A 72,089-nucleotide genomic window follows, 5' to 3' on the forward strand; every position below is an offset into this window, starting at 1 on the left:
TAGCAGTTTACATTGATTTCTAAATATAGATGCAAAGGAAACACCTAATGCACTATAGATTTTCTGTAACCCCACTTGTGTGTTTTTATTGGACTTCTATACAGTACACAGCAAGAGACATCAGCGACTACAGAGTGTGCAGAGAGCCTGGGCTGACATTTCACTCTGATGTCACAGGCTCCGCCCCCAGCAGTACAGGAAGCATGGTGCTGCAGTAAGGAGGACATCAGGAGATTGCACAATGTGGATGCCAGGTACAGTGTATCAATCCACAAATAGGACTGGGACTGTACTGAACCGGAGAAGACTGTAACTTGCAAAGATTGACTGGGACACTAATATCCCTAATGAGGGAAGGTAAATATAGGAAATGCTTAGCAAATGCCTCATGCTTTGTTTTCATTCATTTTAATACTCACCCTTGGCTTTTATTCCTTATTCTCCTTCTCTGCACCTTGTAATCTGTCCTAGAGCAGTATGTAGTTATTGGACATAAAGAGTGATGTATGGTGAAAAACTCCACTGAATACCTTTGTACCTGATAACAGAACAGAAATGTAATCTGTTAAAGAAACAAAACCGAAAGCTGCCTATGAGGCCCCCATTGCTCTAAAGTTCTGCTGGCCATACACTTTAAGAAAAATCGCTCAAACTCATTACTTTACAAAAAATCGCTCAAACTCATTTTCAAAAAACGAACACTCGGCCGTGAGAGCAAACAATCGTGCCATCATGTAATGACCGATAAGTCGTTCAATGGACATGAATCCCTGTCGGGACTCACAGTGGTGGTAGAAGGACACAGCCTGACATCCTTCCCACATGTTCAGTCGGCCCTGCAGCTAGATCTCCTGAGTGAGCGGTGAGCAGTGCGCCGTGAGCAGCGGCACAGCAAACCAATCACTCGTGCCTGCACACCTGATTGGTTCGCTATGCCGCTACTCATGACGTGATTGATTCGCTGTGCTCATGGCGCTCACCGCTCAGTCAGGAGATCTAGCTGCAGGGCAGACTGAACATGTGGGACGGATGTCAGGCTGTGTTCTTCTACATTAGGTAAGTCTCTCTGCTGTGGTAACTCTGCATTGAATGGGGGCATGCTGTGGTAATACTGCATTGAATTGGGGCATGCTGTGGTAATACTGCATTGAATTGGGGCATGCTGTAGTAACTCTGCATTGAATTGGGGCATGCTGTAGTAACTCTGCATTGAATTGGGGCATGCTGTAGTAACTCTGCATTGAATGGGGGCATGCTGTAGTAACTCTGCATTGAATGGGGGCATGCTGTAGTAACTCTGCATTGAATGGGGGCACGCTGTAGTAACTCTGCATTGAATGGGGGCACGCTGTAGTAACTCTGCATTGAATGGGGGCACACTGTAGTTACTCTGCACTACTAAAAATGCGTGACGAAGAGGATCTTCCACAAAAAAATATCGCAATATATATTGTTGGGGAAAAAAATATCACAATGTGATTTTTTTTTTTTTTTTCTCAATATCCTGCAGCCCTAGTTTGGAGTAGGATCAGAAAACACCTGAGCTCATCCCTCTTCAGCAGTTGTGGCACCCGTATCTTTCTGATTACATTGTTACTGCTGAACAATGACTGCATCTGATAGGACGCAGGCACTGTTCAGCTGATCATTTTCCACCCAGCATAGGGTGGCCATACACACTATATTCTCCTTGTATAACTGTGTACAATCTCATTTAAATTGACCTAAACTATTGTAATATTAGGACAAAACTATACAATCCAACCAATTCCTATTCAGTCACACAGGCCCCCACGGCTTAAATTTTACATGGCTGTTGGTAGAGATAAAGGAGATTGTACAGTCAGAGTGTATAGTGTAAAACAATTATTTCTCTTTCCTTCATTGACGGACACAGTTCCTGGTCTTCATAACCATTGGGTTATACTGCCCCCACAGGAGTAGGACACTAGGCAGAAAAAGAATCTGGCTACGCCTATGCGCAGTCCCAGAGGGTATACTCCCTCTCCCTGCTATAGGTACTTTTTTTCTGCCTAGTCAGGTGTAAGGACCTAGTTCCTTGCTGGGATCTCTGGTCCTGGCAATTATTTTCTTTTTAAATAGAAATTTTTCTTCTCCTGGTGTTTTACTGTGAGATCCACTGTGTGGGTGTAGCCTGTGTGTTTCTATGCACGGCGGCCATTTTTGTTTAGTCCGGCGGCTATTTTGTGGCCATTTTGCGGTGGTTTGCCTTTGAAAATAGCAGCGGCCAAGACAGTGGAGCCCTGTGGGCGGGGATTTTGGCGTTGGGAGCCCCTCCTCATCCCCTGGCACTGACTCCTTGATATTTTCACTTCCCGATCGCCTCGCGTTGAGTACAGATTATCCTGGTGGCTGCAAGTGCCTGTTTCTGCTGGGTGATGAGTCTGGGGGGGGTTCTTTCCCTCTCTGATTAGGATCACTTAGTACCTTGTGCCTGGCGACTGGGTGGTGCTGCCAGCGTGGTGGGGGGTTGCCCCTTTGCAGTGTTTTACACTTTTTGTGGGGTCCCCCTGTTGACTCATGGAGTCTTTGGAGCAAATCTCCCCACCTGACCCCCTCTCCAAGGCTGCAGGGCCCTTCAGGTCCAAACCATCCATCGATGCACTGACGGCGGTCCTGGAGTCCTTTGTGTCCTGGGTGGAGATGGTTTTCGGGCAAGGGGCTAGCAAAAAGCGCCCCCTGCCTTCCCCTGCCTCATCTGTCTCATCAGATCCTGAATCAGATATTGAGGATGATTCTTCCACATCTGAAAATGCACACGAAAATGCGCTGGTGGAAGCGCTGATTGTATCTGTGCATGAAACCTTGAAGAGGAAGGACGCAGCTACAGCTGCGATGGAGGCACAGGCTCCCTTTGGCAATCACAAGCCATCCAGAGCAGCAAAGGTGTTTCCTTTTCCCGCCTATTTTGACAAAATTGTCGCTAAAGAGTGGGGACGACCAAAGCGTCCCCTTAGGGTCCCTAAGCAATTTACTAGGCGTTACCCCTGTGAGGAGTCCCTTACTAAGAAGTGGACTGTTCCACCGGTGGTGAACCCTCTGGTTTCCATGATTCTGGTTGAAGAGTCCCCGGCCTTTAGGGATCTGGCTGACAGGAAGGGAGAGGCTGTGACCCGCAATATGTACACTCTGGCTGATTCGGCACTGAGGCCGGTATTCACCATTGCACTGGTGGCGCAAACTCTGACCAAGTGGGCTAAGTCTTTACGCTATGACCTGGAGGGAGAACAGCTCCCCCTGCTTTTGCTGAGCTGGCGGACCAGCTTGTCCAGGGGCTGCAGTTTATCTGTGATACCTCTTTGGATGCTGCTCCCCTAGTGGCTAGGCTCTCTGTTTTGGCAGTGGTCCTTCGGCGTGTCTTTTGGCTTAAATGCTGGTCTACGGACCAGACTTTTAAAAAGGCCTTACTGATTTCCCCGTTCAAGGGGATCTCTTGTTTGGGACTACCCTGGATGACATCATTAAAGGTCTTACAGGGGGTAAGAGTACTTTTCTTCCGCAGGCCACTAAGGGCAAGGAACCTCGTCGTAGACGTGGGCCCTCCTTCACGGCTCATAAGAAGTTTTTTTTTTGTCCCTCAGGGTCGACTGACAAGGGCTTGAAGCCTTTCAGGGCCTCCTCTGGAGGATCCAAATGAACTTGGTCTGGCAAGCCGAGAGCGGGCTTTTCCAGACCCACGGACAGGGAACCTTCAGCATGAAGGTGCGCCCTCACCCATATCGGAGGTGGGGGGACGTCTTTGCTGGTTTCCGGACCTGTGGACTTCCCTGGTACAAGACGAGTGGGTCCACAAAGTCATTCGGTCCGTCTACAAGATCGAGTTTCGCTCTTGTTCCCAAGCAAGGTTATTTCCTTCCAACTTGCGCCTGTCCTGGGACCGCTTACAGGGTCTATTTGGGGTGGTACAAGACCTGTTACTAGGGGTGATTGCCCCAGTTCCAACTTCAGAATGTTTTCAGGGTTTTTACTCAATGCTGTTTACAGTTCCCAGAAAGGAAGGCAAGGTGCGTCCAATCCTGGGCCTCAAGGCCCTAAACTGCTTTGTGCGGGTGCAGAAGTTCAGGATGCAGTTCATTCGCACGGTGGCAACATCCCTGCATCAGGGGGATTTTCTTGCCTCTATCAACATCAAGGAACTTACCTTCACATTCCAATATGTGCCGGTCACCAGCACTTCCTGCCGTGGGAGAGGAGCATTATCAGTTTGTTGTGTTACTCTTTGGTCTCGCCTCTGCTCCTCGGGTCTTCACAAAAGTGTTAGCCCTGGTACTAGCATTGTTACACCAATGGGGGATTGCGGTATTGGGCTACTTGGACGACCTCCTTCTGCGAGTGGAGTCTCCTACTGCTCAGGTGAAAATCCTGGAAATCACCATACGAACATTGCAGGAGTTTGGCTGGATTCTAAATTTTCAGAAGTCTGTTCTGGTTCTGTCCACAAAGCTGGACCATCTGTGTCTGACTCTGGACTAGGCCTTGGCCAGAGTGCTCCTTCCTCTGGACAAACTCCAGAAACTGCGGGCTGCAATTTGTCTCATGCTGTCCAGCAGATGGTCATCCTCCGGACTTGCATGCCGTAGCTGGGCCTGATGGTGTCTACCTTCGAGGCGGTTCCCTTGGCACAGTTCCATACAAGGTCCCTGCAAAGGGAGATTCTAGCCAAATGGGACAAGTCTCCGCAGTCTCTGGACAATCAGATCCGGCTGAGCCGGGGAAAGAAGGAATCTTTGATATGGTGGCTTCATTCTCCTGCGATTCGGCTGGGCAAATCTTTCCTCGTATTGGACAGTGGCCACCACAGATGCCAGCCTGTCCGGCTGGGGAGGCACCCTTAGCAAAAATTCTGCTTATGGGGATCTGGACACTGGAAGAGTCCAGACTAACGATCAATTTCTTGGAACTCCGAGCGATCATGTGCCTGAACCATTGGACAGATCCTCTTCAGGTATGTTCAGTGCCCATTCAATTGGACAATGCCACGGCTGTGGCTTATGTCAATCACTGAGGGGGCATAAAAAGTGTCCTAGCGGCTCAGGAGGCAGCTGGCATTCTAAGGTGGGCAGAACGGTCTGTTCCAGCCTTCTCCACCGTATACATTCCTGGGGTGGAAAACTGGCAGGCGGATTACCGCAGTCAGAAGCGTTGGACAAAGGGGAATGGCCCCTTAATCCGGAGGTGCTACTATCAATTGTGTCTCCGGTGGGGCATCCCTGAGGTGGATCTGTTGGGGTCTTGGCTCAACAAAAAGGTGCAGAGCTTTGTGGCTCGGTCACGGGATCCTCTGGTGGACGCCACAGACACGCTGTGGAGTTAATATCGTCTGATTCACGCCTTCTCTGCTCTCAAGCTTCTGCCAAGACCTCTATGTAGGACCCAGGCAGAAGGGGTTTCCGGTCATTTTAGTGGCTCTGAACTGGTCTCGCTGGGCTTAGTACACTGATCTGGTCTCTCAGGGAGGATCTGTTGTCCCAAGGACCAATCTTTTATCCTGCCTTACAGTCGTGGCTTTGACGGCTTGGCTGTTAAACACCAGGTGCTGATGGATAGAGGTTTATCTGAGTCAGTGATCCCAACGCTGTTAAAAGCTAGGAAGTCTACTTCTAGGAAGATCTACCATCGTACGTGGAAGACGTACATTGCATGGTGTGATTCTCTTGGGGTTCATCCTCGCTCCTTCTCGGTTACTCGGATCTTGACCTTCCTTCAATGGGGGGGTGAACAGAAATTGGCTTTGAGTACATCAAGGGCTAGGTTTTGGCTTTAGCAGTCTTCTTCCAATGACCCTTGGCCACACACTTCCTGTGCATATATTTATTCAGGGTGTCCTCCAGAAGCCTCCCTTTGAGAATCTTCTGGAGATTCCTTTGCTTACGCTGTCTCAGAAGGTGGCCTTTTTGGTGGCTATCACCTCTGTGCGCAGGGTGTCGGAACTGGCGGTGTTATCCTGTCGTTCACCTTACTTGGTGATTCACAGAGATAAGGTGGTTCTTCGCTCGTGTCCGTCGTTCCTCCCAAAAGTTGTCTCTGATTTTCATTTGAATGAAGACATTGTGTTGCCTTCCGTGTGGCCGAAACATCCAAAGGAAATTGCCTTGCTTGCCTTGGATTTGGCCTGGGCAATTACGGTGTACCTGGCAGCTACGGAGGCTTTTAGGAAGTCAGACTCACTATTTGTGCTCACGGTTGGGCCTCGTAAAGTGTTGTCTGCTTCCTCTGCGACCATTTCCACATGTATCAGGCAGTCGGTGATTCAGGCCTATTCCATCAAGGGTCGGGTTCCTCCTTTGACTGTCAAGGCGCACTCTACTCTGGCACTCAGTGCCCCCTGGGCCTTCCATCATCAGGCGTCAGTGATGCAGGTTTGCAAGGTGGCCACTTGGTCGTCAGTGCACACTTTCACAAAGTTCTGGAGTGGAGTTTTGGCATCTGCGGATGCTTCTTATTAGGGATCGACCGATTATCGGCAAAGCCGATATTCACTTTTGCCGATATATCATGTATCGGCCTCGGGAATGGCCAATATTACCGATATTCCAAATATTGCTCATGTAAGGGTAAAATGATGTCACATAGCATAATTCCGGTTAGAAATGCTATTGAATATGCCACTCACATATGTACAAAAGATATAAGCAATTCCACATTAGCAGATCTGCATCTCTCACCCACTTGCCGTTAGTGATACCCGGGTGATACCGCTCTGTTCGGCATCCACTCAATACCTCTCCGTCCCTCACCCGCTCCATCTCCCACCCACCCGATACCGCTCCGTCTCTCACCCACTTGCCGTAAGTGACACGCGGGTGATACCGCTCTGTCCGGCATACGATCGTGGAGGTCACGTGGTCACGTTGTGACCAATCTATCCATATCCGTATCGGCCCTGAAAAAAACATATCGGTCTATCCCTACATCTTATGGCCACAGGGTTTTGCAGGCTGCTGTTTAGAGGACTTCATCCTCTTTCAGTGTGTATTGTTTTTTTCAGCTGGGCTCCTGTTGCCTGGTTGGCTACTGTTTAGACCTAAGGGAATTTTTTTTCTGTTCCCACTCCTCATGTTTAACACTGCTCTTTGAGACATTCCAATGGTTATGAAGATCGGGAGCTGTGTCCGTAAAATCTATTTCTCTGATGTTCATTGACGGACACAGCACCCGCCCCTCTGTGGAGTTGTAATTCTTCCGACACTGTTTGTAACTAAACTGAGTACCTATAGCAGGGAGAGGGAGTATACCCCCTGGGACTGCCCATAGGCATAGCCAGATTAATTTCTACCTAGTGTTCTGCTCCTGTAGGGGCAGTATAACCTAATGGTTATGAAGAACATCAGAAAAATGGATTTTACGGTAAGTCAAAAATCCCATTTTTGTATATGTCCCATTCACCCCACAGTGCTGGTGTAATGTGTGCTGCACTGTGAAAAAACGCAGGCATGCTGGATGGCACTGCTTGTAACCGCACTGCTGTGCTGAGACATGAATTAAAGCGGAGTTCCGGCCTCAAAATCGATTTTGGGCCATCCGCTTGCTAAGGGCCACCAGAAAAAGAAATGTATGCTCCCAATTTTTTTTTTTTTTTTGGTCACTTACCTTGATATTGAAGAAAATATATTCACTTTCCTTCCACTTCCTCCCTCGACGGCCGCGGCCCAAGCCGTCACTTCCGGCTTACAATGACTCCTGGGAGGTGAACGTCATCGCTCCCAGGAATCAATGCGCCTGCACTTGCCCCGCTCATCACTTCCGGTGCAGGCACGGCATTCCCTGCTAAACAGCTTCTGGGCATGCCCAGAAGCTGTGCAGGGATGCCGCGCTTGCACCCGAAGTGACGAGTGGGGTCGGTGCAGTGCATTGTGGTGCTCCGACGTCACCGAAGAGGCCGCAGAAGAGGACACGTTGGCTTCAGCTGCCCACACCTGAGATGGCAGTGCTGGAGAAGAACTTTTCAAGGTAAGTATTTCTTCTTACAGGTAAGTGCGACCCCGGACAGTTCAGAGGCTATCCATTGTGGAATGTACTAGCCTTGACTGTACGGGGGGGTTTTTATATCTAAATTTGACCCCCAAGGCCGGAACTCTGCTTTAAGTGTCAATTTGTGCACTTCAAATAAAGTTAAAAAAAAAAAAGGAAACAGTGTGATGCACTGATATGTGCATCACACCACCCCCTCACTGCAGGCCAAACCTGAAAGCTGCCTGCATTAACATTTACCATGAAGGCAGTGTAAATTGAAGAGTAACTCCCCTTATGCTGAGAAAAAAAGCATTCCCCTCTGGGTGATCTATGTACATTGCAAGGATTATAACCTTTGTTGCAGATTCCTACCTTTTTGTTCTTATGAAGAAATCACTGTTTGTTCCTCTGTGCCGAGTGGGCCTATTGGGAGTGGTTTCATAATTATCAACCCACTGTGCAGCTGCAGAACACTGAGGAAAGCTGCTGGGCCTGCATCCCTTTAGATGTGTTCCTATTGGGAATATCTCACCAAAAATGAAATTTCTGTTGCAGGGGATGCCTAAAATCTGACTTGTATCTTAGGCAAACTTCTGGGAAAATTGGTGAGCCAATCACACAAGCAGGAAATTATGTTTCTGGGGGGTGTTCTGTAGCCATATTGCATTGCATTTTCAGAAAATTACAGCGGCTGCAGATTGAAAAGTAAAGGTAATTTTTAATAACATTCAATTGCAATATGACTTGAGTCGCAATTATATACGCTATATTATTATTATTTGCCCTTTAGGCTTTACAGTTTTGGCTACATACACACAGCAGTTTAGCAGTGGATAAATTGCTGTCTTCAGAGGTGGCTAAATGCTGCCTTCAGACGCAGTAACACTACACTGCTGTGGCTGCATACAGTTTGTGCATGACCAAAACTCCGCAGAAACGACAATCTGGCTGCATGCAGGGTCTATCAGAGGCAATTGTATGTGAACACCAGTGGTGTCTGCCATAGGTTTGTATGGGGTACAAATCCACCAACTGTATTTGACAGCTGCAACTGTTCCAACACAGTGTGTACATGCAAGGCTTACAAACACCCCCAAAAACCGAACCTACGTTTAGCCCCATGGAATAAGGCTCTAGCGTTTAGCTGCACATGGAGGTCACAGGTGCACTGTCCAGCACTGTATAAGAGGCTGACAGCTGCTGGGGCTGGATTGTGCACCTAGCGGTGCCTAAAATTTAGGGCACTATATGCCCAGGGATTGATGCTGGGAATGCAAGCAGTCTGCGTCCGAGCATTAGTCTCTGAGGGCATACTGTCCTAAACATACAGCACATGCCGTTCTGCTGTTTCCAGTAGCAGCAGCTGTCATCCCCTCATAGAGTTTGATAGGCGGCTGGCAGCAAGGCAGGATAGTGCACCTGTTCCCTCTGCTCATAGCTAAAGACCAAAGCCTTGCTGCTGCTAGGACTCACTGATTTTGTGGAGGCCTCTAAACATGTCAGTCTATTTTTTTGTGGTCTTGTTTATTATGCTAGAAGGGAAATAGTGCTGAAATGGAAACTGCCTATGCCACCCACGGTTCTGGCTGGAAGGCGGTTCTTCCCCTACATAAGCTTATGTACATCAGCCAAAACTGTCCTGCTAAATTTGACAAATTTTGGGCTGGCTGGATGGAGAGCGACAGGAAATTACTGTTTACGTGTTGATATCTCACAGGATGTAGCACCTAGTGTGCTAGAAAGTAGTTGTTAGAGTAGGTAACATAGTTGTTAGAGTAGGTGAATTTGGCTTGGCTAGCAGCCAAGCCTGGGTTAAATCTTGGTCAGGGTTGAGTGACTCAGGAAGGCTGGATGACTCATCAAGCACCATCTCTGGTGACTCCTCCTGCTTGCTGAAACCTTAGAGAAGCTTTCAGAAGTAGAGGGTAGACTTTAGGTCGAGCTGCTTGGAGTATTGATGAAGGCCCCGGCTAATCCCAAGCAAAGTGAGCCGGCAGGGGACGGCACCTCTTAAATACTCTTGAGTCATGCCAGCAGGGGCAGTCAGGTGGAAGATGGGGAAGGAGAGCTGAGGAGGCTGTTGGTGGCCCGTGAGGGTGCCCCCTAGTCTTTGCTTTGGGGGGGGGGGGGGGTAGACCTCGGGCCTGGGGCTCAGGTGCTGGAAGGATCCCCCATAAAACACAGAGAAACTCCTTTCTGGAGGCATGGGAGCAAGAGTGAGGACAGCAGGAGCAGGTCAGCACGTCCAGGAGTCCTCCAGGAGAAGTCAGCCAGGTGGGCAGGTGAGTGTGCAGTCTGGGAGGACTGTGGGAAGTAGCCTGTAGGGCTAGTGAGAGAAGCAGCTGCAGACAGGCGGTGGTGCTGGCATCAGTAGTCACAAGCTGGACATTTTCTCTACACACCAAAGGGGCCCAGGTCCCTGCCTGTAAAGGGCTTTTGCTTGATCTGGCTGAGTGCTTTCCAGATTCATTTAAAGTGTCCCAGTACATGTACATCGCTTCGTGTAGCAGCTGGTGTGGGCGGGCCAATTGGCTAGAGGGGGAGCCAATCAGCGGGTCCGGTGGCCGCGATGTCCGCTGGGCACCTGCGATCGCTCCCCATGGTGAAATAACGGCGGTCTGTCGATGTAAACACGGCAGACCGCTGTTCTGTGAGTGATGAACCCAGGGATCCTGTGTCCCTCCTATTTAGGAGCACAGGTCTCTGTGTTCATCCAGTGAGCCCATCCCCCCCCCCCACAGTTAGAAAGCACCCCATAGGGACGCATTTAACCGTTTGATCGCCCCTGGTGTTGACCCCTTCCCTGTCAGTGTCATTATTACAGTAACAGTGCATATTTTTAGCACTGATTGCTGTAGTAATGTCACTGGTCCCCCCAAAAGTGTCAAAAATGTCAGTTAGGTGTCCGATCTGTCCGCCACAATATTGCAGTCCTGCTAAAAATCGCTGATCACCGCCATAACTAGTAAAAAATAAATGAATAATTAAAATGACAAAAATCTTTCCCCTAGTTTGTAGACACGATAAAAATCTTTCCCCTAGTTTGTAGACACGATAACTTTTTCAATATATACCTATTGAGATTTTTTTTCCACAAATATGTAGCAGAATACAAATTGGCCGAAAATGATGAAAAAAATAGATTTTTAAATTTTTTTTTTTTATTATTGAGACTGTTTTTTCAGAATTGTTGCTCTTTTTTTGTTTATAGCAAATACCACCAAAAGAAAGCTCTATTTGTGGGAAAAAAAGGACATCCATCAATTTTATTTGGGTACAGCGTTGCACGACCGCGCAATTGTCAGTTAAAGTAATGCAGTGCCGTATCGCAAAAAATGGCCTGGTCATTAAGGGGGTGAAACCTTCTGGTCCTTAAGTGGTTAATAAACACAACTGTTAACAAAAAAAAAACAGAAATTTCGTCCGACGACCGATCTGCCGATTTTCGGCTTGTTAGTATGGTGCTTCCGACAACCGACTCCGACTTTTCGGCTGAAAAAATCCTGGTGTGCAGGCTATATAATTTTTGTCGACCATCAAAACACGTCCGATTTTCGTATCATTAGTACAGATTTCGATGGGGAAAAATCTTATGAGCAAGACTAGGCATGCTCAGAGATGAAAGAACACATACAAAGCAATCCAACACATGACATCACTTCTGAAGTAGAATTCTGTCGTACGGGAAAATTTGTGTGCAGTCTAGAGCACATTCCAACCAACAGACACCACTCTGGACAAAAGACGGACGACCGATCGGCAGAAATTCGTTGCGTGTGTACTAGGCTTTAGGCTGACCATACATGTTCAATTTTCTTGTACAATTTTCTGTTAGATTTATCACAAACCATATTTTTATGAGGTCAGAGCTAAACAACACTTTCACTTGTATCCAATTAGGTAGGCCTTTGTACTACATAGTTGAAGGTAAATTTCAAGAAAATTGTAAGAAAATTGTATAATGTATGGCCAGCCTTGGAGTCTAAAATTTAGAATGGGGTGCCTAGAGATTTTACCTAATTTTAAATTGTGCCACGACTTAACAAAGGTTGAGAAACACTGCTCTTTACTGGAAATATTGCTCAAACATTTCTGTTGTTTCCTACTGTTGATGCTGGGCTGATCTTTGAATACATGATAGTAAAGCTACATGACTGTGTCGGAACGATACCTATCCAGTCCTGGGTAAACTTGGCTTCTTTTCTATTATATAGGTACTTTCCATGTCCAGATTATTACAGTTCTGCTGTCTTTGTCATTATTCATATTTCATGTTTGTATGTGATTTTGGAAACCTTATTTTGGTATATTGTGTTCTTTTTAGTTAAAAAATAATTGTACTTATAATATAAAATTCAGTTACAGGAACTACCAGCACTAGCCAGAAGTATCTGCATTTTGTCAAACCTGTATAAAATCTCCGAGACATTATGGCAACCAATGGTAGACCTGGAGTCGGAGTTGGTGTTGTGATTACAAGTACATCTCATCCAGGTTGTGTTCTGCTGGGAAGAAGGAAAGCAAAGGGATCTCCAGGAGTCGGCATGTATCAACTACCAGGAGGACATCTGGAATTTGGGTAAGGCTTAAGCACACAATGAAGATTGTATAGTCAAAATACTTAAAAAAATAATAAGATGTTACATAACCACTTGACCTCTGTAAGATTTACCCCCCCTTCATGACTAGGCCATTTTTTGCTATACAGCACTGCACTACTTTAACTGAAAATTACGCAACACTGTACATAAATTAAGTTTATGTAATTTTTTACTTCACAAATAGAGATTCTTTTGGTGGTATTTGATCACCACTGAGTTTTTTTTTATTCTTTGCTCCACAAGCAAAAAAAGGCCAACAATTTAAAAAAAAAAAACAAGATTTGTTCTTTCTGCTATAAAACATATCCAATAAAAAATGTAAAAAAAAAAACAAATTTCTTCATAAATTTAGACTAAAATGTATTCTGCTAGTGTATGTATATTTGTTAAAAAAATATCACAATAAGCTTATATTGATTGGTTTGCACAAAAGTTGTAGCGACTACAAACTATGGTATATAAAATGGAATTTTATTTATTATATTTTTTTATACTAGTAATGGTGGCGATCAGTGACTTATAGGGGGACTGCGATATTGCAGTGGACAATCTGACACTAACTGACACTTTGTGGGAACCAGTGACACTAATAAAGTGATCAGTGCTAAAAATATACACTAAAAAATATTCAGCGCTAGATCTAACACACCTAAACCATGATAAAATGCTGCTGAACACTGAAGGTCAAACCAAAAACCTCAAGGTAATCAACAAAAGAAAAAATAGTGCAGCGCATAAAGAATAAATTAAATGAATTCTAAAATAAGGAAGCCATAAAAGTCCATATAACATATGAATGGCTGGTAATCAGAGAGGGAAGCCTTGAGTGAAGACAGGTGAATGCAAACTCCGTGCAATGGTGTTCTGTGAAAATGCAGCCCATCCACCAAGAAACACACTGCCTCTCGCCTCCACTATTCGACCACTAGGGGTCACCAAGCCAATACAATAACCACAGATAGACCTGCTCTCCACACAGGAGCTTCCTGAATAACTTGAATGGATCATCCGATGTCATGTAAAAATAAAAAGGATCTAATGCTCTCTGTATGTTTTGCACGCTTTATTGAAGCAATAGGCAGTAAAATATGTACACACAAACGTAGCACTGACACAGTGCAAAATGTAGACAGCATACAGATCATGAGCAGAGCATGGTGGCTGCAGGTAACGTCACAACTCCTCCCCCCGTACACGTTACGTCCGTGGGCGGGACTTTGTCAGCGGTCCAATCCCTTTGTGCAAAGGTTATAGCATTTACAAACTACAGAATAGATTTTTTGACTTTTTATTTATTGTTTTTGTTTATATTAGTATTGCCGGCGATCAGGGATTTTTAGCGGGACTGTGACATTGCGGCGGACAGATCCGGACCCCTGACTGACATTTTTGACACTTTTTGAGGGCCAGTGCCATTAATACAGTAATCAGTGCTAAATATTATGCACTGTTACTGTATAAATGACACTGGCAGGGAAGGGGTTAACACTGGGGGTGATCAAAGGGGTTAATGTATGCCTAACAATGCTTACTGACTGTGGGGGGGTGGGCGGGCTCTGTGACAGGCACACAGAGAACAGGGTTTCAGCTTAGCTGAAACTCATGATTTCTCTCTGCCTCTGTGACAGAAGACCCGCCTGCTTTGTTTACATAAGCAGACGGGTCTTCAGTCAGTTTCTGTGATAATAGCGGGAGGCTGGCGGCGATCGCCGCCTCTCCTCCCGCTGCCTGACTCCTGCTGTGTCTATTTACATAAATAGATCTACGTGATTATGTGCAGCCGAGCCGCCAGCGGTTAAAGCCCACTCCAAGTACAAAAAAAAATGCCCTTGCAGTGGCCCCCCCCCCCCCCCCGTACTGCAAGGGCTAAGTTATGTCTAGGGATGCTGGAATAAAGAGAAATACCGTCATTCTTTTGCTCTCTCCAGCCGGGTCCCTCTAGCAGTGTGACATACTCCCATCACGCTGCTGGAACACGGGCACTGTATACTGTATGTAGCTTATGCGACACCTCCTCTTAGCTATATATCTTCACTATGAGATCTAAGGTACTGCTGTCCCTAACTAGTCTCCGGATATTTGGAGTGAGATTTGGTAATGTCCCTACTGTGCTGGTCACTGTTCTCCTTGCTGGAGGCTCTGATATGAGGAAGTAAAGCCTGTCTCTACTATAATGGCTGCCTCCCCACAGAGACACAGTGCACAACAAGGCATAGTAAGTCAATAATGAGGAACTATTAAATGCATGGAGTACACAGGCAATATTAAGGACTAAACTTCTGCCCTCTACTTGCCTTATTTTGGGCACAACTTCCAGACTTTAGGCATTTTTAGAGAAGGGCTTTTTGTTCCATTGAATCCATTCTTGAACAAAGCCTGTACTGAGAGGATTATGCTGCTGCATTTGCAGATCTGTGTTTGTCAATGCTGGCTGCCTGGTTGTGACTTGCTTCCATACAATCTGAGTCACTAACCCAGAATGACAGGGACAAGCATACAGCAAATTAAATCAAAGTAAAGTCAGAACTCTTTATCTGAATTGGCATGGCAGCCAGGCAACTTACATTTTCAGCCATGAAAATGCCTTTCAGGTTAGGTTTTAATGAAGATGTAGTCATAATAGAGTTTTCTGCCAAACAGCATTGTGTATGTAGCAGAACCAATTAGTTTCTCATTGTCTTTTACATGATTTAGAGATTATCAGGTTGGTGTGAAATCCTTGCAAGTTAATTTTGTTGCCAATAAAAAAATAAAAAAAGACCTAAATCTATAATGAGACGACTCTGAAAGCTGACCATAGATGGATGGAAAATCAGCCAGGTCAGCAAGGACTGGACAAATTCCGATCCGTCAATGGCCGTTCCCACTCGAGAGAAGTTGATCTAATGGCTTCTCTCGAACGGGAATGTTGGTCAATTTTCATTTGAATCAGTGATATTAAATATCTGTCCGGGATTCAGGTTTTTTTTTTTCTTTATGCTTTCTCTTGGGCTATATAACCATTATATGTTAATACTAATTTGGAGCATGACTTTTGCAAATGTCAGCATTATATATTTTTGTGCTTATGGCTTTAAAATCTGTTCATCTATCTGACAGTTCAGTGATTGCTGATGTGTTATTGTTACAGCGAAAGCTGGGAGGCCTGTGCGGAGCGGGAGACCCTGGAGGAAGCAGGACTTCACCTTACCAATGTCCATTTTGCTTCAGTAGTCAATTCAATTAGCACTGAACATAATTATCATTATATCACCATTCTAATGAAAGGGGAAGTGGACATGAATTATCCATCAGAACCAACAAATAGAGAACCTGAAAAAAATGAAGGTAAGTTTTTATCTCCTGAGAAACCAGAAAACCGCAAACTATTTATTCTCTGTATAACCAGGGGGATTGACAGTGACGTGGGCAAGGACAAATGTTTTTATTTTGAATGTCTTAATATCAAACCAAAGTGATAATGTAGGGCCAAAGTGGAAGCACCAGAAAAAAATAAATATATAGTATGTATATACTGTATACAGTGCCTTGAAAATATTTATACCCCTTGAAATTTTCCATATTTTGTTTCAAGTTCAACCAAAAACATAAATGTATTTTATTGGGATTTTATGTGATAGACCAACACAAAGTGGAGCATAATTGTGAAGTGGAAGGAAAATGATAAATGGTTTTCAAAATGTTTTACAAATAAATATGTGAAAAGTGTGGCGTGCATTTGTATTCAGCCCCCCTGAGTCAATATATTGTAGAACCACCTTTCGCCGCAATTACAGCTTCAAGTCTTTTTGGGTATGTCTCTACCAACATTGCACATCCAGAGTGACATTTTTGCCCATTCTTCTTTACAAAATAGCTCAAGATCTGTCAGATTGGGTAGGAAACGTCTGTTAACAGCAATTTTCAAATCTTCGCACAGATTCTCAATTGGATTTAGGTCTGGACTTTGACTGGGCCATTCTAACACCTGAATATGCTTTGATCTAAGCCATTCCATTGTAGCTCTGGCTGTATGTTTAGGGTAGATGTTCTGCTGGAAGGTCAACCTCTGCCCCAGTCTCAAGTCTTTTGCAGACTCTAACAGGTTTTCTTTTAAGATTGCCCTGTATTTGGCTCCATCCATCTTCCCATCAACTCTGACCAGCTTCCCTGTTCCTGCTGAAGAAAAGCATCCCCACAATATGATGCTGCCACCACCATTTTTTACGGCGGGGATGATGCGTTCAGGGTGTGTTGCAGTGTTAGTTTTTCGCCACATATAGCGTTTTGCTTTTAGGCCAAAAAGTTCAATTTTGGTCTCATCTGACCAGAGCACCTTCTTCCACATGTTTGCTGTGTCCTCCATATGGCTTCTCGCAAACTGCAAACAGGACTTCTTATGGCTTTCTTCTTGTCACTCTTCCATAAAGAGCAGATTTGTCGAGTGCACTAATAATAGCTGTCCTAAGGACATATTCTCCCACCTAAGCTGTGGATCTCTACAGCTCCTCTAGATTTGCCATGGGCTTCTTGGCTGCTTCTATGTTTAAAGCTCTCCTTACCCAGCCTGTAGGTTTAGGTGGACTGCGATATCATGGTAGATTTGCAGTTGTGCCATACTCTTTCCGTTTTTGGATGATGGATTGAATAGTGCTCCATGAGATTTTCAAAGCTTGCGCTATTTTTTATTTTTTTTATAAACTAACCCTGGTTTAAACTTCTCCACCACTTTATTCCTGACCTGCCTGGTGTGTTCTTTGGCCTTCATGATGCTGTTTGTTCACTAAGGTTCTCTAACAAACCTCTGAGGGCTTCACAGAACAGCTGTAGATTAACCGCTTCCATACCGCTGTACGTCATATGACGTCTTGGGCTTTGAGTGGAGATATTTGAAACATAGGTGCAGCTACAGGCATCACCCAGATATAATTTTTTTCAGCTGCGATTCCCTGCACTGTAAGAACAATTATAGGGGCTGTTTAGCCGCTTGATTGTTGTTAGAGGGAGGGAGGGGACCCTCCCCCTTCTATCTGCTCGCCCGTTCGATCGGCGAGCCAGAGAAAGAATCCATAGTGTACCATAGAGAAAAGCAGATGGTAATCTCTATGACTCTAGGAGGCCCAGCCGTGACCTTTTGACATCACGCCTAGCCTGGCAGTTGTAAATGCTGCCGTGATCTTATCTGGAAAGCCAAGATTTATTTATTTTTTTATCATAGGCTTTCCAGCCTAGAGGAGAGATGTGGGGACTTATAGACCCCAGATCTCTCCATAAAGAGGACCTGTCATGCACTATTCTTATTACAAGGGATCAGGGGCGGACGTACAGGGGTCGCAGGGGTCGCCATGGCGACCGGGCCCCGTGCTGCATGGGGCCCGAGAGGGCCCCCTGTATGTATAGAGAGGAGAGCGGCAAGCGCAGCTGAGACCGGAGCTCCCGGATCCTCAGCGAGTTACACACACACACACAGGCAGCTGATCTCTCTCTCCAGCTTCCTGTGTGTGAGTGCAGACTGAGCAGAGACGAGCACTGAACCCGCCCCTCCCCCTTCCTGTGTGTTTCCTGACTGTACAGTACATGGAGGAGAGGGGGCGGGACCAGCTCTCTCCACTCTCTACAACATCGCTCTGATCTGAGGTCTGTGATGATTATAACTAATATAATACTGTACTAACTTGCGGGGGGGGGGGTATGGAGATGGAGGTGTGTGTGTGTGTGTGTGTGGGGGGGGGGGGTGTATGGAGATGGAGGGGTGTGTAAAGCTGGGGGGGGGGGTGTATGTAAAATTCCTACCACCCCACTCACTGTCATCTTCCTACCATCCAACCTGTCATCTTCATCCCCCTGTCATCTTCATCCCCCTGTCATCTTCATCCCCCTGTCATCTTCCTACCATCCCACCCACTGTCATCTTCATCCCCCTGTCATCTTCATCCCCCTGTCATCTTCCCACCATCCCACCCGTCATCTTCATCCCCCTGTCATCTTCATCCCCCTGTCATCTTCATCCCCCTGTCATCTTCATCCCCCTGTCATCTTCCCACCATCCCACCCACTGTCATCTTCATCCCCCTGTCATCTTCCCACCATCCCACCCGTCATCTTCATCCCCCTGTCATCTTCATCCCCCTGTCATCTTCCTACCATCCCACCCACTGTCATCTTCATCCCCCTGTCATCTTCCCACCATCCCACCCGTCATCTTCATCCCCCTGTCATCTTCATCCCCCTGTCATCTTCCTACCATCCCACCCACTGTCATCTTCATCCCCCTGTCATCTTCATCCCCCTGTCATCTTCCCACCATCCCACCCGTCATCTTCATCCCCCTGTCATCTTCCCACCATCCCACCCGTCATCTTCATCCCCCTGTCATCTTCCCACCATCCCACCCGTCATCTTCATCCCCCTGTCATCTTCCCACCATCCCACCTGTCATCTTCATCCCCCTGTCATCTTCATCCCCCTGTCATCTTCCCACCATCCCACCCGTCATCTTCATCCCCCTGTCATCTTCATCCCCCTGTCATCTTCCCACCATCCCACCCGTCATCTTCATCCCCCTGTCATCTTCCTACCATCCCACCCACTGTCATCTTCATCCCCCTGTCATCTTCATCCCCCTGTCATCTTCCCACCCTCCCACCCGTCATCTTCATCCCCCTGTCATCTTCCCACCATCCCACCCGTCATCTTCATCCCCCTGTCATCTTCATCCCCCTTTCATCTTCCCACCTCTCATCTTCATCCCCCTGTCATCTTCCTACCATCCCACCCACTGTCATCTTCATCCCACTGTCATCTTCCCACCATCCCCCCTGTCATCTTCATCCCCCTGTCATCTTCATCCCCCTGTCATCTTCCTACCATCCCCCCTGTCATCTTCATCCCCCTGTCATCTTCCCACCATCCCACCCATCATCTTCATCCCCCTGTCATCTTCCCACCATCCCACCTGTAATCTTCATCCCCCTGTCATCTTCCCACCATCCCACCCACTGTCATCTTCCCACCATCCCACCTTTCATCTTCATCCCCCTGTCATCTTCCCACCATCCCACCCGTCATCTTCATCCCCCTGTCATCTTCCTACCATCCCCCCTGTCATCTTCATCCCCACTGTCATCTTCCTACCATCCCACCCGTCATCTTCATCCCTACTGTCATCTTCCCACCATCCCACCCGTCATCTTCATCCCCCTGTCATCTTCCTACCATCCCACCCACTGTCATCTTCATCCCCCTGTCATCTTCATCCCCCTGTCATCTTCCCACCATCCCACCTGTCATCTTCATCCCCCTGTCATCTTCATCCCCCTGTCATCTTCCCACCATCCCACCTGTCATCTTCATCCCCTTGTCATCTTCCCACCATCCCACCCTTCATCTTCATCCCCCTGTCATCTTCCCACCATCCCGCCTCTCATCTTCATCCCCCTGTCATCTTCCCACCATCCCACCTCTCATCTTCATCCCCCTGTCATCTTCCTACCATCCCCCCTGTCATCTTCCTACCATCCCTCCTGTCATCTTCATCCCCCTGTCATCTTCCCACCATCCCACCCATCATCTTCATCCCCCTGTCATCTTCATCCCCCTGTCATCTTCCCACCATCCCACCTCTCATCTTCATCCCCCTGTCATCTTCCTACCATCCCCCCTGTCATCTTCATCCCCCTGTCATCTTCCCAACATCCCACCCATCATCTTCATCCCCCTGTCATCTTCCCACCATCCCACCCGTCATCTTCATCCCCCTGTCATCTTCCCACCATCCCACCTGTCATCTTCATCCCCCTGTCATCTTCCCACCATCCCACCTGTCATCTTCATCCCCCTGTCATCTTCCCACCATCCCACCCGTCATCTTCATCCCCCTGTCATCTTCCTACCATCCCCCCTGTCATCTTCCTACCATCCCACCCGTCATCTTCATCCCTACTGTCATCTTCCCACCATCCCACCCCCTGTCATCTTCATCCCCACTGTCATCTTCCTACCATCCATATTGTAAAAAAAAAAAAATGAATTAGGGCTCTTTCACACCGGCGATCCGATCAGATCCGCCTGTCGGTTTTTCAGGCGGATCTGATTGGATCCTCCATGCAGCTCTATAGGGCAGCGGATGTCAGCGGAGACACCTCCGCTGCCACCCGCTGCCATCTATATCCGATCCTGTCTGTGAAATCCGGAGGGATGGAAACCCTATTTTTCCATCCGTTCAGGGATCGGATTGGATGAGAGCGGACAGGCGGTCCGCTCTCATCCGATCCCCCATAGAGAGCAGCGGGAGCTGTGACACCTCCCTCTCCGCACTGCAAGCGGAGACGGAGCTGTCATCCACCGGCTCAGCGGGGATCAGCGGATCGATCCCCGCTGAGCAGCATGGATCCGCCTACGGAGGCAGACCGTGTGAAAGAGCCCTTAAGCAAATTCTAGAAAAATGTAATTAAAATAAAAAACTACTGACACTAATGGCAGAACTACCACACAAACATTGGACTTGCGACCGGCCCTGGCGTTCCGCCACCAGGCTGGGAGGGAAGGGCCCCGTCGGGGGGGGGCCCTTTATGGTTTCTTGCATCGGGGCCCTGAGGGTTCTAGTTGCGCCAATGCAAGGGATGTTTACATTCCTTGTAATAGGAATAAAAGTGATAAAAAAAAAAAAAACATTTAAAGGGAAAGTGTAAAAGTAAAAAAAAATAATAATTCAAAGTGCCACCCTCTCTGCGTGCTCGCATGCAGTCGTTCCTACATATGTAAATGGCGTTCAATCCACACATGTGAGGTATCGCCACAAACATTAGAGCGGGAGCAACAATTCTAGCCCAAGATCTCCTCTGTAACTCTAAACAAGTAACCTGCAAAAAATGTTTAAAGTGTTGCCTATGGAGATTTTTAAGTACTGAAGTTTGGCATCATTCCACTAGTATGCACAACTTTAACACAGCGTTACATGTTAGGCATCTATTTACTCGGCGTAACATCATCTTTCACATTATACAAAAAAATTGGGCTAACTTTAATGTTTGTTTTTTTAAAACCCCGTTTTGAAAAATTGCTGCGCAAATACCGTGTGACAAAAAAGTTGCAATGACCACCATTTTATTCCCTAGGGTCTCTGCCTGCTGAAAAAAAAAAATATATATATTTAATGTTTGGGGGCTTGGAGTAATTCTAGCAAAAAAAAAATTATGATTTTTCCATGTAGGAGCGGAGTGCCAGAATTGGCCTGGTATGGAAGTGGTTAAATTACACACAGGTGGACTCTATTTACTAATTAGGTGACTTCTGCAGGCAAGTGGTTCGCCTAGATTTTAGTTAGGAGTATCAGAGTGAGTGCCGGTTCACATTTCTGCGATCACAGAGATCGCATGTAATTCAGAGCGCACTGCTCCTAAAATGACATGCGATCTCTGTGCGATGCAAATTCAGCCATACAGTTTGTATGGCTGAATTCGAACCGCAATCACACCTAACTCGCACATGACCTTTTTTTTGGTCGGCAGCAGAATCGGATCGCATGGTGGTATGGTGGTTCACACTAGTGCGATCCGATTCTGTACGAACTTTCAGATCGCACTGCGATCTGATCTGGGGGTGTCGTTAACTTGTAATTAACACCCCCAGCAGATTGCATACGGATGCGATGCGGGAACACGCTGTATATTCGCAGCGTTCCCGCATCGCACAAATGTGAACCGGCACTAAAGGGGGCTGAATACAAATGCACACCACGCTTTTTACATATTTATTTGTAAACAATATTGAAAACCATTTATCATTTTCCTTCTACTTCACAATTATTTGCCACTTCATGTTGGTCTATCACATAAAATCCCAACAAAATACATTTACATTTTTGGTTGGAACATGAAAAATTTATAGGGTTTTGAATACTTTTTCAAGGCTGTGTGTGTGTAATAATATATATATATATATATATATATATATATATATATATATATATATATATATAAACAAACATGCTGAAAACCACTAAACACAGGGGTCCTCACTGTTCAGAGAATGTCTTGCATTTTTTGTGACCTCAACTGCCCCTTGTATTCATTGACAAAACGCTGTGTATTCATTAAAAAAAAATACAATGCACGCTATGAATTACAGCAATGCCAAGTTAGCAAAACCCTGTGATCAGTGTGCAGAGGGGAAGGAACTCGAGCAGGACCCAGAGGATTGTGGCTATCACTGGATGTAGCATCAGCTACCACACTGGTTTTCAGCCCCCTGGCGGCCCTACAGATATAAATTATGGACAATTACATAAAGGCAATTTGGACCAATGTAAGTTGGCAATAAAGATTCCACTTTGAAATTAATAATATATCTGTATATGACAAATAACGTAACAGGGAATATTTGCAATTACACACTTCTCTCTGCTGCGTTAATCCGAGAGATCTCTGTGAACTACCATAAGCTCTATACCAGGGATTGCATTTTAATAACAGGCCACAAAATGCAGGATGCGGTAGTGAGTAATACTGCAGTGTATAACAGAGAGGGGACAGCAATATCCACTCTAAATTGGTCTTAAAGTATGGTAGAAAGAGTATGGAATGGTGTCACGCTAGTCCAAAGTACACAAGAAATGCTGGTAAACAGGAAAAAGCAAGTCCCAAGTGTACTGGCAGAGTCCACATAAACTGTAGATATGGAGGGGTGCAAAACAGGAAAGACCACCACCGAGCAGTATAATAGGGTACTCTTACCAACTAGACAGACCCCACAGGGTCAAAACATGCCCAGAGTATATTGAAGACAGTGGCAGGAAAGGACCGATCATATCCAAACGCTTCCTCTCACTGGCGACCAGATTTGGTTCCCCCAAAGTCTCCTTCAAACACTCGGGAGATATAAAGAGAGAATCCCCTCATGGTGTAGTATATCAAAACAATTTATTGAGACATAAACGAAAAGCAGCTTACATTTTCCAAGATCAGCAAACAGCGGTTAAGTTGTGTGGATATCCCACCATCAAAATGGCCGCCGCGTCCCTCGTCTGCACATGCGTCAAGGCGCCAGCCAATCCCGACGCGTTTCGTCATAGAGTGACGTCGTCAGGGGTGTGGCTTGGTCCTAGACGCAAGCCAATAAATAGCGGAGGGAGGCGGAACGACTAGACGTAATCCGGAAGTAAACGCCCATCACAGGCGCTACGAACACCGGAAGTCGCTCTGACCTATCTGCAATTGATGGCAACTTCAAAAACAGATAAAAAAGAGCAATATAAGGACGGAACTCGATATATGCAATAAAGCAAACAGCGGGGTCTCCAAATAACCTAAACTTATCCCCAAATTTAAGTGAGAATAGCAATAGAGCCCAGACTGGGAAGCGGCTCCATCTTGTGGCAGGAAAACCCATTACATCATCATAACGAAAATGGCCATATGTAAACATATCACACTCATAAAAAATGCTGAAGCTAAAACCATCAACTTATAAAGATAACATGCAAAACATACACATTTAAAAAACTTTTACATAATGTATGTAAAATTTTTATGATATAAAAAGCTGAATAATTAAACATATAAGTTGCTGAGGAAATAGTCATAAAAATCACGGCCAAAAATCATCAATGAAAATATAGATAAGGGTAAGGAGGGGACTAAGGAATAGAGAAGGGGAGTGGAGGGGAAGGGACTTAAGAATTGTTGATAAAAGCATTTATGTCCCAATCAATGTTCAAACCGAAAGGGACATAGCACTTCATCCTGTAAATCCAGGAGGTTTCAAGCCTGGAAACCCCCCTAGTCTTGTTGCTCCCCCTCCAACTTCCCTCAAAGCGGTCTATACCCAGGAATAAAGTGCCACTAGGGTCCCGATTATAACATAAGTCATAATGTCGGGACACGCTGTGCTTTGGGAATCCTTTCAATATATTAGCAACATGTTCTTGTAAGCGGACATGAAGCTGGCGGATGGTACGACCTACATAATCATTGCGACATGGGCACCTCAATAAGTACACTACATGCTTAGTACAGCAGGAGATGAACGGCTGTATCTTATGGGATTCCTGTGTGGTGGATGATTGAAAAGAATCAATTCTCCTGCCTCCTGCGATATTTATTTTACAAACAGTACATCTCCTGCAGGGATAAAAACCTCCCCTCTCTTGAAAGAAGGAAATCCTTTTAGGTGGGTTTTGAATGTTTGGGACTATCTGCAAACGCAGTGGTGGCACCCCTCTAAACACCACAGAAGGTGCTTCTGGAAGAGAGGGGCCAAGCACACTGTCGTTACGCAAAACCCCCCAATGTTTTCTGAGGATCTTCTTAACAGAATAGTGCTGCACTGAATAAGAGGAAAAAAATGCACGTTGAAATGCGTAATTTCTAGATTTCGTTTTCGGTTCTAACAAATCTGTTCTTTCCCTTTTGATCTGCTTTGAGAAAGGCCTTATCCAACTCACCCTCGCTATAACCCTTCTCCAAAAATCGCTTCCGGAGAATCAAAGCTTCGTTGAGGAAATCACCCCTAATCGAGCAATTCCGCTTCAACCTTAGGAATTGACTGACAGGAACGGATTTCAACCACGCCGTATGATGACAGCTGGTTGTTTCAATAAATCCGTTCCTGTCAGTCTCCTTGAAGAAAGTCGAAGTGACCAGACGTCCATCCAACACCCTGATCTTGAGATCAAGAAAATGTATCTCAGATCTACTAGATTCAAACTGTAAGGAAATGCCTCTATCATTGGTATCCCGGAGAAAAGAAGGTGTCTTCAATACTAGAGGTTGTAAAAAACTGTCGATATATTTACCCACCCGGGAGGTGGCAGAATCAATGCCACTAATGATGGGTCTCCCAGGTGGGTTCACAGGGTCCTTATGAACCTTCGGTAGATAATAAATCACCGGAATCCGAGGTGCCGAAGGAACCAGGAACGCCTTTTCCTTCTTAGTCAACAGCTTTTTCTGAAAACCTCTATCTACCAATGCCTGAAGTTCCTTCTTGTAGCTATTGTTTGGATTCCCTGTCAGAGGAACATATGTATTCCGATCTGACAGTAATCGCTTCATCTCCGCGTCATAGGCAGGAGCATCCAAGATCACGATGCCTCCTTCTTTGTCCGCCGGTCAGACTACTATATCCTTCCTTTCCTTAAGTAATTTCAATCCTTTCTGGAAGGTGGTTTTGTGTCAGCTGCTTTCCTTTAATAGAGTTTCTGGTATTGATAGTACTGGTTTTTATATATGCTATTACCAATGATCATAGCGCAGCAATTTTGCCACATTTATTTTCTGTACTGAAACTACCAGTACTGCTGCTTTTATTGTCTTCGTTGTCTCTTTTTTTTATTGTATTTTAGTTTTTTTCATATTTATCCATCATGGATATTTTTGATGCTTATTATTTGGGGCAGAACACCTTGCTGAGTTTTCAGAGGGAGTTCCTGCTATCCTTACTGGACTTTGCAATGCATCACAACTATTTTTGGTATGATAATACCTACTACCGGCAAAGTCGTGGTGTCGCCATGGGCGCTAAATTTGCGCCAAGCATGGCGAATCTGTTTATGGCCAGGTGGGAGGAGGATGTTGGCGGTGGTCTTCCTGTGCCGGAGTTAGTTCTCTGGCGCAGATACATCGATGACATCCTCCTCCTATGGGATGGCGATTCCGATTCCTTGAGCCAATTTATGTCCACCCTTAACACCAATGATAGAGGCATTTCCTTACAGTTTGAATCCAGTAGATCTGAGATACATTTTCTTGATCTCAAGATCAGGGTGATGGATGGACGTCTGGTCACTTCGACTTTCTTCAAGGAGACTGACAGGAAAGGATTTATTGAAACAACCAGCTGTCATCATACGGCGTGGTTGAAATCCGTTCCTGTCAGTCAATTCCTAAGGTTGAAGCGGAATTGCTCGCTCGATTAGGGGTGATTTCCTCAACGAAGCTTTGATTCTCCGGAAGCAATTTTTGGAGAAGGGTTATAGCGAGGGTGAGTTGGATAAGGCCTTTCTCAAAGCAGATCAAAGGGAAAGAACAGATTTGTTAGAACCGAAAACGAAATCTAGAAATGACTCATTTCAACATGCATTTTTTTTCCCTCTTATTCAGTGCAGCACTATTCTGTTAAGAAGATCCTCAGAAAACATTGGGGGGTTTTGCGTAACGACAGTGTGCTTGGCCCCTCTCTTCCAGAAGCACCTTCTGTGGTGTTTAGAGGGGTGCCACCACTGCGTTTGCAGATAGCCCCAAACGTTCAAAACCTACCTAAAAGGCTTTCCTTCTTTCAAGAGAGGGGAGGTTTTTATCCCAGCAGGAGATGTACTGTTTGTAAAATAAATATCGCAGGAGAATTGATTCTTTTCAATCATCCGCCACACAGGAATCCCATAAGATACGGCCGTTCATCTCCTGCTGTACTAAGCATGTAGTGTACTTATTGAGGTGCCCATGTGGCAAGGATTATGTAGGTCGTACCATCCGCCAGCTTCATGTCCGCTTACAAGAACATGTTGCTAATATATTGAAAGAATTCCCAAAGCACAGCGTGTCCCGACATTATGACTTATGTCATAATCGGGACCCTAATGGCACTTTATTCCTGGGTATAGACCGTTTTGAGGGAAGTTGGAGGGGGAGCAACAAGACTAGGGTCGTTTCCAGGCTTGAAACCTCCTGGATTTACAGGATGAAGTGCTATGTCCCTTTCGGTTTGAACATTGATTGGGACATAAATGCTTTTATCAACAATTCTTAAGTCCCTTCCCCTCCACTCCCCTTCTCTATTCCTTAGTCCCCTCCTTATTCTTATCTATATTTTCATTGATGATTTTTAGCTGTGATTTTTTTGACTATTTATTTCCTCAGCAACTTATATGTTTAATTATTCAGCTTTTTATATCATAAAAATATTACATACATTATGTAAAAGTTTTTTTAAATGTGTATGTTTTGCATGTTTATCTTTATAAGTTGATGTTTTTAGCTTCAGCATTTTTTATGAGTGTGATATGTTTACATATGGCCATTTTTGTTATGATGATGTAATGGGTTTTCCTGCCACAAGATGGAGCCGCTTCCCAGTCTGGGCTCTATTGCTATTCTCATTTAAATTTGGGGATAAGTTTGTTATTTAGAGACCCACTGTTTGCTTTATAGCATATATTGAGTTCCGTCCTTATATTGCTCTTGTTTATCTGTTTTTGAAGTTGCCATCAATTGCAGATAGGTAAGAGCGACTTCCGGTTTTCGTAGCGCCTGTGATGGGCGTTTACTTCCGGATTACATCTAGTCGTTCCGCCTCCCTCCGCTATTTATTGGCTTGCGTCTAGGGCCAAGCCACACCCCTGACAATGTCACTGACGAAACGCGTCAGGATTGACTGGCGCCTTGATGCATGCGCAGACGAGGGACGCGGCGGCCATTTTGATGGTGGGATATCTGCACAACTTAACCGCTGTTTGCTGATCTTTGAAAATGTAAGCTGCTTTTCGTTTATGTCTCAATAAATTGTTTTGATATACTACACCATGAGGGAATTCTCTCTTTATATCTCCCGAGTGTTTGAAGGAGACTTTGGGGGAACCCAATCTGGTCGCCATTGAGAGGAAGCGTTTGGATATGATCGGTCCTTTCCTGCCACTGTCTTCAATATACTCTAGGCATGTTTTGAACCTGTGGGGTCTGACTAGTTGGTAAGAGTCCCTATTATACTGCTCGGTGGTGGTCTTTCCTGTTTTGAACCCCTCCATATCTACAGTTTTTGTGGACTCTGCCAGTACACTTGGGACTTGCTTTTTCCTGTTTACCAGCATTTCTTGTGTACATTGGACTAGCGCGACACCATTCCATACCATTTTATTGAAGATATAGTTTTCTTGTCGTTTTGTGTCAGCTGCTTTCCTTTAATAGAGTTTCTGGTATTGATTATACTGGTTTTTATATATGCTATTACCCATGATCATAGCGCAGCAATTTTACCACATTTATGGTAGAAAGAGTAGTTGGTAGTAAAGTATCCACAGACCTAGATATAGAAGCAAAAATCTAATATCAGTGCAAAGCAAGTCGATGGCAAGCCGCATCCTGAATCCTGTTATGGAAGGACAACATTGCCAGCAAATGCAGAAGTTTGCTCTAAGCAGTTCAAACCACATTTTTCGTACGTTTGGTTGAGGGATATTAAATGGGTAGCTCCACTTTTGTCATGAAAAAAAATATAGCAAATAAAGAAAAAAACAATATAGTGTATACAATTGTGACACAAATCATATTGTAACTGAATGTTATTAAAAAAATTACCTTCCCTTTTCAATCTGCAGCTGTTGTAATTTTCTGAAAATGCAATGCAATATGGCGACCTGGAGGTGTTCTGTACACAGAATTTATACTGACCACAACCCAGAAACATTTCCTGTGGTTGGGCTCATCAATTTTCCCAGAAGTCTGCTTAAGATACAAGTCAGATTTCTGGCATCCCCTGCAATAAAAACGTCATTTATGGTGAGATACTTCCAATAGGAACATGTTTAAAGGGATGCAGGCCCAGCAGATTTCCTCATTAGAACCCTGCAGCTGCCACAGCTGATAAAGAATTATGAAACCACTCACATTAGACCCACTCAGCACAGAGGAACATGATTTCTTCAGAAAAACAAAAAGGTAGGAATCTGCAACAAGATTTGTTAAAATCCTAAATGTACAGAGATCACCCAGAGGGGAATGTTTTTTTTTTTCAACAAAAAAGGAGTTACGCTTTAACAGGTCTGAACTATCCCCTTCCCTCCTCTGAATCCCCCTTTTTGAAGCCCACAAATAGATCCCGTGTTGCATCCTTTGTTGTCATTTAACTTAGACATCCTGTATTGGTGCATGACTTTAAAATTATGTTTTTGTCTTTATATTTTAGGCTGGAATTGGGTTAAGTGGGAAGAGTTTCCCCCAAATGACCAGCTGTTCTGGGCTTTGCGTGGTTTAAGACAGCAAGGATATAATCCCTTCACAAAAGATTTTAATCATCTATACCCAAGCAAAAGATGACCCTGAACAACAAGAGATTTTATGGCAGAAAATATTTACTGTACTATGATATGGCAACATATTTTCAACCTAACTTCCAGCTGTAATAGCTTGTAGTTTAACTAGCTGAGGGTTTCATTTTTTTGACTCAATGCTTTTGTGTTTTAAATTGCAAGCTGTAGAAACAGTTACAGAAATACAAGAAATGGTTCAAGCACAGACACCACCAATGACATTTTATACAGTAGGCAGTAATATTTGTGATGAACATAGGTTAACTGTTTTGAAGCACTTTACAAAGCGGTGATAAATTACCTAGGGGTGTATTTTTAAAACATTTGTTGGGCTAGTCTCACAAGCATTCATCCAGGCTGCACACAATTTTCCTGTATTTTCTCTATTACTATAACATCCTAGGTTCATCAGCTCCATCTGGTGGCCAAAAGGCAGTATATTTTCTGAAATAGAAGTAAGAAAATATACAGCATTTTAGCCTCTAGATGGAGCTGTTACTCAAAGGAAGTCTTAGTATTAGAGAAAATAGATGGAAAATTCTTGCAGCCTGGACAAATGCTTGTCATATTCATCCAATTAAACAGACATCATAGTATTAATTGTCATATTGTATATTTTGCAGCACGGATCATAAACACCTAAAAGCTTATTATAGATAAGGGTGTGACTGAAGCAACCTGTATACGGTCAAACCATGGCTCAACTGCATATTTTTTTTCACATGTGTGAACAAGCTTAGAGATAAAATAGACTTTTGTGCACCATAGGAAAACTTAAATCTCAGCATGCAAGCACTTACAAATGATTCCCACCATCAAACCTAAATAAACATCCAAAACAAGTGCAGCGCTACACCCTCTACATCAAGGATCCTCAAACTAGGGCCCTCCAGCTGTTGCGGAACTACACATCTCATGAGGCATTGTAAACCTCTGACATTCACAGACATGACTAGGCATGATAGGAATTGTAGTTCCTGAACAATTGGAGGGCCATAGTTTGAAGGCCCCTTCTCTACATGTTATGAGTTGTGGTTAGGTTGAGGATGGAGCGCTGCACTTGTTTTGAACATTCATTTCAGCTTAGAGATGTGGTAAAATGCATGTTAACCTGTGTTACACACACACACACGTTAATGATGCTTTAATAAATGCTGCCTTGGCATCCTTTCACACAGGATGTATTCTGGTCCAATCAGCAGGGGATATGTGAGCTTATGTGGATTTAGGCTTTACGAGTATGAACTAGTGGATGTGGCCCTACCCATGTATAAAATAACATGGTAATCAAGGCTGTCCTTGGATGTATGATTAAAAATATGGCCCCCCCCTTAGACATCGAGTTAAGGTTCACACAGCTATTCTCTCCTCCTCCCCCTGCCCCCACCTCTTTGCCTTTTATTTTTGAGACCTTTTGTGTTTCTTTTTGCTATACCATAATTCCCTGCTCAGGTGGTCATTTCTTTTGCTTGAATGATAATTCACCAGGTTTCATTATATGTAATGGATTGGTGGTAAGCCACACTGTTTCATTCTTTTTGTAAACGTATTTTCGCCACAGCATTGTATGGTTGGGTTTCTATTAGCATGCATGTTTGTAATTTTTCAGATATGTATGGTCAATGGGATTGCTTAGTCTGATGTTCTTTTTCTCAAAATAAAGCATTCCTGATTTGTCTTTACAAGAAGATAAACACCCCGCTTCTAGGTTATGTCAAAGCTTAACATCTTGGCGCTGCCAGCAGGCAAATATGTAGCCTCTTGGCAGATGAGCCTTGGCACCAAGCAGCCACATATTTGAGTGCAATATTGCAAAACAGGTTAATGGAAAGCTCCTGCTAGCTGCCTGCCATCAGGAGCTTTCCGATCATGTGACCAGCGATCACATGATGATAAACTCCACTCCACCTCCCTGCATCTGAAACCCCTTTAAGAGCCAGGGAACAAAAGTGCCAAGGGATTAATTAAATAGGCTGACATTAGAAGCAGATTGGCTACTATGCTTAGCTGCATCAGATTTTGCACTTTCCAGGTTAAGTAAATCAACCCCAATGTGTACCATTAAAATTTGTGGGTGGATTAATGCACAATATTTCCCTTTGAGTAGTCTATGTAAATGGAGAATTAAAAACCAAACAAAAAGGCTGGAAATCACATACAGTGCATCCCTTTTATGGTGTGTCAATTACTTGTATTGTGAACCTACTGGAAATGTTTTAAAAAAAAAAAAGTGTCAATTTTGCTGAAAATCTCAAAAAGAAAAAAAATGGAGGGAAAAAGAACGCTAGCAGAAAAAAAAAAAAAGAAAATTGAACATTGAAGAGCTGTCGAAAAGACACTTAGTGCCGGTTCACACTAGGGCGACCTGGTCGCCTCCCATAGGGAAGCTGCGGACCCGTTCTAACAGGAGCGACACAAGTCGCTCCGACCTAGAAAAAGGGTCCGGAGCTTCTTTGGGGCGACCCGGAGGCGACCGCCATAGACTTCAATGTTATCAAGTCCATGGCGGCCGCTCCGAGGTCGCGGCACGCTGCTCGCACCGCGACCTCGGAGGTCGCGGTGCGAAGTAGCGTCGCTGCAGTGTGAACCGGCGCTTATTCTCCTAGCACACAAGTGAGAAAAAAAAAACACCACACCAATATGTTGGTAGTGTGGAGGTTTAGTCTGGGCTGGCCTACAGCATTTTATTATCCATTTCTCTTGCAGGTAGAAATATAAGCCAAATATTAGACTTCCTGTACATTTTACAATGTATAAAATATGTATAAAGAACATACAACAGCATTCAAATTTACATTACAAAAATCTATATTTAGAAATGTCACATTGTCAGTATGTACACTTTAGCATATACAAGCATACCACCATGTGTAAACACAAACCTATATACATACACACAGGTATGCACAGGAACTTATATACAATAACAGTGGTGCCAACTTGTTCTTGCTACAGAAATATAGTGGGTAACACAAAGACCATTTATGGAAATATAAATGGCAAATAATGGGACAAAACAAAAAAAAAAAATGAAAAAAAATAAAGATCCTCATGTATACAAAAATTACAAATTCCACTTAAACATAATGAACATACAAAATTCCCAGTTCATTGAACTAAGCAAAGTGGGGCAAAAAAGTTCAGTTTCCATCAATGGAAGATTCATGATGTATGTTTCCCAACACAAGTTTGCATTCCGTATACAGCTTTAGTCTGAGTCACTGCTGCTACTGGAGGAGTCTGTAGACATCACTTCAACATCATCTTCATTCTCTTTGTTGGGCCCCAGAGATTCCATTAAGAAGTCGTTGCTGTGATTTGGCGGTAACATGTTAATTGCCAGGTCATTCGACTGCCATGGGTACTGGGGAGCCAGGACATCTGGGAAGACCAAACATACATTATCAAACTAAATTAAGCAGAACCTGTCCAATGAGATTGAGATTTTTGACTTCCCGTAAAATCCATTTCTCTGAGGTTCATTGACGGACAGCTCCTTCAGTTCTTGACCATTGAGTTAGGCCCGGGGGGGGTATACTCCCACTCTCAGCTATAGGCACTCGGTTTTGTTACACGCAGTGTCTGCAGAAAGCCAACTTCAGAGCGGTGGGTGCTGTGTCTGTCAATGAACATCAGAGAAATGGATTTTACGGTAAGTTAGAAACCCCATTTCTCTTTCGTTCATTGATGGACACAGCTCCTTATCATTTTGACCATTGGGACATCCCAAAAGCAGTGTCAAACATAAGGGGTGGGAACAGCAAGAAAAAAAAAACTTCCCAAGGCTAAACAGTAGCTAACCAAGTAAGATGGAGCTCAACCATGAACAACTGGAGCTCACCTGAAAAAAATTAAAATACACCCTCAAAGAGGACCAGGTCCTCTAAACAGCAGCATGCAAAAACTTGCGGCCAAAAGAAGCATCAGCAGATACCAACACATCCACCTTATAAAAGTTTGTGAAAGTGTGCGGACGACCAGGTAGCCGCCTTGCAAACCTGCATCACTGATGCCTGACGATGGAAAGCCCAGGAGGCACTAAGCGCCCGAGTAGAGTGCACTTTAACAGGGAAAGGAGAAACCTGACCCTTAATTGAATAAGCCTGAATCACTGTCTTTCTGATCCATCTGGAAATGGTCGCAGCAGAAGCAGCCAACCCTTTGCAAGGTCCATCCATGAGTACAAATAGTGAGTCTGACTTCTGAAAAGACTCTGTAGCTGCCAGGTACCACCCTGATTGCTCAAACCACATCAAGGAAATTCAAGGCAATTTGCTTAGGATGTTTAGGCCTGGGAAATAGGGATGGTAACACGTCTTCATTCAAATGGAAAATCAGAGACTACCTTTGGAAGGAACAAAGAACATCCAGGTAAGGTGAACGGCAAGCCGTTAAGCCAGCAAATGTAAAGCAAGTTGGAAGATTGGCCCTTGGGACAGCAGCTCTTCCCTGAGAGGAAGTCTCCAAGGAGCATCGGTGACCAGCCATACCAGACCAGTCTGGAGCCACTAAAATGACCAGAATCCCTTCTGCCTCAGTCCTGCGCAGGAGTCTTGGCAGAAGTTTTAGAGGAGAGGGGAGGGCGTAAATGAGACGATACTGGCTCCAAGGAGCCACTAAGGCATCCTGAGTGTCGGCTAGAAGATCCCAAAACTGTGCCACAAACCTCTATATCTTCCTGTTGAGATGAGAGGCAAACAGGTCCACCTCCAGATTAAGCAACCATTGCCCCCGGTCCAACGCCTGTCGACTGAGATAATCCGCTTGCCAATTTTCCAACCCTGGAATGTGTACCGCAGTGAGGGCTGGAACGAATCTTTCTACCCACCTTAGAATACCAGCTACCTTCCATGCCGCCAGGCACTTTTTATGCCCCCCTTGGCGATGGACATAGGCCCCCGGCCGTGAAACTGTGATTGAATGTGTAATGGACACACCTGACGACAAAGTCTGATCGCACAGAGTTCCAGTACATTGATAAACAGTCTGGACTCAGGAAGAGTCCAGACCCTCTGAGCGCTATCTTTGCTGAGGACACCTCCCCCACCTGGACAAGCTGGCATCCGTGGTGACAGCCGTCCAGTACAGGAGGAGAAAGGATTTTCCCTGTCTAAGTGCTGGAGAACGAAGCCACTAGATCAGGGACCCTCTCATACCCCAGCTCAACAGGATCATATTGTCTAGAGATTAAGTATTCTTGTACCATTTTACCAGAATCTTTGCAGAGATCTCGTGGAACTGTGCAAATGGAACCGCCTCGAAGGTAGATGCCATCAGGTCCAGCACACGTATGCAAGCCCGGAGGGATGACAGTCTGCTGAACAAAAGAAAGAAACACTCTGGCTGAGGCAGAGTCCAGAGTCAGACCCAGATAGTCCAGTCTTGTGGACAGAACCAGTGCAGACTTCTGAAGGTTTAAAATCCAGCCGAACTGCCTCAAGAGTTCGCAGAGTAATCTCCAGGTTGTCCATCAGAGCAGTCGGAGACACCGCTTGCAGAAGATTGTTTAGGTACCCCAGTACCGCGATCCCCCGCTGACGCAACAATGCTAGTACCGGGGCCAACACTTCTGTGAAGACCCAAGAAGCGGAGGCGAGACCAAAAGGTTAACACCACAAACTGATAATGCTCCTCGCCCACGGTAAAGTGGAGGAAGCGCTGGTGACCGGCACATATTAGAATGTGAAGGTAAGCATCCTTGGATGTCGATAGAAGCGGAAAATTCCCCTGATGTAGGGACACCACTACTGTGCGAATGGACTCCATTCGGAAATTCTGTACCCGCACAAAGCAGTTTAGCACCTTGAGGTTCAGAATTGGACGTACCTTGCCTTCCTTCCTGGGAACTGTAGGTTTGAGTAAAAACCCTGAAAACGTTCTGAAGTCAGAACTGGATCACCCCTTGAAGTTAACAGGTCTTGCACCACCCCAAAGAGACCCCATAAGCAATCTGAGGACAAGTGCAGGTTGGAAGGAAAGAACCTTTCTGAAGGATAAGACTGAAAGGGCCCACTTGTCCTTTACCAGAGAAGTCCATGGATCCGGCGCCCCTTCAGGCAGAGGAAAGCCTTGTCCGCAGGTCTGGAGGAGCACGCTCGTGACTTGCCAGACCAGGTCCCTCCTGGAACCTCCAATTGAGGCTCTGAAGAGCTTAGATCCCTTGTCTTTAGACCTTGAGGGACAAAAAGGCCTCTGAGCCGAGAGGAATAGCCCTCATCTACGACTGGGATCCTTGCCCTTGGAAGTCTGCAGAAGAGTACTCTCCCCCCCTGTGAGGTACTTAAGGTCATCCAAGGAAGCTCCAAAACAGGTGATCCCCCACCACAAATGGGAGATCAGATAAGGCCTTCTTAGAAGTCTTATCCACAGACCAGCATTTCAGCCAGATAATACACTGAAGGCCAGCATTTCAGCCAGATAATACACTGAAGGATCACCGCTGAGACAGACAGTCCAGAAATAAAAGGAGCCGCATCCAAAGAGGCATTACAGACAACCTGTATCCCCTGGACCAATTGATCCGCAAAGGCAGGGGGGAAGCAGAGGGAGAGAAAAACCCACAAAAAGACTCACCACCACCGATCAGGCACTTACAGCACCAGGCGAACTGCACATCATGCGGCGATCAGGAAGAGAAAGATCCAGGAGTCAGCACTAGGGGATGAGGGGCTCCCACCACCAAAATCAGTCATATAGCTTCAAAAACATGGCCGCCGCTATTTTTAATGAGAACACCACAAGAAAATGGCCGCCAAGACTACACAAACATGGGCGCCGATCTACAGCACAAAAGGCTACAAGAAAATAGCGGTTTGACGGCTACTTGGGGGGGGGGGGGGCGCGGACAGCTACTTGCCATATCGGGAACAGGATAGGCATTGCTCCTGGCAGACCACCGATCCATCGGAATGGGAGAAATGCTGCGACTTTGCCCGAGGCCAGGCCGTTTGTGCCCTCGAGGCATTTAACTCGCAGGCCAGCCCCCGTCCAGTGGCATACCTAGGGCAGAGCTGAGGCCTGTCCATGCGTGCAGGCCAGAATGGGGGGACCCTCTGGATGTAGATTGTCCAGTCCGTCGCCCAGTCCAGCAGTTGATAGTTGATTCTCACAGGAACAAAAAGATAGGAAAAAAGTTAAATTTAAAAAAGAATTGAAAAAAAAAAAAAAAAAATTGCCAGGACCAGAGATCCAAGCAAGGGACTAGGTCCTTACTCCTGTATAGGCAGGAAAAAAAAAAATGAAAAACTGAGTGCCTATAGCTGAGAGTATACCCCCTGGGGCTGCCCCATGAATGTAGACAAGCTTTTTCCTGCCTAGTGTCCTACTTCTGTAGGGGGCAGTATAAACCAATGGTCAAGAAGATAAGATGCTGTGTCCATCAATGAACAAAAGAGAAATAAAAAATGCCACTGTTTACTTTTTTTTTTCGTTTTGTTTTTTAAAGAGCAAGTTTAGAAAGTCCTAGAACTTGTACTTAATGAGTTGCCAATCGCAGCTCCCATATTTCTATCTTGTTTCTTAGGCTGTCATAAATACCTTTATAAATAAAATCTTCTGTAAAAGTAAAAGGTCTTACATTTTCTAGATAATGTCAACCTTTTAGTAAACGTGTAACTTTTTCTTAACTTTTTTTTTTAACTCTCATAATTTGAAATACCTAAACAAACAGTAACATTCAAAAATCTACCATATACACAATCATTTAAAAAAACATACTGAAAGATATATTGAGTATTGTACTAAACAGGTTTGTAGAATGCTCAGTCAGGAAAACAAAAAACTCCTTCCCCCATTTTTTTTAATGTTAGGATTAAATAGATACCATCCACGTCAACATGTTTCCTACCAAGCTGGGAAAATGCCTTCAATTTACCTGGTAGTCTCCCTGCTGCCAGTGCATCCCCAGGCAAATGCCCATTAACACCATTTGTAGGCAAGTTACTCATCTGACCCAATAATCCACTCCGCATCTCAAGATCTGTAGGGTAAGGGCGACGTGGATCACCTTCAATGAAGAAATATAAAAACACATGTACATGAAATGCAGCTATACTGAAAGCATAATTCAGGACAACATAAAATGAATACATCTTATGCCAAACAGAGGTGGGTTAAACCATCATCAGATGGTTGTCGTATGTTGACTGCTTTAAATAAAATAAACTATGGTCACAAAAAAAAAAAAAAACATACATGAGCATTTTACTTTAAGTGAAAGCTAAATGTCAAAATGCAGCTCAACAGTTACAGATAACTATACGTAAATCTAATGTTCCCCTCCAAAATCATGTGCTTGGGGTTCGCTCTTTCCATGTTCCTAGTGTGCTTTAATGTAAAGGAAGGCATCAGATCAATAGGAAGACTTGAGGGTTGAGAATCAGAGAGTTTTGCCTATCATTTGCCAAGTGTAAAATTTCAGACTTAAAACTAATTTACTTTAAAGAAAAGAAAATTTTCAGAACATATAAAAAGGCACCCAAAGGAGAAATCTCCAATATCCTACTGTAAACAGCAGAATCCCAGGCCATTTTGGCAGGCAAAACTTTGATAACTCCTGATCATTGCGGAAGCTTGTCTGCTTCTTCATGCCACCCGACATTCCTACAGTCATAATATGGAGCCAATACAAAAATTGGTTGGGGGAGGCTTTGCCTGTCAGAATGGCTAGGGATTATTCTGTGATGGGAGGGTCCAAGAGGCTGCTGCAGGTTATGTTCAGCGTTGTTCTAGCAGCAGTCTGTTATTTTCATGACAGTATCTCTTGCTGGCAATAAAGCTGTGTGCCCTAGCAGATTATAACTCCGGGTTGAATAAAACAAACAAAAATTCCTTACCTGGAACCCATGTTGGTGGAGCACACACTGCATTGCTTGCACTAATCCGATGGGCATACTTAATCAGTTCTTCAGACGAGATGGCACCTGGAAAACAAAATGATGTCTTTTTTTTACCAAATAAGTACAAAAATGGTTTCTACTGCTGGCTTTTTAAAAGAATTAAACTGAGAAGTCTTTGGCAAAATTTGTTAGTATTTTAGGTTTCTGCTGCCTAAAGCTTAGACCGTTATTTGGCTTGGGGTTACCAGCAATAAGAAAAAAAAAAAAAAAAAAATGCTATCAAAAAGACAAGTTCACCTTTTGTAACAGGTTACATCCATATTCAGGGTGTAACATGTAACAAGTTAAAGTTTACTGGCCCCGCAACCCCCCCTGATCCCCTCTTTTGGCATAGAGCGGAGGACCCCCCTGCCACAATAAGAAAAAAAAAAAGCGGCACCCACACGGCCGCGTCATCCATTCACAGTGAATGGGAAAACTACAAGTCTTTGTGGCTAGTTCATTCTCAATGGACTGCCAAGGAATTGTTGAACACACTAGTAGTTCAATTTCTTGGATTCTTCATGTCAGTGTATGCTGTCTGCGTGTACATCATACGGGCAGGCAGTTTTACAGTCTGCAGGGGACCTGCATGGCATCATGCAATGCTTTCCAGTCTCCTAAAACAAAAGAAAGCAAATGCACATGTTTTTTTACCTGCAAAAAAAATGTGCATTTGTTAATTTTTGTTTAAACTAGGTGAAGTTCTTTAAGGCACCTATGCTAAAAACTCTTAAAAGACACTGGTCTACTCAAAGAAAAGTAACTAACAGTTTATACTCCCCTCTCCAGCACTCCACTGCAGACCCTTTTTCTGTGGCTTCCTGTACCAAATACTTGTTGTTCCCAGGTACAGAAGAGCATGTGTTGCTCCCATGATGCAGTGCTTGGGTCTAGCAGCAGGCACTGTCACATGATAGAGAGTCTACAATCACTACAACCCCAAACTCCCAACATAAGCCAACAATGGGGATTTTGGTAAAAGCTGCAACAGGAAGGAGGAGATCGCTGAGGCGTAGTAGAGTATTAATTGGCCAGGAAGTGGGCCTTATTACAGACACGTCTCTTTGCCCTGAATAATCTATGCTTAACTTATAAAATTGTAGAAAATCCTTCTGGGGATACTTCACGTTGGTTGTTGTACTGAAAGTAATCTCATAACCAACCATGTCCCTAAAACACGTTGTACAGAATCATATGCAGGGAAGGTTTTCGTCTCCCTTTGCTTATTTAAAGCTTAACCTAAGATAAATATTGTCTACATACAAGGGATGTACATTCTCTTTCTTGAATCCTGGTGTGACTGGTTTATTTCCTCTAAATCCAGTGTGAAGCTTTGCCTCCATGCAGGAGTTTTGGCTTGTTTACACATACAGAAGCCCTCTAAAGAGTGATCCATAGTGTGTGGCTTTTCAGAGGGTATTTGACAGGCAGTGAGGAGGTGTTATGTTCAGAAGTGGGAGCGGCCTAGGCGGCCGGGCAGAAGTGGGAGCGGGTACCTGTGAAAGCAGAGTGGACAGGACCTGTCAACCGCCTATTCAGCTGGGATCAGCGGAGAAATCCCCGTTGAGCAAGTGGATTCTGCTTAGCGGAGGTGCCCGTATGAAAGGGGCCTAAGGTGGCATGAGTTACTGGATCACATATTGCCCCCCACCTGCACGGTCCTTCCCTAGTGAGCCACTGCCCATCACACGGGCTGAATGCCGGGCAACATCAGCTGGTTCATCAGCCACCATTCGGCCCGTGTGTATGGCAGCTGGTTCGACAGAAGCCAGCCATTCAGCATGCGTGGAAAGAAAAAAAAAAAAAAAAAAACTGGCTCCTAAATTTCAAGCAAATTTGTCAAGCCCTGGATTAATTTATTTCAATGCCTTCATTTGCAATTTTTCTGCATTAATTTTCTTTATTTTATGCTGCCCAATTTGTCTTAACAGTGACAGGACTGAGGCAAACAACTCAGTAAAAACAAAAACACATGGGAAAAAAGTGACCATTTTAAGTCTCCTTGGTAGCAATGTAGCTTGTACCTCCCCCTCTAAATTTTGCCGGAAAGCTTTGTCTGCATACATAAAAGTACATGGATTTTAGTTTACATATGTGTATACAGCAAACTTTTAGAAAGCATTTGCAAAGCTTTCAGATTGCCTTGAGCAGCTTCTTTTTTATTTGAAACGTTTTTAAGCACCCTTAATCTCCAGTTTGGGAATGTTAAACCAAGATCATAATGGCAGTGCAACCTGTCACTTTAAGGCAGTTCCTAGCAGTCAGGTTTTGGAAAGTTTCAGCCCAACCAGAACGTGGTATAAACCTGTGCGCAGCTTGTTTAAAAAGGCAAAAACCAGCACTCCCAGTAGGATCTATGTTAGACAGCCCCAAGGTAAAGGGTGCATAAAAGGCTTTAAGAAAGCTGCAAGTGTTAAAAATGTTTGTTGCAGACACCGCCCCAATACAAATACAAACTGAAGCCTCATGTATACACAGCTTAATGTGGAAAAATTACAAACAGGTCATATAAACCCAAGTACCGTACAGTAAAAGGCACATATAATGCATATACGTAGTTATCAGAAAACTTATTTTGCAATAGCAATCTTTACAATAGAAACTGTATCAAAGTGGAAAAAGCTCATCTAGAAACATTGGAGATGTAACCCCCGGGATGTGGGGCGCTTCTCCTAGCACCACTACTCCCTTCCCCCTCTGTGGTCACCTTACCTACAGGGAGGAAGGGGGAGAAGAAGAGAGGAAAGCCAGGCCGGCCCAGGAGGTGAAAGGCTGCACCTCTCATGCCTACACTCTCAAGAGGCAACAGGTTGTGCGCACATTCCCCCTGGAGGTAGCACACCATCCCTTCCCCCAGAGGCAGCAGGCTGCACAAAACCCTCCCACCCACCAGAGGTAAGCGGCAACAGCAGCACCAACACACCTTCCCACCCCCCCAGTCCGTGAAGGGGTTGTTGTCACTGAGGCCGGGGAGGTTGGGGACCACTGATGGAGAAGCTATTAACAAAAACAAGGCACACTAACCTTTTCTTGCTTTGTCTATCGATTTCAGCTTTTCTTTTGCTTGGTATACCGCTGTAGCCTGGTAAGAAATGAAAACATCTTTGGTGTATTTTAAATTAAACGTAAGAGTTTATAAGAACACGTTTCCCTTCTAATGTTCTCCTGCCCATTCAAGAACCAGACAATAAGGCTTCATGTACACATAGCCTACTTTGACCAATGGCCGCAGGAAAAGGCAAAATGCAGCACAATTATGCAGTGTTTTATGGCCGGTGGTCAAAAGGTTTCTATCTTGAATGCAATTCTTCCATGTTTAGGAGAGGGAGGTTGAAGCTCCCCTAACCACAGCAGCACCTAGACTCTTATAAAAGCCTATGCATACACACACACACAGGCTTTTATAGTGTTGAGTTTTGGCAAAAAAAAAAAAAAAAAAAAAAAAAAAAAAAACACTGTACTGTACATAAAGCCTTAGGTGTCATTCACATTTGGCATCTCGAGCAGAATTGCCACGATTTTGCCCAGGATCTAAAAATCACAAAAAGATAAGTTCGGGTACCATTAGTTTTCAATGGCACCTAAATGCAGCACTGTTTTGCGGTGAGGACCACACACAAAATATATCATATATATATATATATATATATATATATATATATATATATATATATATATATATATATATATATATATATATATATATATATATATATATATATATATATATATATATATATATATATATATATACATACACACACACACACACACATACACACACGGCAATCCGCAACGCTCCTCGCCCAAAAGAAGCTCATGCTCCTTTTTGGGTGAAAAGCTTCTTGCTAAAAACACTGCGTTTTAGGTGCCACAGAAGATGAATGGCACCGGAACATGCGTTTTGTGATTAGAGATGGCATGCAGAAGCGCAGCAATTCTGCCCGAGAACCTAAAATGACAAAATGTGAATGGAGCCAATGACAGCAAAAATCCGTAACCAACCATGTATCTGTTTAATCCATTTTGCCGTCAGGCCCTGCACTCCACTCCACACCTCAGGAAGCCAGACCATTTTTGCAGTTTTCTTATACATTTACAACCCCCCCCCCCCCCTATAAGCTTTTAGAGCTTGTAAAAGAACCCACAAACCATATTTTTCTAAAAAACAAAGTCCTGATTAAAAAAAAAAAAAAAAAAAAAAGATGTAGGTCCCATGATAGTTTCATAAACGTCTATCAAAATGATATCTTTGATAAAGAAAAAACCCTCCATACTAAATTAGTTATTAGCGCACACAAACCCAACATAAAATTCCTACTAAATCTAAAACTGTACTGGGTTAATAACAAATAATTGCCTTTCTGTGAAACTGAAAACCAAAAAGGGTACACAAACCTTTAAATAGGCAATCTGGAGGTTGGCTTTTACCTATGCATTGTGCCAACATCCAATCCCATGACCATGTGTGTGCCTGCATAATTTAACTTTTTTTTTTGCAATGCAGTGCATTACAATGTACAGAAATACAAGGCAACACAACCATGCAAAGAGTTGAATAAATGATAAAACAAAAATCAAGCAGTGTGATGCATTGTAACAATGCACTGCAGTGCTTGTGAACACCATAACACGTGCCCACTGTTGTGAATGAGCCCTCAGTATCTTGGTAGCGTGTTGGGATGGGGGGGTTCCGCCTCTTTCACACCGCCGGAGAGGATCATACAGCATCAAGAAGGGGCCGATTTCTGCACCCAGGAGTCAGAGGTGTTTGCAATGCATGGGTAGCAGTCAGTACTGTAGGTAACAACCTGTACAAATCAGTGACAGGCAGACAGACGCTGGGGGCTTTATGCATTTGATCACAAAACCAAGCAGTTATATGCATATGGAGTTGTAGGAGCAACCCAGGTTGTGTCTATGATGTGCACAGACAACGTCTGTCAAGACCGTCCCCGATTGGTACAGGCCATGGTGACATTGGGTTTACAGCAATTCTTTCTCTCACAAAAGAGCTCAGGGGACAGTTTGGCTATAACTTCACTGAAGTGACTATGAGCTTATAGCAAAAAAGGGGGAATGCAGCCGACAAAAATCACACGGACATGGCCAGCTGGAAGTTGTTCTATGCCCCAATACGAGTTACGTCGGTGGTAGTCAAAGGGTTAAGTAAGCAACATGGACCTGGGACATTTTATTTCCCCCCTTTTAGTTTTTATCTTCCAATGGTTTTTATTTAAAAAAAATAAAAAAAAAAGTTAGTACAGTAACTATTCTTTGGTCCATCATATTACAAAGAATTAGTAAAGCACTTAGGGACCTCAAGGGGATACTTTGGTTGTCCCCACTCTTTAGCGACAATTCTGCAAAATATACGGCAAGAACTAAACATCTTTGCCCCTCTGGAGTGCTTGTGAGTGACAAAAGGAAGCTGCGCCTCCGTCACAGCTGCGTCCTCCATCTTTAAGGTTACACACACACACACACACACACACACAGATACAATCAGTGCGTCCACCAGCGCCTTTTTGTGCGGTGTTGCAGATAAAGAGGAACCATCCTCACTATGAGGAGGATTCCAGATGCGTGGTTGCAGATCCAGCAGGGCGACCCAAGCCGAATCAGATTCAAGATCTGATGAGAAAGATGTGGCAGGGGAAGGCCGCTGCCCGAAAGCCACCTCCACCCAGGACACAAAGGACTCCAGGACCGCCATCAGTGCATCAATGGATGGTTGGGACCCGGAGGGCCCCGCAGCCTCCGAGAGGGGGGGGGGGGGAATCAGGTGGAGAGATGTGCTCCAAAGACACCATGAGTCAACAGGGGGACCCCACAAAAAAGGTCTAAGACCTGCAAGGGACAACCCCCACCGTGCTGGCAGCACCATCGCGCAGCGATCAGGAAGTAAAAAGATCCAGGAGCCAGCACGGGGGGGGGGGGAGGAGGGGGTCCCACCATCGGAAAAAAAAAACCCGCCACCCACAGGGCTCCACTGTCATGGCCACCTCCCATTTTCAATGGCAAACCAGTGCAAAATGACCGCCGGACTACACAGACATGGCCGTCAAGCATTGAAACGCGGGCTACAACAAAATGGCGGAACCACAAGGCTTTTAGGGACCTAGGATGGATCCCTAGGCCTCAAGGACAGACCCAGGCAGGACGGGTCCAGGACCAGGTACAAACCCCCCTGCACAGCCGATCCGCCGGTGGTGCACCCCCCCCCCCAGCCCCCATCGCCAAGAGGTGGACCAGACCACCCATACAGCCCCAGCATAAATGGGGGGGGGGGGGGGAATAAGATGGGGGACGAACGAAAGCGGGTGCCTGACTGCAAGGAGGGGATTCTGGGGGTCCGACTGTCCCAAAGAGCGGTCCACATGCACCCCAAAACCCTCCAGGGGGAGTGGGGGGGGGGCAACTACTCACCGCTCCCGACAGAACCCCTCTCCATCAAAATGGGGGGGCTGTATCAGGAGGAACGCTGCGACTCGGACCAGTCGTATGCAACCTCGCGAGGCATTTAACTCGCAGACCAGCCCCCTTTCGATGGGGCTATGTCACGGCCGACCTAGCATGAAGCTGAGGTCTGCGCGCCCTTGCTGGCCAGACTGGGGTGACCGCTGGATCTAGATTATCCAGCCCATCGCCCAGTCTGGTAGTTGATTGTAGATCTCACAGGGGGGAGAAAAAAAAAAATTCTATCTAAAAGAAAAAAATTGCCAGGACCAGAGATCCCAGCAAGGAACTAGGTCCTTACTCCTGATGAGGCAGAGAAAAAAAACTGGAGTACCTATAGCAGGGAGAGGGAGTATACCCCCTGGGACTGCCCATAAGGGTAGCCAGATTATTTTTCTGCCTACTAATGTTAGGGGCAGTATAACCCAATGGTTATGAAGATCAAAGGCTCTGTCAGTCAATGAACGAAAGAGTAATGTCTTCAGTTTTAAAAAGGCTCTACTGTGCTTTGCACTGATTTAGAGGAGAGTTGGCAGGTCTTTCAATCTCACTTCACTATAACCTGTCTGGTTAAATCGTCTCTTTAGTCCCCAAGGCCTACAGCACAAAATTCATGGCTCCCACATGTTGCACGGAAAATGGTCAAATAGACCAAAAAAGAGCTGTATGCAGTGTGGAAATAATGGTTCTAAAATGTTAAAACTTGATCTGTGCTATACACTGGAAGTAGTGGTGTACACTAGTTTTGCGTCATGTATGAGGAACAAACAAACCTTACTCGGATATGAAATCAAAGTGATGTTCTGCAAATACCTTCCATTGTAAAGCTGTATTATACCCAAAAGCAAGTCCTAAAGCAGGCCATACACTGAGCAAAATTTCTCTTACAGCCACGGATTGCAGGAAAGAAATTTGCATGATTCCCCCCCCCCCCCACCCCCACATTAACACAGACAGTGCTGATAGGGGAATCCATTCTGCGAAGCAAGTGTCCGCTCCCAGAAGGGGAAGCAGTCCCTGCCAGAAGACAGTGATTATTGCTAGCGGCTATAGCAGCTGCTAACTATAATCGCAAGCGATTCCGGCAGGCTGGTTGTACCCAAGTTCGTCAACATGGTACATTCAGCCTGCCTACACACAGCTTGAATCTCCACTGGTTCCTGCCAAATCAGCAAAGCTTTGAACCTATGGCCAGTCGTATATGTGATGGGTGCATTAGTTATCTTTTTTGGGCTTTCTACTTCTGTTTTCCCCTGTTGATTCAGACGAAAAAGTCTTTCAAAACAAGCAGCTCTCTTCCAGATGTACCAATTTACAGGATGTGACAAGCTATTTAACACTGGTAGTGGTACCTACAGTGATCAGCTTATATGTAAAGCATTTATCCCAAAGAAAAAAAAAAAAAAAAAAGTGTTTTCTGTAAATGATTATAAAGTGTGAGCTGGAGTTTTGGCTCAATTTGTTAGTGTATTTAAATCTGCTCGTAAAATGTAACACTCCCTTCCATGCAGATGGTCAATGCTGTTGTCTGATGTGCCCTCTGTACTCTTTCATCCAGAGTGGGTGCACGCTAATACAGGAGGGGGTTACTGGCCAGAACACAAGGTGAAAAAGGGATATTGAATCCAAAAAGGTCATTTATTGCAGCTTACCAATCCTTAGCTTTGGTGGCTGCAAGAAAGCAAATGCAGTCACCGCAGCTGGTAGGCTGCAATAGGTTACATTTTTGGGTTCAATATCACCTTAAGATGGCTCTGCCCTGCTTCATTGAGGGATCATGACCCTTGAGTAATGGGATGGATAATACGAACACCAGTGACTGTAACGAAGATCAGAGAACGTTAAGGGACACTGACCAGTATGTGTTCTGCCTCTTTCAGCTGTTTCTGTAGTTGCTGGATATCACTGTCTCTTTTCTCAACTTCCTTTTCCAAAAGCTGCATTTCCTGATGAATCTTGCCCTGACTGAATGCCACCTTCATGAGTTCCTGAAACTCTCCATCCTTCTGTATTAACAGCTCCAAAATCTGAGAAAAAAAAAAAAAAAAAGATTCCAAATAAAATAACTGATCCCACTATGCATAGTATTACTGCCGCGGTTACAAGATTTGCATTGTCCGAATTCATTAATCGTGAGCCCACAAAAAAAAAAAAAAAAGTTTACACAAAAGCCGTGAATTTTTCTCTGCAATCAACCCAAACATTGCTTTGTACACCATTCAAAGTTGAAAGAACAGTTGTGAGTGGGCACTGGTGAACTGAAACACGTCATCTTTCAGAAAATTAAGTTCTCAAAGAACTTTTGTCTCCATACTAGAGATGCACTGAAATTTTGGCTGCCGAAATACATTGGGCAAAAATGGTGTGTAAACGTAATTTTGCCATGATTTTACTGTGCTTATGGTGTGTTTTTCATAGGTCAGATGACTCAAACTGCATCAAAATCGTACCACAGGTGTGTTATTGATGCGTCTTTCTGCATTTTTAACACATTTCAATGGAGAGGTGCTTTTTGGTGCGCTTTTTTTTTTGAACTGACCAAAAACGCAGCAAACATTTTAATCTCACAACAGAAACACAATGGACCAGTGTGAAGACATAGATTTTAAAGGGATGCATTTTTCTTGAGCTAAAGGAGCCAATAATAGTTGACAAATTCATATTCATTTAAAAGTCGAACATAATACAATTATATATATTTTTTTTTAAAACTGACATTTTTGGTTTCTGTTTTCAGCTAAGTACAGCCTGCATTTATGGTACCAAAATTTCCCATTCAGTGCACCTCTACGCCAAACCCTTTTATAAAATCATAATATAGGCGTCACTATAAAGTAAACAGACTTCTCAGTATGGTTTTACATAAGAAAGGGTGCACAACAACTCCTCACAGAAGCTCAGTTAGCAAAACAAAAAGCCAGCACGAGATTAAAACAGACAGCAAGCAAACCAGAATGAAAACATCACTTTCAAGAGGAGCTGGCTTTTAAGAGTTAAAGTGGACTTTCCACAGAAAACAGAAGGTCTGCTCTCATTTGTTAGTCCCCTGCCTCCCACCCCTAATTAGATATCCATCTCTAGCCTAGCTTTTGATGCACAGTGACATCACCTGCGCCTTCCAGTAGAGCTGGGCCCTCAAAGAAAGCAAGCACTCTTTCAATGGGCTGAAAGCCGGCCAAGGTGGGTTTTTTGGTGGGGGTGGTATCTTGATCAAAGGCTTTTTGAAACCATTTGTCTTGGTGATGCAGAGGGCTGGGAAACAGCAGGCCTTCCATTTCAATATAAGATCTTTAAAGAAAAAAAGATTTTCACAGCCTTGTACTACAGTACCCGATGGTAGAGGGTGATTCAATTCACTAGCTCAAAGAAAACATTTAATCTAATTTCCAGGAGAGCTGACCTCTACAATGCGTAATAAATATATTTATAAGGGCTCCCAAATTATTTTGCACTACATTCAACACTTTTGCTGAAATTTCCTCAATATCTGACACTTCCCAACATTCACACTTACTATGACCCCCCCACATCACTACTGCATCCTGTATTGACATAGGGGGTTGTAGATGAAACAAGATGGTGGGAAGCCAGGGATCCGACACTTCCAGAAGAATCAACTGTTAATGGTCTTTCAGCAAGATTATTCATTCAACTTAAGAGTTTAGCAGCGAAAGCAGCAGGACAGATGAGTATTAACTTTGCAGAGATCTACTGTTTTTAGATTTAAAATTTGTTTTAAAAGGCCAAGTACACCAGAGTTCTCTGAATGAATGAACTACATGTACTGTCGTCCACCGCAGCCAATGGCTTGCAGATCCATAAGCGTAGCTCCACCCAAAAAAGGAAGTTCCACTTTAAACACTTTGGCATGCCATTTTTTTGTACCTACTTTTGACAGGTACCTGTTCCCACTTCAGCTCAGATCGCCTAGGGTGATCCGAGCAGAAGTTCTCCTCTCCCCCTCCCTCCTTGCAATTGTCTGGGGACAGGTCACAGAGTATTACTGGACCATTCAGGACGTGCAGCACGAATCGCACATGCACACCCGGCTGTGAAGCCGCAAGCTGTCACAGCCGGGAGCGCACAGTTGAAAGGCCAGTGAGAGGGGAGGGAGAGAAACGACGGTTCGGGTGACCACATCACTGGATCCTGGGACAGGCGAGTGTCTGTTTATTAAAAGTCAGCAGCTACACTTTTTGTAGCTGCTGACTTTTAATAAACACAAACGACTGGAGCGCCACTTTAATGCTGGTGAGTGCTTGTTTGATTCTTCATGCAATTCAGTAACTGCCAACTATCAGAAGTACATGCAGACAGTGTACTGAAAGTCTGCAGGATCCTGGCACTGCTGATCGAGGGTGCACTGCTTTACAGGCTCCAGTGTAAAAAAAAATAAATAATAAATGCATATTTTTTACTTGGAAACAATAATGCATTTTTATAAAAGTGGAGATTATCCTTTAAGAAGGGGGTTTCATCTAAAGAGATCATTGTAAATGGAAATACAATTTAGAAGTACAAATCATTTCTGGCTAAAAGGAAAGTCAGGTCACAACGTTTTGTTTTCTATTGCTCCAACATGGCACCTGGTTTGAGCCAAGCTATATAAAAAGTGTAAGGTAGAGTATATGCAGGAAAGCTTACTTGATTTTCTTCTCCAGGTTGGTTTAGCTTCTGGTTTCGTGAAAGTGCCAAAAGTTCGATCAATTCTCTGCAAAAGAGGAACACGTAGTAGCAAATATAAAAACTGCGGAAATATTACTGCAAGTTTTCAAAATGTAAAATCTGTAGCTGCCTGCTGTAAAAGCAAACCTGCAGAAGCAAACAAACAACTAAAGAGAATGGCTGACAGCATACAATTACCTTACCTGAATTAAAGCAGAATTGTGTCTAGGCTTAAGACAATCAGATTTCATTTCCCTAATAAGCACTAAGGCTGCATTCACACATGAGCGTAGCGTTTTACCGCGATTTTCAGGCGTTTTTGGAGGCAGGCATTGACATCTATCAAAAACACTGGTAATCAGCCCAAAAAGAAGCTCATGTACTTTTTTCAGCTACAGGCGTTTTGCAAAACGCTCAGGTGTGAACAGGAGCCATTTAAATGAATGGGGTTTTACTTGTTGGGCGTTTTAGAACGTTTTTTTTCGTTCCACTCAGTGGAAACAAGGCATTAGTGTCCGCTGCTATCTCGCAGTCCCGCCATAAGCCGCTGATCACCGCCATCACTAGTAAAAATACATTTTAAATAATACCAGCATCTAGCCCATAGTTTTTAGATGCTATAAACTTTGCCCAAACTGTGACAGAAGTCACTTTTGCAATCAATATATGTTGATTGGTTTTAAAAAAAAAAAAAAAAAAAAACCCCAAAAATGGAATACATAGTGGCCCCTAAATTTATCAAGAAATTCGATTTTTTTTTTTGCATTGTTTTTTTTTGTTCAAAATGGTCTAAATATGGTCTGTCTAAATAGATAAAAAAAAAAACACACACACAACCGCAGGAGGTGATCAAATACCACCAAAGCAACACTGACATATTGCAAAAAATAAATGAAAGTTTGTGTGGAGTTCAGCTTTACACCTCTTGTGAGAGAGGGATGGAGGAGCTCAGCTAATGGCAGCCTCAGGGTTTTCCTCACAGCAGATTCAGTTTCAATATTCAGCTTTGATCTGAATAAATAAGCCGAGATGTCCAGGCAGGAATCCGGGCAGTCCGCCAGAAAACTTTACCTGAGAAGCCAGTGGGACCCTCCAGAGACCGAGGAGCCTCCATGAGAATGAATGAACACAAGTGCCTGGCACTGCTCTGCTCTCAGCTATATACTGAGCCCAGCCTGGGCTATGCTACACCGTGTGTACAGCACCTGTCCCCGCACTCAGTACCGGAGAGAAACCATGACTCACCTGGACAGAACTTCCACATCATCCAGCACTGACAGAAGCTTCTCCTTCGTGCTCTTCTCGGCGGCCGCCATCACTGCTCTGTGACCACAACATGGGGAGCAACGAGTTGCCCAACACCCGGGGGAAAGAGGAGACCACGGCTGAAAAGGCCTCCGCTATTTCCGAGCAGCGCCACCTGCTGGGTCCACAGCTAATGGCAGCCGTACAAATTTTACTACAGAATATGAGGGTCTATGGTACAGCCTTTTTAATATTTAAATTTATATATACATACATATATATATATATATATATATATATATACAGTAAAACCTTGGTTTGAGAGTAACTTGGTTTAAGAGCGCTTTGCAAGACAAGCAAAATTTCCAAATAAATTTTGACTTGATATACAAGCGATGTCTTGATATACAAGTAGCCTCAAGTCACAGCTGAGTAGAAAAGAGAAGAGAGGCACCTCTAAGTGTAGCAATATGGTTAAATTTAATGAAGGTACAAACTTTAGCAACTCAGATGGTTGATGATTGGAACAGGCACATCTAAGTATGCAGGCATCCAGGCTAAAGCTGTCCACATAGACCGTCCTCCACACCACCATCTACGTCATCCCTTCCATGCTGCCCCTCGCTTTCAGATCGCTTTACTGCAGGGTGGTCTTCCCGGTCAGGATTACAGACTGGCAGTCGGCAGGGCAGAAGATAGTCCATGTGGACAGCTTTACACCGGATGCCTGCATACTTAGTTGTGCCTGTTTTATTCATCAACCATGTGAGTTGCTAAATGTTGTACCTTCATTAAATGGAACCATATTGCTACACTTAGAGGCGCCTCTCTTCTCTTTCATACTCTGTAGCTCCTGCTGGATTTTGCTTCTAATCCCCTTGTGGAAGCGGCTATTTGTGGATGGACATTTTATGGTTATATAACCTCTCGCAATGCTATAATCTTTTTATATGGACTATAAACTGAAGGACTTATAAATAAATGGTTGTGGAACGAATCATCTGAGTTTCCATGATTTCTTATGGGGAAATTTGCTTTGATATAAGAGTGCTTTGGATTACAAGCATGTTTCCGGAACGAATTATGCTCGCAATCCAAGGTTTTACTGTATATGTATATATATATATATACGTAAACATTAAAAAGGCTGTACCATAGACCCTCATATTCTGTAGTAAAATATCTTTGCCTCTTCCAATCCTGTCATAAAGTTTGTCCGATTGCAAACAATAACTTCACTGCAGTCTTTAATAATGTCTAACACACAGACCATTCACTTCAAGCGGAACTTTACCCATAACAATTTGCTTCTTGCTGGAAGCTGCCATTTTTGCAGAAGCCAAGAGTCCCCAAACAGCAGTAAATCATAAAGTGGAACTAAACCCATTGATTTAATGGTTTAAAAAAACAGTTACATTCTTTGAATGCTGGGATCACTAACGGTCACATTTGCTTGTGTCCTCAACCACACTGTCAAACCATGAAACGAGTGGTGTCATAAATGATCGCATGTGCAGCAACATGGCAGTTGCAGTTTAAACAGAAGCAGTGCCCTTTGCTGTAAAGTATAGGAGGCCTCTACAAACTCAGCAGTGCCTAAAAATGCCTAAAATGGGAGAGCAACTGAGCATGTCCAGAGCAGGGTGAGACAGCGTATTACTGGATTTTAAACAGTATAGACACTTAGTTCTTAATGTTTTCCATAGCTATACCTGCAAAAAGGGCCAGCCTGAAGTGATCTAGCAGGACTTAATTTTCTGACTAAAGTTCCACTTTAACCACTTTACCGCTAGAGCATTTTGCTGTCTTACGTCTGGGCCACTTTTTGCGATTCGGCGCTGTGCGACTTTAACTGACAATTGCGCGGTCGTTCGACGCCGTACCCAAACGAAATTGACGTCCTTTTTTTCCCACAAACAGAGCTTTCTTTTGGTGGTATTTGATCACCTGTGCAATTTTTACTTTTTGCGCTATAAACAAAAAAAGAGCGTTTATTTTGAAAAAATAACAATATTTTTAACATTTTTTTATATGAAATTCCCCCCAAAAAAAGATGTAAAAACCAATTTTTTTTAAAATTTTTGGCCAATTTGTTTTCTGCTACCCATGTTTGGTAAAAAAAATCGCAATAAGCGTATTTTGATTGGTTTGCGCAAAAGTTATTGCGTTTACTAACAAAGGGAAAGATTTATGTCATTTTTGGTGTTTTTTTTTTTAACGAGTAATGGCGGCGATCTGCGATTTTTTTTTTGCGGGACTGCGACATTGCGGCGGACAGATCGGACCCTTGACTGACATTTTTGACACTTTTGGGGGTACCAGTGACATTACTGCAGTAATCAGTGCTATATATATGCACTGTTACTGTAAAAATGACACTGGCAGGGAAGGGGTTAATTTTATTGGAGAGGGAGGGGTTAATGTATGCCTGGTGCTTACTGACGTGTGGGGGGGGGGGGGTGACTGTGTGAGACAGGGACAGATCGGATGTCCAGCTATGCTGAACACTCCGATCTGTCACTCTCTGTCACTGAGGAGATCCGCCCGCTTGTGTTTACACAGGCGGGCGGATCTCCACACTAGATCCCCGACGATCGGGGCAGAGCAGCGGCGATCGCAGCTGCTCCTCCCCTGGCCCGACTCCCGCTGTGAATGAAAACAGCGGGAGCGCGCCTCCGGCGGCGTGCGAGCGCCGCCTACAGGGGAGGAGTCTGGCGACGTAGGTCTACGTCGTCAGACGGGATCGTGCCACTTTGCCGCAGTACTATTCAAGTACTCAGTGGTAAAGTGGTTAAATTTGGGCTCCTTAGATGGATGTATTTCCACTACTTCCAGCTGTGGTGTGCGGCTTGGTCCCAACTTCCAGTATCCCCTCGATTAGTCACTGACCCCATCGAGGACCTTCTAGCACAGGATTTCCTGCCTAAACCTCTTTCCTCTCTCTATCTCACATTACTCTGTGTAGACTCCCTTAAAATGGATACAGGGGTTGTCGGCAGTGGCGGCCTGTGCATAGGGGGCGCAGGGGTGCCGCCCCCACCCCCCCCAAAAAAAAGGAAAGAAAAAAGATTAAAAAAGGAAAAAAAAAAGGAAAAAAAAAATCCAGGTCGCTGGACTCATTCGTCGCTATGGGGGGAGGGGAGTTTTCGAGCCAGCTGAGGCGCCGATTGGCTGCCTTCTGGGGCGTCACCAGGGCGCAGGTCATTGCGCTAGGACACGCCCACTTTCGTGATATCCTGGCTGTGATTGGTCCAGTCTCCAGCCTGGACCAATCATCATTCAGGACATCCGATTCCTGACCCCGCTCACAATGGGGGCGGTGCCAGTGCGTGCGTCAGTCACGCACCGTCACCGCCCGATCTCCTTCCTGCCGGACGGATCTGAAGAGCCCACCGCCGTCAAAGATGACAGAAGAGGACTCTCGAGGAGGAGAGGAGCAGCGCCGTGGATGGTTCCCGCCGGACCGGTTCCGAATCCCGCCGCCGTCAGAAGAAGAGGACTCGAGGAGAGGAGCAGAGCCGTGGATGTCTCGCAGGCAGCCCAGGAGAGCAGGTAAGTGATTGAAGTGACATGCCCTTACCATCACCTGTACCATGCCTATATCATCACCTGTGCCATGCCTGTACCATTACCTGTGCCATGCCTATACCATCACCTGTGCCATGCCTATACCATCACCTGTGCCATGCCTGTACCATCACCTGTGCCATGCCTATACCATCACCTGTGCTATGCCTGTATCATCACCTATGCCATGCCTATACCACCATCTGTGCCATGCCTATACCATCACCTGTGCCATGCCTGTACCATCACCTGTGCCATGCCTGTACCATCACCTGTGCCATGCCTATACCATCACCTGTGCCATGCCTATACCATCACCTGTGCCATGCCTGTGCCATCACCTGTGCCATGCCTGTACCATCACCTGTGCCATGCCTGTACCATCACCTGTGCCATGCCTATACCATCACCTGTGCCATGCCTGTACCATCACCTCTGCCAAGCCTGTACCATCACCTGTGCCATGCCTGTACCATCACCTGTGCCATGCCTGTACCATCACCTATGCCATGCCTATACCACCACCTGTGTCATGCCTATACCATCACCTGTGCCATGCCTGTACCATCAACTGTGCCATGCCTGTGCCATGCCTGTACCATCACCTGTGCCATGCCTATACCATCACCTGTGCCATGCCTATACCATCACCTGTGCCATGCCTGTGCCATCACCTGTGCCATGCCTGTACCATCACCTGTGCCATGCCTATACCATCACCTGTGCCATGCCTGTACCATCACCTCTGCCATGCCTGTACCATCACCTGTGCCATGCCTGTACCATCACCTGTGCCATGCCTGTACCATCACCTGTGCCATGCCTATACCATCATCTGTGCCATGCCTGTACCATCACCTGTGCCATGCCTGTACATCACCTCAAAGTCACGCAATTTAATTTTTTTACTGCGTTTTTTGCCGCAAAGCAGTACCTATTACATTTTTCATTTTGCGCCCCCCCCCCCCCAAAAAAATTTGGAGCACCAGCCGCCACTGGTTGTCGGAGACTGCGCACATGATATAGGGGTTGGCGGAGACATGCGGACATGATACAGGGGTTGTCGGAGACTGCAGACATGATATAGGGGTTGTTGGACATTGCGGACATGATGCAGGGGTTGTTGGAAAATGCGGACATGCTTCAGTAGTATACAAGAGACTGTGAGACATAGTACATGACATATTTCAGATAAGTGTCTATCTCCTAAAACGTAAAATGCTGTTAAAGTCTAATTTTCAGGGAATATGTGCTGGCAGTGTAAGGGATACCTGCAATGTACTTTATCCAATCTTCTGGCAGATGATCCCCGGACAGCAGGAGGAGGAGGGGCGGCTTCAGTGTACTCCGTACACACACACACAGTGACTGCAGAGGCAGTTCTGGAGACATCTGGCTGCCATACAAAGTATTGCCTACGGCGTGTGGGAACCAAGACATCCCGCACATGCCGCGGGCATTCCGGGACTCAGCCCTGATTGGCCAGGGATCAATTTTTGGGATGCTCCTGGCCAATCAGGGACGGTTGGGAGGTATAATAAAGGGTTTAAAAAAATTGTCAATTTTTTCTTGCCATCTGTACCACATTTAAAGTATAACTAAAGGCAAAACTTTTTTTTTTCTAGTTTTGGATAGAGTGCAGGAGGATTAGAACACCTGTCAGTTTTTATTGATGTAGGTTTACCATTATAATTGAAAGTGAAAGTAAAAGGAAATTCCAAATTTTGGGCTGTACTCAGTAAAGTAATAGAGGAGGAATATATCAATGGGGACACTAGTTCTGGTGACCTGGGGGTCCCCAAAGAATTCCCTTTATTTGAAGAGATTTCCTCTCATTTCCTGTTTGATTATGGGACAGGAAGTGAAGGGAAATCCCAGCAATGGGATACAAATGATGAAAAAAACCTGACGGGTTGTAACCACCCCTTTATCCAAAAAAAAAAAAAATGTACCATGCTTAGCGCAATTGTCTTTTCCTGGTGCCTATCCATGGCAGCATACATCTGCTAGTAGCCTCGCCTATTTCCACCAACAGGACCAGTGCATAGCTATAAAAAGTTAACACCCACACATCAGCCCATCCCCTGTACATCGCTAGGAATGAACTGGGTGTGTTCAGTATGCTGCCATGGATAGGCACCAGGAAAAGAAAATTACAGTAAGTATGATACAATTTTCTGTTTTCCTCGTGACTTCATGGCAGCATACATGTGATAGATCAATAACTAGCTAATAGGGGGGGAAGTTTCAGCAAATCCTATCATAAAGAAAGTGAGTAAGCTACTGGCTTCACACCAAAGACTGAGGACTACTAAGCCCATCAGTAGTGCGGAAACAATGTGCCATAATAGAACCTGATTGGCTCTCCTGCCTGTCACGTTGGCTGACATCTCTGCATAAGGTGCACACGATGTCTAGATGCTGCTGGAGGAATGTACAGCAATTAGTTTTGGTGGTTGCAGCCCAGCCATAAAGCGGGAACTTAGGAACCGCAAAGTGATTGTGTAGCACACAACTTATGTGGCCATTTGCAGATAAATTAACAACAAATGAGAAAACATACTTATCTTGGAAATGTGGTGTCACAGTTCCATGGATCCACTCACTTCTGGGAGGCAGGCTCCAGACAGACATCTCTTCTGTGGAACATAGCTCTGGCTGCATTCCTGTAAGTGGGGCTAGTTAGCACCCAAATTTTCGCCCCAAAGATCCACAAAAGGGGTTCCGTCCCTTATCAGAGCATTTCGTCTCCCAAAGTTTAGGGACTGCACTACAAAAGTGGTGCTGAAAGAGCATTATCAGAGCATTTATTGCCCCAAAGTTTAGGAACTGCGCTACAGGAGTGGCAAAGAAAAAGATATGATCTGAAGTATGCGCTATTAAGTGACAAACCTCGATCCCTAATAAACATAAAAAAGGAGAACAATATTCGTGGGACTTTGAATGAGATAAGTCACTTAGTCAATATCAGGATTATATGAAATCTCAGAATAATGAATAGTTTATAAATGGTTTATTTGATATTTCATATTTGACACAATAGTATTAAATCCAAGTAAGATATAACCACATACAAATGGGGAACTTGGTATAGAGTAAATAAATACCATATATAATTACATTTCATGCTATAATAATAAATAATAAATAAATCATATACAACATTTATCAGTCTCCAAGTGGTGTGTCTTCATATCTGTAAGCTCTACGCGTTTCATGGCTCTCCGTCCACGCGTCAGTAGATAATTATAAATTACATCTGTAATAGTAGACTGATATTAAAATACAAAAATCTCATATATATAAAATGAATATAACAAACTGCTCCAAACATATGAATATAAATAAGATCCAGCTACTTACAAATAATAACTAAAGTAACCCAATGACTATGGGAGGAGATGAGACCACCCCAAAAGCAACTGTCTCACCCGGGGCTGAGGCGGGTATAAGCCGAGGTCAACACGAAGGGGGGAGAGATGAGAGGTGGAATGGCCCCATTGTGGGGGCAACTCATGACGCCTCGAATGTTTCCAGAGGTTGTGAACACACATAGTGACCAACTAGTCTGGGAAAAAATATATGTTGTGAATAATTTGTCTTTGGGGTGGTTGAGTTGAGGGTTATCTGGACGCACCTTGTTCTCCCCCCTTTTTTCATCTGGCCGGCTACCATCTGTTTTCGTTTGTGTAGTTTTTCCACCACTTCACCCAGCTTTCGGTAAGATTTCACTTTGTTAACTTTAGTGTTTTTCACAATTTTAATGTGTAACCTTCACTCTTTGGGTACTTATTCTGCTTCTATATACCTTCCCCCCTTCTTTTCTTTTTCTCTTCAGGTTTATCTTGTTTATTTTCATCCTTACCCTGGCACTTCCTATTCCCTATATTTGCACCTTATACACTATGGGTGCTCATATACACATGCATATCTTTTCCATCTATGGAAGATTTCCTGGCTTTGTTCAGCTTATACCACCAGATACCCTTTCACTCAATCATATACATTTTTATATATATAACCTAATTATTCATGACATATTTTTTTTCCCAGACTATTTGGTCACTACCCCTGTGTTCACAACCTCTGGAAACTTTTGAGGCGTCATAAGTAGCCCCCATAATGGGGCCATTCCAGCTGTCATCTCTCCCCCCTTCGTGTTGACCTCGACTTATACTTATACAGTTGCTTTTGGGGTGGTCTCATCTCCTCCCATAGTCATTGGGTTACTTTAGTTATTATTTGTAAGTAGCTGGATCTTATTTATATTCATATGTTTGGAGCAATTTGTTATATTCCTTTTATATATATGAGATTTTTGTATTCTTATATCAGTCTACTATTACAGATGTCATTTATAATTAGCTTCTGACGAGTGGACGGAGAGCCATGAAACGCGTAGAGCTTAAAGATATGAAGACACACCACTTGGAGACTGACGATATGTTGTATATGATATATGAATTTTATGACGCATTTATTTATTATTATAGCATGAAATTTAATTATATATGGTATTTATTTACTCTATACCCAGTTCTCCATTTGTATATGGTTATATCTTACTTGGAATTTATACTATTGTGTCAAACATGAAATATCAAATAAACCATTTATAAACTATTCATTATTCTGGTATTTCATATAATCCTGATATTGACTAAGTGACTTATCTCATTCAAAGTCCCACGAATATTGATCTCCTTTTTTTATGCGCTACAGAAGTGGTGCTGAAAACCACCAAAGGTGGCAGGTAAGGGTTTCTTCTCTGGGTGTGAGTTCCATGAGGACAAAAAAGGGGGATTGGCTGTTGTGTGGGTGTTAACTTTTTATAGATATGCACTGGTCCTGTGAGCAGAAGTAAGCGGGGCTACTATCACATGTATGCTGCCATGGAGGCACTAGGAAAAAGTTTTGCCTACAGTTCTACTCTAAGATAGTTCCACTCAGTTCCTGTCCTATACAAACACACATAAAATCTCACCAATGTTAGGGACAGTTATCACTGGAGCAGATGGGTCCCTCTCCATTGGAAGTACTGATGATACTGTTGGATCAATATTTTCCATTTTCCTGTCACTTTTTTTCCCAGTGGCAATGGACACCAGAAGAAATAGAGAAAATGAATTTCCCTCTCCAAAACGGATACACTTTAATGACAAGATAAAGGTGAAATGTAACATTTAATGCTAGGCCCACTTTAAATAGAACCTGTACTGAAGGAAATATTTTGGCTGCCATTGCTGGCCTTAAAATGGGAGTTCTATTCTCTGCATACTGAAGGCAGTGGATCATCATAGCAGCCAGGGAACTGGCATTTTCAGCAGGATAGTTCAGCCCTGGAAGAGTCTGCATTTCCTCAGTATAGATTTTCTTTAAAGAATTATAGTCATTGATGTAGCCCCCTACACTTACAGGCATACCCCACTTTTAAGTACACAATGGGACGTATGTAAAACGAAAATGTACTTAAAGTGAAGCAATATCTTTTTTCACTTCTCAATGCATGTACTGCATTCCAGTAGTCCATTTACATGCACAACTGATATAAATAATGCATTGATAACTAAAATAAACATAGTAAAAAAGATTATAAATATAGTGGTAAATATATCCTCTGGCTATAGGTACAAAGGTATCCCTCCAATATCTATAGAATGTGCAACACAATGCTGATAGAAATGAATAAATGCATTAGCAACTTAACACGTCAAATAAATAAAGTGCTGAGTGAAATAATAGTCCTTAACATTTCAACTGGAAAACCGTGTTGAAGGATTAGTTCATAGAAAAGTGCTGGTGCTGTATTCCAAACAATAGTGAACCCACTCACCAGAACAAATAGAGAGATGGGCATCTAATGATATCCGAGCATATAAGGATGGATATTCCTGCCGAGTATAGTATGCATGTAATTTAAAAATAAATCTCCATAGTGTAGTTAAGCAGGGGGATATTCACATCTTTAGACTTCACTAGCGGCCTCACAACTCCGGGCGGCAGCTCCGCCTCTTCCAGGCTATACTGCGGCTGCGCGGTGCGGGAATGTCCGTACTTGCGAGGCACTTTACATACACTCTCGGGTATGTCCGTACTCGCGAGTGCACGTAAAGTGAGTGTATGTAAAACGGGGTATGCCTGTATTCCATTATTACAACTCTTACCTGAATGATGCAATGTTATTATATCATTTAAACGGAACCATTGTCAGTAAATCCAGTCAATCCAGACAAGTACACTTCTGTTCTCTCCGCTTCTTGTCATTCTTCACTTATCTGCCATCTCATGTCCCTGGCAGCTTGTTAAAGCCCAACCTCAGGAATTAGGCAAAATATGTCCTGGCAGTGTGCGGTTTCCCCTACCACCTGATCTGCGGGGCCCACGGCTCCTAACCGCTGGCAGTAGGTAATCCAGCAGTGCTGAGTTCCCATCCCTGGCCAGCGGAGCCCCGCCACGATCCCCTCCATCCTCTCTTACACTCCATCTCTCTACACTGGCCTTATATTACCATCCAGGCATGTGGCTTCCTTATGGGGTTAACCAGTGGGCTTTTTGGGTAATGTACTCAATAGCCAATTTCCAGTGGTTCGATATTTTTATATTTTTACATTCATTTACACTTTCTCTGGAATTTTTGACTTATTAAAGTGTTCTTACTTTGAATTTTACATTATACCTAGTGGACTTATTTATTCATATGCACTGTATATATGCACTCCTCACCTACACATACTACCCACTTCCATACACTCCGCACTCCTCTCCTGCACATAATACCCACCACCATACACTCCATACTCCTTTACTGAACATACTACCCACCTCCATACACTCCACACTACACTCTGCAATGTACATTCCCTATTTAACATTACCACATTCTGCACTATGTAAGGCATCTCAGACTCTATTAAACCACACCCTTTTAAGCCACGCCCAATATATAGCGCACGTTAAGCCACACCCACATTTTGCAGTGGCGCGCCACTTTTTTAGGGCTTGGGTTCACTTTTTATCTTGCACAGGGGCCTACTGATTTCATAATTCACTCCTGCTAGAGGGGGAGCTGGCTGCATTACTTACCCTATACGCCGCTCCAGAGAGCTCCATATCTCTCCAGCGGTCCCTAAGCATCAACACGTACAGTGCAGGGCTATAAAGCCTGCATGGTACATGGAGGACACAGGATTGTAGCCACAGCCTTACAGAGGAGGGGCTGGTCTCACTAATGGACAGACCCTGCTAAAGCAAGAAATAAGGTAAATATTACTCCTTATTCCTGCACTACTAGAATAAACAAGCTCTTTAAGTGATTCTAATGGTTCCTGTTTCTTTTTTCATAACAAACATGTCTTACTTACCTGCTCTGTGCAATAGCTTTGCACAGAGCAGCCCTCATGCATGCTCACTCCTTAGCCGCCTATGTGTGTCTATGGGACACACAGCCAATGAGGAGGGAGAGACCAGGGATAGCTGAGGCTCTTGTGCACAGCGCTGGATTGAGACAGGGCTCAGGTAAGTATTAGGGGGGACTGAGGGGGAGCTGCACACTGAAGGTTTTTTGCCTTATAGGTGGGGGCAGTAGCCAGTTGTTTGTTACTGATGTAATATTGGTGAGGGGACACACTGGACACCTTTTCTGCCATTGTGATATGTGCTGGGTGTTCAGTGTGTCCCTGTGCCTTTAAGGAGGGATGGGCTACCTCCAGGCTCACCTGCCCTCTATCTATGTTTTCTTTTTTCCATCTGTGTCTAATTATGAGACTTCCTTTCATGTAGACTTAACAGGAAGTGAGAGGATATCTTCCAATGTGAGGAAAATCCCCACTTAGAAACATGTCAAAGAACCAAGTGTCCCCATTGGAAGATTTCCCCTCTAATCCTGCTCTGGTGGCAACGAAACATTTTGGATTTACTCTTACTTTCATTCCTGGTGACATTGGGGATGAGGATAATTAGAGAGAGTGAAGCTCCCTAATGGGGGGATGGACAGCAGTAAGAACCTGACAGGGGTTCTAAGCTCTCACCACTCATCTACATCTAAAAAAAAAAAAAAAAAATGGCCTTTAGTTGTACTTTAAGCAAAAGTTCTTGCGTGAATAGAGACTGTCTTTGTTGGCAGAGGCTAGGCCAAATGACATCAAAACATAATTGAACTGTATGTGCATGTCTAATCACCTAACGCTATGGCAAGCTTTATAATAACACAGAATTTGACTTTGTATGAGAAGTTATTGTCTGAAGCCACAATCTGCACTTCTAAAATCAACTATACAAGTTTTTAATGGTGGCCATACACACTACGATAAATAATCATTTTCTTATCCGATTGATCTCTTCCAATAGGAATAACAAACCATTCGACCAATATGCCACACGCGGAAGTGGATTTAGATCGTTAGTTAACCACTTGTTGACTGTATAACTTATAGTTGACCGTATTACTTATATACGGTGGCAAAATGGCACACCTGAGCCGGATCACGTACCTACTAAGGGATCCCACACTTGTAAACCCATGTAAACAAGGCTGATCGCCTTAGGGAAGGCATTGATTCTGTGTTCCTGCAAATGTCACTGTCATTAGTACAGTGACAGTACACATTTTTTTAGCACTGATCACTGTGTTAGTGTCACTGGTCCCCAAAACGTGTCAATAGTGTCAGTGTCCGATTTTTCCACCACAATATTGCAGTCCCGCTATATGTCGCTGGTCCCCGCCATTACTAGTAAAAAATAAAAAAATAAATAAAATATCCCCTAGTTTGTAGATGCTATAATCAATATACGCTTATTGGGATTTTTTTCACAAAAAATATGTAGCAGAATACATATTGGCCTAAACTGATGAAGAAATTTGATATTTTACATTTTTTTAATCACCAAAAGTAAGCTCTATTTGTGTGGAAAAAAGGACATAAATTTAATTTGGGCACAACCGCGCAGTTGTCAGTTAAAGTAATGCAGTGCCGTATCACCAAAAATGGCCTGGTCATGAAGGGGGTAAATCTTCTGGAGGGCAAGTGGCTAAGATACAATCGCAATTTACTATCATAAATTATCGATTGCATCTTTGCTACCATGTAATCTCATAATCTGTTCGATGGAAATACAATTGTATTTATAAACTAAGTATTTCAGTGCTGCAGATTGATTCAAAACAGTAAACATTCTGCCCTACCCAATCGACTAAGTTTGATCAAAATGAATTTAGAAAGAGAAATCTGACTTTGTAGGCACCATAACTATAATTGTTTAAAAATATTTTACTTTATTTGACATAAACATTAAAAACAACATTAAAATGTATAGATAATTAACATCATACAAAAATAGCTCATGTAACTTCCAACCCCTGGTGAAATCTGGGCCACCTGACTATCTCTAAAGATGGTAACACAATACAGTACTATGCTCTTGGGCACTGTAACCCTGTGATGACGTAACTGTTTCCAAGTAAGTTTAAAGATTACAAGATAAAATCCAATCAAAACTGATTGGAAGGGTAGTTATGACTATTTGCAGATTTAATCACTGTGATCGAATTGCATGTTGGCAGGTGCACTCTACCTGGTCCACTGCAGGTGGCGCTCTTCCGCAGCAGCAACAAAGTTGGAGAAGAAATCAACACAGTTTCTCTAAGGTTTTCTGGGTCACTGGGGAAGCACCTGATTGGATGCTGACACCCGATGTGACTCCAGTGGTCATCTTGGGTCAGGCAGAGTCTACTCAAGGCCCTGGCTCCCACTTTTGGTGAGTTGGTAGAGTAGGGACAGGTACCCTGCCTGTTATGGACAGTACTTTCTTTTCTTTGGATATCGTCCCACTTGGGGCACTGGACAGCCAGGCCGCATTCTGCTCTTTTAGTAGATGCTGTCAACCCAGCTGATAAATGTCATCTTCACAACATTGAAATTGGTGAGTATACCTAGTTGGGCAGGGTTTCCTCTAGGTTGTTGTGAACTGTCGTTGCAGTACTTCAATAAAAGTTTTCTATTGCACTTTTCTGTGTGAGTTACTGCCGCCGCACATGCTACACCCCACCTACACTAACAGTTGGAATAAAAAAATTGAAGCTAGTATGGCCACCTTACATATAACATCAATGTCTTTGTGTAACTAGAATCTGTAACTTTTATTCTGTGTTTGCATTGTGTACTTTGAAGGCCATCTTTGCACCATTGTATGGTATGTTCCTTTGTTTGGTGAGTTCAGTGAAGTGAAAAGAAGTGGGAAATGCTGTTATGTAGACATGCATCTGTATTCAAATAATATGACGACAGCTTGGCAGAGGCTGGAAGATGACTTCATCATATTTCCCTCACTATGTGTACTAAGAGAACGCTGCCAAATGTAATCAGAACAGCACAAGCAGAGGTGTTCCTGCAATGTGATTAGATGCGTATCACAACAGAATGAACAGGCTATGAGGAGAGAGCAGGAAAATCAAAAATTGTTTTTATTTTTAATTTAAAAAGGCCTCCTTCTTTTATGAGTTTTCATTATCTTTTCTTATTGCAGCTGTTCTGCAGATTGCAGAGTTTTATTAAGGTTTTCCACTGAAATTCATATACACCCTTTGATGTCCATGTGTAACTGTATTCTGGCTGTGCACCTATGCCTGCTGAATATGACAATGCCATCAGCACATGTATGCCCAGACAGGGCCGGGACTAGAGGTGGGCAGGAGGGGTGGCTGCCCTGGGCACTGTGGTGTCACGTGAGGTGGGGGGCAACACAAGAGGTTGGGGAGAAGGGATGTGTGTTGGGAAGGAGGATTTGGGGGGGCAGCAGGGGATAAGGATTGTTCTAGGAGGAGAAATTTGGGGAGGTGTGCTAGGAGTGGTAATTTGAAGGGTTTTGTAATGGGAGGGGGGGGGGGATTTGTGCTAGGAGGGGAGATTTGGGGGGGGGGGATTTTTACTAGGATGGGGGATTGGGGAGAATTTATGCTTGGGGGAGGGGGAATTTGGATTGGAGGGGAGAGGATTTGTGCTCAGAGAAGAAATTTGAGGTGTAGGGGATTTGTACTAGGCGGGGGGAATTTCTTTTCTTGGGGAGGCGTTGAATTTGTGCCAAGGGCCAAATGGGTGTAGCACCCCCCTAGGTAGGTGCTAGTGAGAGTATAGTTTTTGCCTCTGTCTGCCTATCAGAGGAGCAGCAGGGAAATCTATATTGCTTTCTTCCTACCAGAGAGCAGGATGGGTAGAGACTGGCTGTCTCAGTGCATTATGGGATACTGTATAAATGCCAGGAGCACATGTGCTGTGGCGTCTTTGACTGGTGAGCAGAGTCCTGGAGGGAGGGAGGGCGGGAGCTGCCTCCTCCTCTGTAGCAGTGGCACACAGTCACAGGCAGTTGGCCTGGGAACCAGAGGAAAGGAACTGAACCCAGAGGTCCAGAAGAACTGACTGGAGGGGTAGAGACACTGGAGACCCTCAAAAAACAGTATCGTGAGTACAGGGGATCGTGTCTAGGGGCCTGCCCTGAGAAGGGCCACCCCGGTGTAAGATAGTCAGTGGACGGGTGTCAGTCTGTGGAGTGAAAAGGGATACTAGGCAGGTATCCCAAAGATAATCTACCTAACTAAGTCGTCTGAACAGAGACTTAACCTAAATTCATCTAGTGGCTAGGTGAATCTGCAGCCTGGCTGCATATCAAGACAGGAGTCCTCATGCATTGTGAATAGTTCGATTTGGAGTATCCCACTATTCCCTTCTTCTATCCCTATTTAAAATAAAACACCAAAAACAACTACATACCCCTGGACTGATCATTGACTGAGCCAAAGAAGTGAATTGTTAATTTGTGGATGCCAATGTTGCTAGCGGTAACCCCGGGGGACCCAAGAGTGTTATCCAGCAGTCCTCAAGGGGGCAGTGCTACATTTGGGGGCTCGTCCAGGATGCACTCCTGGGTTACCGCAATGGTTGCTAGCGGCAACGGCCGAGAAATCCTGCTAAGTAATGCCATGCTTTCCCAAGTAATGTACTGGAGTGTCAATGAAGAGGAAAATGTCGGCCTTACAGTGATCAGTGAAAGTGTGCTGACAGGTCAAGTTAGTAATGGTAGTTGCCATGGGCGACGAATGGACTTTCAAGAAACTGTATCTGTTCTCAAGTAAAATGCAGGAGGGTTGATGAAGAGGAGATGCATTGTATTGTACAAAAAAAAAGTCTGCTTTACAGTAATCGATGCAAGTGTGGACCAAGAGAGTGGTGACCCAGGACACAAGGATCGGTGTGTCGGGGGTCATGTCTGTGCATGTCCTGTGAAGAAAAGTGTTGACCGTGCAGTTCATGACAGCAGGACAGTTTTCCTGAACAGTATGGGACGTTATTTTTGTACATGTGCTGTGGAGAAAAATGTTGGCCGTGCAGTTTATGACACCGGGACAATTTTCCTAAGCAGCGTGGGAGGTCAGTTGGCTTGGCAAGATGGAAGTGCAACTGAGGCCCAAGTGCAGACAGGAATGGCAGATGTGTGTGGATTGGGGAACACAGTCTGCCATGCAGTGACCTTTGTGCTGGCTGAGCAGAGTTGGAGTGGCAGTGAAGAGGTTACTGTACTGCGTGGGAAACGCGCGCTGAAGAGATCTGCCTAACAGGTGGAGCCACCGCCAGAGAGTCAGCTAGTCTGGAGTTGTGGGCGGAGTTGCCATCCACAGACTGCCAACCCGAATGGAGGAAGAGAGCTGAGACATCACTTCTGCCTTCAGGTGTAGCTGAGAGGTAGACACGTGTGTGAAGGTGCAAGATGGCGGATGTCGGAGTGAGCCGGAGCGCAGGGGCTATCCCACGTGTTGACAGAGTACCTAGAAAGTTGGTCAAATTACCAGAGTTGGTCGTGTGGGACACCAGAGTGCGGTTGGTGCCCAAGGGAGGACTGGCGCTGTGCAGCGGGAAGGACAAGGAGCATCTCAGGCTGGTATGTCACCAATGCTTAAATGTGTCTATGCGGCTGCAAGCTTGGAGTCCATGTGGACACTGCAGGTAATTTGCTGGTGCAGGGGGTGCCGAGTGAAAGTCAGCCCAAGACGTTGTGTGTAGTCTGGGAGACAGGCTTCACTCAAGAAGCACGGTCGCCCATGAGGATCTGTAGGCAGAGGAGGAGGAGTGCTGCGAGCATTGCCAGAGCCGGGGCCGGTAGTGAAGACTTACACTGCCATTTGCCAGACCATGGAGACTCACACTCGAAGGTGAAGTGCACCCAGCTGATTCAGGTCGGGACGCGGCCAGGAAAAGGGCAGAATACGCCTGCAGAAGCAGAACCGACTTTTATCAAGGTAGAGGGGAATCAATGGGCTCCCGGGAAGAGGCCTTCCAGTGTGACGCGTGAAGGGGAGGCCGTAACCATTGATACAGGGTCCCCCGGTTTTCAGCATTGGTTTGGATCCTTGGAGGAAGGGATAGATGTCAGGAAGTCTGAGGAAGAGACAGAGTTGGACTGGGGAGAAGATGAAAGGTGCAGCTCTACAAGTCCCAGGTCGCCTGATGAGGAGACAAGGGATTAAATGGTACGCATGCAGTGTGCCAGGAATTTGGGGTTCTGTGAGGCCTATGCTAGACTGGTTCCAGATCTGTCCCCACCTCGTACCTAGACCCAGGCTCGGGATCAAAACGAGGTCTATGAAAAACTCATCAGGAGACAAGAGACCCTGTATTCCCCACCTGGGAGAGAAAGTAGACAAACCCTCCCCAGGTTCTCAAGATGCCAGCATCTGATTCAGAGGAAGATGGCCCTGGAGTATAGGTATGACTACCCCTATGCTCCCCGGAAGATCATGTTGGAGGTCGAGGCCAGAAGAGATGAGTGGTGCTGTGATGCAATTTCAGAGTTTACATTCCCAAACCATACGGGAACAAAGAAAGGCCTAAGCTATGGGACACCTGCTGCTCTACAAAGACGAACTGGAACCTTGGGCGGGCCATCTATATAGACCGTGTGGAGGTCCATCGCCCAAACGGGACTAGCCAGGCTTGGTCTGTCCGTATTAAAGACTCTGAAGGGAAGTTAGTCCGGGTCCCTCATCCTGACCACTACTGCTGGGGACGTAGGACCCCACCCTTGTGGATATACCGTTGCAAGGCTGGTTAGCCTGAGAGATCTTTACAGAAAAAGAGGGGCTGGAGAGCCCAAAGTTCAAGTTGTCGTTGCCTGTTGCTAGGGCCAAAGCCCTATTTTACAGAAGAAGAGGAGCCCTTCACAAAGATACTTTGTTCAAAGGACACTTTGCGAAGATACTGTTGCCAGTTGGAGAAACCTTGTGCAAGTTACTACCTCAGGAAAGCGGTTAATGGCTTGAAGTTTCTTCAGAGAAGGGGATGCCAGAGTGAGGGGCCCCTTGAAGAGAATCATAACACTCACAAGTTGGACAAGTTTGCTCAGGCTCAAGCAAAATAGCTTATCACAGAGAAAAGACATGTTGCCTCAGTGTTACAGGAGAAAAGGACACTGTGAGCACCAGTCGGGTGGACTCCGCATTTCTTGGTTCTGAACTTGTGAGTCTGACTGTTACAGGAGGAGAGTCAGTGCCTCAGTGTTGAAAAGGGACTGTGCTTGTCATCTAGTCACTAAGAACGGTTTATAGAGATTAGATAGATAGTCAGCTAGGTAGGGTTTAATTGTTACCTGTTCCAGGAGTAACCGTGAAACACCAAGTCAAGTGTGTCCGAGGGGGACAGGAGTGGAAGAAGATCTCCATGTGAATGCGCAGTTAGGAACAATATGGTGAGAAGGTCGCCTCTGAGGAGAGAACAGTCTCACTGATGTAAGTAGTTATGCATTAATTCGTGCTTAACCACAATTCCTTTGTAGGCTTGATTTGGATTGGTCTGGCTAGGCCCTCCATCATTTCATGCAATGTACATATTGTATCTAGTTAGCTAGACAGGATAATTTTTTTGTTACATGTCCAAGCAGATTTTTCCTTGGCGGGGGGTGCATTGACTTACAGTAAATGCACCTACTGTGTGTAAATAACCTTGTGAATATTTGTACAGCAGAGATATCTATTTTTTCACATAATATATTGTGTCTACCGGCCACACATTTTTTCCCCAGAGCCAGTGAGGACATGGCTCGGTTTTGCAGGGGGTGAGTGTAGCACCCTCCTAGGTAGGTGCTAGTGAGAGTATAGTTTTTGGCTCTGTCTGCCTATCAGTGAAGCAGTAGAGAAATCTATATTGCTTTCTGCCTACCAGAGAGCAGGGTCTGTGAGTTAGCTCTGCTCAGTGTGTGATTCATTGAGTCTTGATAGTGTTTACACACTGGTCCAATAGGGAGGCATGTTGGACAGTGGGAGGAAACCTGACCAATGAATACACAGGCCTTGATACAGTCCCAATGATTGGTAGAGACTGGCTGTCTTGGTGCATCATGGGATACTGTATAAAGGCCAGGAGCACATGTGCTGCAGGGTCTTGGACTGGTGAGCAGAGTCCCAGAGGGAGGGTGGCAGCTGCTTCCTCCTCTGTAGCAGTGGCACGCAGTCACAGGCCTGGGGACCAGAGGAAAGAAACTGAACCCAGAGGTCCAGGAGAACAGACTGGAGGGGTAGAGACACTGGAGACCCTCAAAAAACAATATCGGGAGTACAGGGGATCGTGTCTAGGGGCCTGACCAGAGGGGGGCCACCCCTGTGTAGGATAGTCAGCGGACGGGTGTCAGTCTGTGGAGTGAAAGGGGATACTATATATAACAAAAAGCTATCAGCACAACCAAAAAATGTGACTACTAAAAGTGCATAAAATATAATGTGCAGTAAATCAATAGTGCACTTTATAGGTGAGTAAATAATAAATAATAAATGAGGAGACCAGCAGCATACACTCACTGTGCCCAACCCTCACAATACAAACTCAATAATCCAATAATAGTGATGCGCCAGTCACAAATACTCAATCAGTGATTAACAAACTTATAAATCAGTGTCCATAAGTGTCCATATATAATAAATAAATCAATAGGTAAATCAACTCCCACGTGTTCCAAAAAGTGATCCTGTGTAGAACTTTCAGTGAACTGTGCAATCCCACCACCAAGTGAATTGGTCTCTCACCTCCACTAAAGACCCTAATATGGGTCAGTAACAGAGTGGTTGTATACACAGGGATCTCCAGACCACATAGACTATAGAAAGCCTTTTCACCTCCAGTGCGATTACCATATGCAAAGGGAACAGAATAAAAGATCGTTACGTCATGACCCCTACTGAAGAAGTCAATGCTGATTGGGCGCCGACGTAACGCGTATAGGGGGCAGAGCCTGCGTGCTGGATGCCGTCGGTCTTCCTGTATATGCTGACTGCTATGCGCTGTGGAGCGCCATCCAGTTGTGAGTACGGTCCCTGATATGTAATAAAGCCGTTTTGCTTGATGATAACAGAGAGCACTAGATCTTTTATTCTGTTCCCTTTGCATATGGTAATCGCACTGGAGGTGAAAAGGCTTTCTATAGTCTATGTGGTCTGGAGATCCCTGTGTTTACAACCACGCTGTTACTGACCCATATTAGGGTCTTTAGTGGAGGTGAGAGACCAATTCACTTGGTGGTGGGATTGCACAGTTCACTGAAAGTTCTACACAGGATCACTTTTTGGAACACGTGGGAGTTGATTTACCTATTGATTTATTTATTATATATGGACACTTATGGACACTGATTTATAAGTTTGTTAATCACTGATTGAGTATTTGTGACTGGCGCATCACTATTATTGGATTAGAAAGGGGATACTAGGCTGGTATCCCAAAAATAATCTACCTAACTAAAGCCCGTACACACGCAACGATTATCAGCTGACCGGTCGTCCGTCTTTTGTCCAGAGTTGTGTTTTGCTGGTTGGAATGTGCCTAGACTGCACACGAATTTTCTCGCCCAACAAAATTCTACTTCAGAAGTGATGTCATGTGTTGCTTTCTTTGTGTTTTTTCTTCACTGAGCATGCCCAGACTTGCTCATCAAATTTTTCCCTGTCGAAATCTGTACTGACTGCACGAAAATCGGCCGTTATGTTGACGGCCAACAAAAATTTTATAGTCTGCACACCAGATTTTTTTCGGCCGCAAAGTCGGAGTTGGTTGTCGGAAGCATCATACTAACAAGCCGAAAATCGGCAGATCGGTCGTCGGACGAAAATTCCCTGCCAATTTTCGACGCGTGTGTACGGGGCTTACGTTGTCTGAACGGAGACTTGACCTAAATTCATCTAGTGGCTAGGTAAATCGCAAGCCTGGCTGCATCTCAAGACATGAGTCCTCATCCATTGTGAATAGTTTGATTTGGAGTATCCCACTATTCCCTTCTCCCATCCCTATTTAAAATAAAATGCCAAAAACAACTAAATACCCCTGGACTGATCATTGACTGAGCCAAAGAAGCAAAGTGTTAATTTGTGGATGCCAATGTTGCTAATGGTAACCCAGGGGGACCCAAGAGTGTGTTATCCAGCAGTCCTCAAGGGGACAGTGTTACATGGGGAATGAGAGGATTTAAGCTGGGAGGGTTGGGGGTAGCAAAGATTCATGCTGGTAAGGGGATTTCAGCAGGGGGTGGATTTGTACTGGGAGGAGGGGGAGTTTATGCTGAGGGAGTAAGTTTGCAGATTAGTGTAGGATTTATTTTTTGGGGGGGGGGGGGGGGTTCTGACACTTAATGTTAGACTTTTCCGCAGTCCCACTAAAAACCGCTGATTGCCGC

The 72,089-nt window shown here is 44.6% G+C and overlaps 2 protein-coding genes across 2 annotated transcripts; one reads left to right on the forward strand and one right to left on the reverse strand.

The window, feature by feature from the left end:
* The first annotated feature begins 263 nt into the window (after positions 1-263).
* On the forward strand, positions 264-29,610 carry NUDT15 (nudix hydrolase 15). The gene is made up of 4 exons (XM_082245688.1): positions 264-357; positions 12,334-12,553; positions 15,706-15,902; positions 29,451-29,610. Exons 2-4 carry the CDS (start codon positions 12,405-12,407, stop codon positions 29,579-29,581), a joined length of 477 nt encoding a protein of 158 aa, XP_082101814.1. The 5' UTR covers positions 264-357; positions 12,334-12,404; the 3' UTR covers positions 29,582-29,610.
* Positions 29,611-32,782: 3,172 nt separating this feature from the next.
* Positions 32,783-50,954, reverse strand: MED4 (mediator complex subunit 4; the record flags this gene model as incomplete). The annotated part of the gene is made up of 7 exons (XM_082246826.1): positions 50,823-50,954; positions 49,557-49,623; positions 46,769-46,939; positions 41,478-41,535; positions 38,409-38,495; positions 37,448-37,579; positions 32,783-32,955 (listed from the first exon to the last, which is right to left on the reverse strand). Exons 1-7 carry the CDS (start codon positions 50,891-50,893, stop codon positions 32,783-32,785), a joined length of 759 nt encoding a protein of 252 aa, XP_082102952.1. The 5' UTR covers positions 50,894-50,954.
* Between the last annotated feature and the right edge of the window lie 21,135 nt (positions 50,955-72,089).

This window comes from Pelophylax lessonae (assembly GCF_965119305.1).
Source record: "Pelophylax lessonae genome assembly, chromosome: 2".
Taxonomy (NCBI): Eukaryota; Metazoa; Chordata; class Amphibia; order Anura; family Ranidae; genus Pelophylax; species Pelophylax lessonae.

Coding starts and splice junctions, on each gene's coding strand:
- NUDT15 (XM_082245688.1), top strand. CDS start 12,405: ATGGCAACCAATGGTAGACCTGGAGTCGGAGTTGGTGTTGTGATTACA. Junction 12,554..15,705: donor GGAGGACATCTGGAATTTGG/GTAAGGCTTAAG, acceptor TTATTGTTACAG/CGAAAGCTGGGAGGCCTGTG. Junction 15,903..29,450: donor AGAACCTGAAAAAAATGAAG/GTAAGTTTTTAT, acceptor TTTATATTTTAG/GCTGGAATTGGGTTAAGTGG.